The sequence below is a fragment of the Uranotaenia lowii genome, chromosome 2 (assembly GCF_029784155.1).
Source record: "Uranotaenia lowii strain MFRU-FL chromosome 2, ASM2978415v1, whole genome shotgun sequence".
NCBI lineage: Eukaryota > Metazoa > Arthropoda > Insecta > Diptera > Culicidae > Uranotaenia > Uranotaenia lowii.
The window spans coordinates 241,637,509-241,709,597 of NC_073692.1; the positions used below are offsets into that span (position 1 = coordinate 241,637,509).

At 34.2% G+C, this 72,089-nt stretch overlaps 1 long non-coding RNA gene across 1 annotated transcript; it reads right to left on the bottom strand.

Annotated features, from left to right (window-relative positions):
- Nucleotides 1–42,486: 42,486 nt before the first annotated feature.
- LOC129746710 (uncharacterized) lies at nt 42,487–53,152 on the bottom strand. Its single transcript, XR_008737355.1, has 3 exons — nt 53,118–53,152; nt 52,869–53,049; nt 42,487–42,618 (listed from the first exon to the last, which is right to left on the bottom strand). It is a non-coding gene; the product is annotated as an uncharacterized LOC129746710 (long non-coding RNA).
- Nucleotides 53,153–72,089: the final 18,937 nt, after the last annotated feature.

A 72,089-nucleotide genomic window follows, 5' to 3' on the forward strand; every position in this document is an offset into this window, starting at 1 on the left:
TTTTCTCGAAAGCACATTTTTAAAGTCCGTGGACATCGTCATTTGAAAACTACTTATCCGATTCTTTTCAAATTTGGAACATATTTTCTTCATATAAAATACCAGACCCCAACGTTTTTCTTTTTTGATTTTTTTACTTTGGGGAGATTTTAGAGGTGAAAAATGGCGGATTTTTAAGTGAAAAATCGTAGTTTTTACTTCAAACAGCCACAAAAATTTCTGAAAAATATTTTTAAATTAAATAAAAACGTTGGGGTCCAGAAAAATACCTCTTAAAAATATTTTGCTCCGATTTTTTTACTTCAGATGATTCTGTGCTGAGATACAGTGTCCACCGCAAATCCTGTTTTCTAAAAGGCATCCTCGAAAATGCTCCGTCACCGGCTCATTTTTCAATATTTTTCTACGAAAAAATTACTAAATGTTCTTTTAACAATGCTTTGTACAATGCAAAAAATTTGAATACATTTGTTTGAACGATAGCTCTAGAAAAAAATCGTGAAAATGGTGTTTTTTTTATACCCGTTAGACCCTACCCCCCCCTTAAACTGCTCTAAAAACAAAAAAAATCATTAAAAATAAAACAAATAATTAAGAAAAAAAAGAAAAGTAATTGGAATTTGTTATTGATATTTCAGAAAAGCCAAGAAGCAACAAAAATAAACTGGACCAAGTGTTGAAGGATTTAGACCAAAAAAGTCAAGATCAGCTAGACTTGAAAACGAACTTGAAAAAGCCCTTGAAACAATCCTATCTCTTCGAACCAGACTTTTTAAACCAAGAGAAACTCCTGTTGACGCTTCTGAAATAAACAGCGTCGAATTTGGAGGCGATTTGGGTCCAAGTAGACTCACCGTTTGGGCCAGGCGACTCGTAACACATATCAAGAACCCTTGGCAATACCAATTGCCAACAGAGATCGTTCAAGACGAATCCTACCGACTGCGCCATTTCTGTCGTGAACTTCTTCCATTTCACTGAACTTCCTTTTACTAGAATTTCTTTAAAATTCCACTTTAACAATTTCTGCCGACTTAGACACAATCGTTAGCGTAGATAATCGTTTTTAGAATGATCTTCCAACATTCAGCTTTCTCCTCCGTTATTCTCTTTCTCTTTTTTTCATACTCGTACACGTACTTCGTAACTCAACAAAAGCTCTTGCTATCAGTTCTCTTTCTTTCTCTCTTCATTTTTAACACTGAACGAAATATTAACCCACTTATTTCGTGTTCTTTTGTAGATATATTTAATATACATATTTTCTTTTATTTATACTACTATTAGGTATTACTTCTACCCAATTCGTGTTCGTTTGCCGATGTATAATTCTTTTACTTTTATTTCTATTATTACTACAACTTCTATAGAAAAAAAGAATGGACTTCCAAACATTATCAATGTAAAATACACCACAAATCAAATAGCTTTTTCTTTTTTTTTTATCAAACTTAGTACACAATCGAACTTTGACTACACGGGATGAATCATTGCATTTTTTTTTTGTTCGTACTTTCAATACGGTGTGAAGTCATTTACAAAATTAATGCAAATAAGACTCAACTTAAATATTTTTGAAGTGATTTTATGATTTTTTTTTTGAACAAGTAGATTTTGACATAACGAGATGATCTTTTGTGATGCGGTCCTTTTTAAAACGTGGAAGGATTTCAAAGAGATCAATTTAAAATATGGTGCAATTCGAACGAAATTTTAGTGATTATCATCAAATTTCATTCAAAAGCAAATTTTATGTTTGTGAAAATTATACCAAATTCAGTAAAGAAAGGGTTCAATTCTATGTTTCTTTAAAGTAAGTTCATTGGAGAACAAAATAAAAATAGGAAAAAAGCTAGTTGGCAAATGGTTCTAGACCATTACATTAAACCAACAAGTACTCTGGCTTGGTTAATCAAGAATTTTAAAATCAAAGGAAAAGTTATTCACAGTTCTTCGATTTAAGGCATGATTGGCCAAGATTGAGAAATGAGATTGCCAGCGGGCGACCAAATTTTTCTTTAATATTATAAGAAAGCAATCCAAATCCAAATTTTGAAAATCCTATAAAACAAAGAATAATGTCTGCACCTCAATTAGAGATTTATTTTAATACCTAATTAATTTTTGTTACCTTCTTGTTTTGGATCCAAATTTTGTACTTTTGCATTTTCTGACAGCGTGTAATTTCAAAAGGTAGTTCGATACACTTGTTCCGCAGATGAACGAGAAGCGTATTCGTGGTACTTAAGAAGTTGTGATATTTGAAAAGTTAAAGGAGACTTGATCTTTTAATCAGGGTGCCCAAAGGTTTTCAAAAATCATACAAAACCTTAAGATGAAAGTTTCATCGACTTTTTTGGCCATATTAGTTTTCATTTAAAAGTTTACAAGTGTCAGACAAAAAGAATTCAAAACTTTTGTCTACTGCTCTATTTTCATTGCATACTTAAAGGCGCAAATTTCTATTTTTTAGATAAAAGCTTTTTTTGGATCCTTTTTAGTAGGAAATGATTTTAGAAATATAAGTCATTGGATAAATATTTATAACTTTGTGCTTAGAAATGAACAACATCCTATCGGAAGAAAAATATATCTTTTTTAGACTGTTAGTGGACCCATAACATACTTTTTGAAAAGCTTTTTATAAAAAAAAATGGAGGCTTTACTTTTGCTTTGAAAATAGGCCATTAAAAAGTTCATATTATACTCTAACGATTGACATATTATAATATATATTTTTATTATAATTTTTTCATGTGGGAAACATTTTTAAGAGATAAAAAAAGATCTTCAAGTCACAGTTTATTAGATCTTTCAAACGAAGTGCAACTCAAAAAAAGTTTTAGCTGAGGGTTCATCCTTAGGGGTCATTCATCATTCTCCTTTAACTATTTCATTGATGATGGACGTTCTCTGGGTTCAAAATTATACGCTGTCTTCACGAAAGTTGCTCATGGATTTTAAATGAAATTATTAGAACCTCAGAATAGCGTAAGTTTTGTAGATTTGTGGAATCTTTTCAAAATAATTATGTAATTCAAGACCCACAAATGATAATCAACACTATACGCTTGAGTTTTAGCTTCCGTAAGGCTTTAAACGTTCTAATCGTCAGAAGCATTTGATTCACCTTGAATAAGCCTCGAAAGCACCCAATCAAGGTTGTTTACTACAATGACCAATAATTTTCCAGTCCCTAAGCGTTGCCTAACCTTAGAAGCATTTTTTGCTCACCACACCCATCTGTGCAGTTGAAAAGGGATTCTTGGAACATCTAATTGCTCCCGACTCGCAAATCTTCATTTCAAATCGCCCAAGCGAGCTCCCGTCTAATGGATCTGTTCGTATCGATCGCGAACTGTTTTCTCAGTTGAAATTTGGCGTAAAACAAGTGGGAAGGATGAAGAAGTAGAACGCCAACAAGCAATAAAAAAAAACAAGTCTTAGCTCAGACCGGCGATGGACGGTAGAAAGAATGAACAAAATAACAAAAAATAAACGAACTTTTACAACTCTTTCGCTTGGAAAGTTGTTCTCCGCACGAGTCAAACCACTTTTACGAGACGCGATCATCTTGGTCGATCTTTCCACGTACCATTTCTCATGCATGCAGTAGCGATTTCCTGACAACTCTTCCCCTACAAAGATCAGGGGAGAATTCAAGCTTTAAAGCAAGCAAAGGTGAAGCGTTAAAGCTCCGATCCAAGGGTCCCAATCTTTCGAGCTTCGGAACTTTATACAAAAAAAATGAGTGCCTTTACATCACGAGGATAGCTTTAAATTCGTTTGTAGTTGTGGAATCCGAATTCCGACAAATACGTATAGGAGAGCTCCAAAAATCCATGATGGCCGCCACCACCGATCAATCGATCGGAGCTTTTGCTCGAATCGAACCCGACACAATCCTATCAAAAGGTTCAAACGGTTTCCTTTAGAAGTTTGCGAGGTTGCCAAATTTGTCTTGGGTGGCTGTTATTTTCTTAAAGCTTCCGATAGGAGCTGTGTTGTTTGCCTTTCGCCGGACAACAGGTCCGGTAGCAAACCTTTATGGTTCGATTTGTCGATTGTAACGACCATGTGGGTTTGCTGTTGATGAAGGTAGGTAGAATTTCCAATTGGATTGGAACCTGCGTGGACAACTGCTCGAGGGATTCGAAAACGGTTCATGAAGCGCAGATGATCGCATCAGGTCGATCGCGTAGGAGGACAACCTTCTTCCAATCACATTCGATGCTGACAGGAACGGATGCTGCGTGTTCAAACCTTTAAACAACTAAATTATGCGCCCAGCCGGAGTCAATGTCAGAGTTGGGTTTTTATTTTGATTATGGCGAGACAACAAACCCGAAAGGCAGGTGGTTTTTTTCTGCTTGTAGTGAAGCTTCTTTATTATTTGAGCTCGTTAGTGAACGATTTGAGGAGCAGCACGACGACGGAATTGCTCAATCAAAGCAGAATGTCCTTCTTATGTCATAACTAATGTTTCCTAATTTGAATCTTTGATTGCAGCGCAAACTTTAAGACAATAATATTAATAAAAATATTATTATTTTTATTTTGGAATTTAGTAGAATTACTTAGTTTCAACAAATCAACCTGCAACATACAATGCATTTTATAAACATCAAACTGGTGCAATTAAGAAAAATATCCTGAACAGTTGTAAAAATTGACCGAATTTAAACTGAGAAAACTATCAAGGAATAAAAAACCTTTTAGAATATGATGAATTATCAAGGTTCCCACGTCATAAAGAGCCTTTTTAGAACCAATTCAAAACTAATCGACTAAAAATGTGCACATTATAAAAAAAAAACTGTAGGGGAGAATGAGGATACTTGATCCCTGGGGATACTTGATTCCTTAGCTATATCTCCAAACTGGAATGTCGTACAAAGATCAAATGTTCTAGAAAAAATGTGCCAAATGGAACAAAACAGCAATGGTTGAAGCTCAAAAAATTTTAACAAAATAAGTATTTGGGTTATTGAACTCTGTTTGAAAAATTTCACAAAATGTGACTTGAAGATCTTTTTTCATCATTTTAAAATGTTCCTAACATGGAAGTATTATAACTAAAATATTTATTCCAATACATCAATCTTTCGAGTGTAAAATGAACTTCAAAATACAATCTTTTCAAAGCGATGGAAAACTCTCAACTTTTTACAGAAAAAGTTTTCTAAAAAGTTGATTTTTGGGTACAATTGATCCCTAAAATATGGGTACAAATGATCCCGGTAAATTCCTCTTCTCAATGGATCGTGGTCATTGCTGATTACGAGATTACTAATATTTATCCAATAGCTAATATTCATTTATCAATTATCTGAAGAAAAGGACTAAAATAATTGATTTTCTCTTGTTTATAAAAAATTGCGCCCGTAAGTATGTAATGTCATAAGGGTTGAGAATAAGCTATAAAATTTTTTTATGACAATTATAGATAGTGAAATGAGAACAAACATGACCAAAATAGTCAATTAACATTCTATCTTGGGGTTTTGTTTGATTTTTTCCATGGATTAGGGCTTCTTGAATAAAGGATCAAGTCTCCCCTAACTTCAAAAATATCGCAATTTTTTTACTCCCACGAAAATGCTTCTAGTTCATCTACGGGTTCAAGTATCGTTCTAATTTTTGGAGCATAGAAACTTGAAGTTACACGCTGTCAGAAAATGTAAAAGAGTGCGAGTTGCTAATTTTTTTTAAAAAGATATGGTGAAAATAAGAAAAAGGGATCAAGTATCCCCACTCTCCCCTATCCAATAGACGATTAAATAATTGCAACGTTTCTCAATTTCTATGGAAATTCGTATGGAAGTTAGAAAGTTTTGCATATTGAATGATGTAATTGAAATTAGGTGACTTCAATTATTGGTTTTGCCTAATTTAAGCTTCATTTTTGTGCTAGTATGAAAAGAATCTTAGTATGTATTTCATGAAAAAAGTTCTAACCATTTCAAAACATAAAATCTGAATTTATTTAAATGTTCTTAAAAATGGCAGGCTTTGTTGGCTAAAGCTTCCAATAATTTCATGATTTTTTTTTGCCAAGGTTATACAATCATTTTTTGCGATTTCTTTTTCATCCTACGGTTAAAAAACTTCCAAATTAACAGTCAAAAACTCTAAATTAAATGAAAAAAAAAATTAGTTTTCTTTTCGGGATCTTTTTTTGTGAACCTTGGGGGTTGAAAAACATTCTACTTCAGAAAAGAACTCAATAGTTAATATCAATTTTTAAATTGCGACCCAGAGATGGGTCTTGACTCAAACATTCAGTCAGCGAAACTTTTTTTTTTGTAGAGAAATGAATCCAACTTAGATGAAATTTCAGGGACTAGATAAGAGAAAATCGATGTTGAAAAACATGCGAAAAAAAATTTCGCCAGGTTGGTCTCCTGTAGTAGAATGTTAATACATGGGCCCCGGAGAGGCGCAAGATGTGGCTTCAAGTCTCACCGGGAGACAAGGCGAATTTTTTTCGCATGTTTTTCAACATCGATTTTCTCTTATCTAGTCCCTGAAATTTCATCTAAGTTGGATTCATTTCTCTACAAAAAAAGTGAATATCAATTTTGGTTCTAGGAATAAAAAAAATGGAGTGCTGTTAACTGGGGGAACTTTGATCACCGGGTAATTTTGTTTATCATGAAATATTTCCACTTGATCACCAATAACTCAGTTCATTGTTTAAAAATCTCTGAAAACTGTTTTCTACGTTTGAAAGCCTGTAAATTGAATTTCAAAAAGGCAAAATTTGGTTTGTATTTGGAATTTTTTACTGTTGGTAAAAATTTAATTTTCAAATCTTACAATTACATAATGATGATAAGACGACATAATCGAAAAAAAATGTAAATTGAGTTTCAAATTAAAAAAAAAAATTGTTTGCATTTGAAAATTTTTACTGTAGGTAAAAATGTAATTTCCAAATCTTTACATATCTATTTTTTCGAAGGTTCGCAAACAAACACTTCTCCTGATGAAAACAAACCTATTTCAACATTTTCCCTTTGTGATAAATTTTTGATATTTAAAAAATAAAGGCATTTTCAAAGAGTAAGTTCGTAAGAAAAAATTAAAATGGGAATAGTTGGAGGGCCAAGGGGATTGTATGAAGGTAAAATAGTAAAAAAAATAGTAGCCATAAATATTAAGCGATGTTTTCAATTTTTGCCCCTAAATGTATGCAGCATCACTGTCAATTTTTCGATTGTAAATGTTTTTCAAAGAAAACGTAAAAAGGAGTTTGATCTTAACTAAATTAATGCATTCGATGTTTTTAAGCCTGTTTTTCTTAATGGCACCAAATTAAAAAAAATGTTGGGGTACAACCCTTTTAGCACCGATAAAAAAAGAGCATACACTGACTGGCGACCAAGGTGAATTTTAAGAGGTTTCCATAAACCTTTATAAAAACGAAAGTACAAGTGATATTTACAAAATTCCAAAAGTATTTTGTGCAAAAATGGTTGAGAGTAAAACTCTAACAGCCTCGTTTCGATATTTATTTAATTTCATGGTTAATTTATACGTAATTAATTATTTTTTTTCCAATAACCATTGAGCATATAAAAAAAATTGCCATAGCTTTAAATACATCAGAAAGTGTAATATTTTAGCTTAAAATTCAAGCTTTTTTTTGCAAAAAAAAAATCGCTTTTTAAACCAAGATGGTAAACAATGCATCACAGTTTTCAATGCACTACGCGAACATGTACAAAGGCCATTATCCTTTTAAGCATGATGGATAATAAACAATCATTTTTTTATGTGTGTTCCATCGAAAACAAACAATTCTATCATATTGTACAGTTATTTTGAAAGGAAGATCTCTTGTGACTTATTTATCAAGTAACAGCGCACCAACAGAGCAACAACGGAATGTCGTTTATGGTTATTTTGACATACTTTCTTCCGAAATATTTTCTAAAGGTGAATAAATATTAAAATGTTTAAATCAAAATCTTAAAATTGCAAAGCTTTCCAGTTTAAGTTTAAACAATAAGTAGCCATCTGAAAGCAAGTGACAAATATGATAATTTAGAACTTTAAAAAAATTTAAATTATTTTATATCAGGATTATTCGTTTTTTTTTTTCAAAATAAACCATTTCAATAAAAAAAAGGCAGAAAGTAGTGTTTTCTAACTGTCAAATTAGATTTAGAAAAAAAAAACAATTTTAAATCTGTCCACGTGGACATACGGGGAGGGGGGTAGGGGTTTGCCTGATGTCCACGCTTGTCCACGGAGGGGGAGGAGGGGGTCAAAAATCTCATTTTGTTGTCCACGTGGTATCTGAACAGCCCCTTAAAACGTAAAATCTGGTGTTGTGTTAAACATTTAATTGTAGCCACTAATATCGTTTAAATATTCTGCAATCAATGATCATGTTTTATACACTGCAAAAAATCCACACTTTTGATGTATGTTTCCACACACATACGTCAGAAAAATTGTTCTACGCTTAGATTTTATGTAATTTATATGATTATCATATGCCACACATAAAATTTATGTTCAAAATATAAAGTTTATATGATAATGACACATAAATTCTATGATTTTAGTCTTTGAAAATTTTCATGTTATCAAAATGGCCGACCTGAAGAATAAGTTTGCGTATCCGTTGTGCCAAATAATTAGGTGAGTAATGATTTAAAAAATTATAGCAGTGAATCTTCATTGATCTATTCTTTTCTCCCCGCAGGGAACTGGCTACTGACTGAGATGCTGAAATTGATTCGTCTCAGAAATTGGTCGTCCGGTATTGGTTGTCGTTTGATACCATTCGCATCCGGGTTCCGGCTGGTGACTTCCCTGCGGGCACCGGTTATACTCAGGGCAGGGTGGACGACCTTTTAATGATTTTGGAGACCTAGACCGGCAATCAGAAGGTAAGTTTATATTCATTTGATCGAATTCAGATTTCTAATACATATTTTGTTTTAGTAAAACCCCGACAACGACTCCCGGAGATTGAGCAGGATCCGAGTTCCAGTTTCCGTTCCAGTAAAATGTAGGTGGAACGAAATTTATAAATATGGAATTATCATGCCGGCATCAAAAATAAATATTTAGAAAGGAATGTCTTGATAGCAAAAATCAATTTATATTTCCATCCGAAAAAAGAATTCCAACATTAAAAATCGCCTTTGAGTATGCAAGTATGAAAACGCCTTGAAGTAGGCATATGCTTTAATACAATGTAGGCTCATAATATTTATGTGTGGGATTTTATAACTTTTATGTGACGCATATAAAAGTTATTATCTTGAATTCTATGTGTTTGGCACGCATTTTCCAAATGAGAATCAAATTGCAAAAATCTATAAGGCTAACCCGAGCAGACTTTGATGCCCAAACTGATAGCAAACCGAAAGCAATTTAAGGTGTCAACAGCAAAATGATAGCATCTTTTGGTATTCAATTTCCTGCGATAGCAAAATAAGGCATCGTGCAGCTTTCAGAATATTTTTAAAGATAGCAGACCGAAACGAAAATGAGGTAGTAACAGCAAGCTGGTAGCATAATTTGATGTAGAATTCAACAGGATAGCAAAACTAGGCATCACTTTGGTGTTACGATTTTTTTTTCTAAAGCAATCTGAAACCAAATTAAGATACCAACAGCAAAGTGAATTTTATCTTATGTTCCCTATGACAGCAAAAGTAGGTGTAGTTAAAGTATCAATTATTCATAATATAGTATACAACACAAACAAAATAATAACATAATTTCGTTCCAAGGTTTACTGCTGAAAGCAAAACTAGGCGTAAATAAAGTATCATTAATGTTTATGTGATGCTTATTGAACGGTATTTGGCTTTTTAGCTTCCAATGAGCAGATTGTATTTAAAAAACAATACAGTGTAGTCAATGATCAAAGTGCTGACGTTTTTCGTTGCACGAAAAAGGAAAAACATTTACAATAATATTTGCAACCCTCTTTGTTTGAGTATTTTTTTGTTCATTGTACTTAGAATGTAGAATAAATCTAGGGTAAAATTTTATAGATTTTTTTTCAAAACAAAAGTTACTTGACTTTTTTATGATATTTAGTATTTTTTTTTATTTACAAATCTTGGAAAAGTTTAGATTTCTTTAAATAAAATAGGCTTCAACAGGAAATAATTTCTTTCAAACAGAAATCAAACTTAAACTAGATAATGAAAACAAAACGACGGCGTATTTTCGGTTTTCGGGATTCCGGTTGATGTTTTTATGAGAAACTTTAATTTTCTGAAAAACGTGTAGTTTGGATGTTAAGAGTTAGAAGATTTTCATGTTTGTTGTTAGGAAGAAGTGTAACTCAACACAAAACAACGTCAATAGGTCAGAATATATTGAAAGAGGTGAATTTCTACGATGTGTCAAGTGAAAAGGGCTAAAACTCCACGAAATGATATTTAAAAATGACAATAAATTAAATTTTTATCGGCTCTTATTTATTCAAACTTGTTCTTAATTTCAAATACAAATAGAGTGGAAACAATTTGGTTACAACCTTTATTATGCCGGTTTTTAAGTTTATGTAGTTACGCTGAATTGATAATTCAATACGAAAAAAATGATCATGAATCAAACTCTTGATTCTTGATCTTATATAATTGTTTGTTATGGTTTTTTAGTATCGAGCTCGTTTCATTGATTTTATTCAAAAAAAAAATCGCGATTGTTAAAAACATATTTTCTTTTCATAATAAAAATAAAACACATACAAACATACATATTAATAATATTTTCTTATCACTCCACTCTACCCAGCCGTAACATAACCATTTAACTCTAATTAAAGTTAGTAATCGTGAAAATAGAAATAGACATACAGTCGAAGTCACCAGTCCACACTTCGATGCTGCGAAATGAAAACAAAATTTTTGTGTGTTTTTGTTTTGAAACGAAAACAGCTGAGCAGCCGTAGAAAAGAAGCTCCCGCGACACCGAAAGTACGCTGCCGTTTGACAATCCTCCGTTTGCGTTATCGCCCACAATCGAAAACGTTTTTAAGAAGCCTGTTTTGCATTATTTGATAGATACAGGTGAGTATACTTTTTACATTCCAATCTAAAGACTCCACTTAAGGATATTTTATTTTCAGGAAACAGTGTTCACAATAAAGTGCGATTTCATGGTTTTGGTCACCTAAAGGGCCAGCAAAACTGATCGAGCAATAGAAATGCAAAGAAATATGAACCAGCAACAACAAGGTGGCGCTCTTGAAGATGGATTCCTGCGGAATGTCAACAGCAGTATTCTGGACGCAAAGGTCGGTGTCAATGTCTTGAAGCGGAAACTTGGCGATCAGCAACTGAATAGTGTTCCGAGAGTACCGAATTTCGCGCGAGGCCCTTAGTACATTATTTATTATCATATCGGATAAGGCACATACGGTCGGTTTCTAGTCAACTGCGTTCGGTGCAAAATACCAAGCATTTCTGACGCTCCAGGAAAATCATCAAAGATATGCAGATTCAATTTGCTAGTATCGGTAAGTGCAGTTTTTATTATCATGGGCTTAGTGCGCTTGTTTTCCAGAATATTTATAACTACGCCGGACATTCCATTATTATCTTTCGGGGTTGCTTTGTCCCGATAAAACGTCACTGTTAGCGATGAAACTGATGAATTGCCAAGAGTAAAAATATCCAAAAGACCATGCTGCAAGCATCACATGATCAGTTGAGGTTATTTTCGTAAATTTTCAAAAATTTTGAACGAATCAAGCGTTCAACTGTTTTAGAAAATAATTATAATCACAATTATACAAACGTATTTATCATTATACATAATATATATTCACTCAAATTCTATAATACCTTTGAATTCTTGCATTTGCTAAATGCCTGATTTTCGAGACGAAATCTAATTTAAATCTTTTTGCACCCTTATATAGATCAGCAATAAAAATTTCAAAAAAGCCATCAAATTTATAAATTGCAGTGCTGCTTGTGCTGTTGCTTCTTAAGAACAAAATTTGCAAATTCACTTATAAAGCAAATTTAAAAGCGCCTTTGGATAGACAACGTATAATTTTCTCATGCATAAGCTCTGCGTTGTCAGTATAAAGGCGTGTTTTTAATGGAGATGAAGGCACAAACTCAGGAGTTTAGCTGATTGGATACCTGTGAAGATTTGTTTAGACTTCATATCTAGGATTGATTTTACTGAAGTTCGTTCAGGTTAAAACTTTATTTTAGTGGCTGATCGCCCAAGTTAGAGTTTCTATATAAAGCTGAATATCGTGGTATTTACACAGTTTTAATTGTAATATGAAATTTTTTAGAGGTAATTACATTCATCTAAACATTTTTCTATTTCGAAAACTAAAGAAAAATAAATAATTTTTGTGATTGCAACTAAATTTGAGTTTTTAATGAATTTAACCCGACGATTTCTTTTTTTAGCATTTTTTTTTTGACAAAAACGTGGCACAAAAAATAAATGCATACACTACCACCTTGTATTCTATAAAAACCAATGCTAAATTCCAGCTCGTTGCATAAGGAAAGGTGATTTTTCGACACTAAATATATTGCACTAAAGACGCTAGACAGAGTGGTCCAAAATAAGACCCCTGGTCCAAAATAAGTCCGTTACCCAACTAGATTGTTCATACTGTTTATGTCGCCTTTCCTTATGCAATGGATTGAGCACTTATTCTGGGAATTTAACATGTGTTCTTATAATGTACTGGGTAGAAGCTTTTTTATGTTTTTTTAGACACATTCGGTTATTTGGGACCATTCAAATATTACGTAACGCTTTAAGGGGGGGAGGGGGTATAGCAGATTGTTACGCTTTGTGGATTTTGCTTCGAAATTTTGAGACGAATGTGTTACGTTGGGGGGAGGGGGGGTTGAAAATGCCTAAAAATTGCGTTACGTAATATTTGAACGGCCCCTTTTGAACGCCTCATGGTCTTCTCTGAATTTACCACAAAGCAACTCCATAAAGCTGTGTTTCTTGATTCGATGTTTCTACATATGTATTTTAATCGAAAGTTTTTGAGGAGTTGAGGTCACCATACATCTCCGCTACAACCTACCAGATACAAATCTCAGTTTCAAATATCAGATGCAGATTCTAATTTCACATACTCGTGTAAAATTCTGATTTTAATATCAGTTTTGGATTTTAGTTTTTATCAAGAATTAATTTTCAGATATTATAATTCAAATTCAACATCCCTATTCGTTCATGAATAAACATTCACAATTCAGATCAGCGTTAAAGTATTTTGAAAACTTGTATTCGAGTGTCTAATGATTTGCATCTTGTCACATCGATCGATTCTCAGAAGAAGCTTTTCTGATTAGTTTCTAACTCACATGCACATTTTGAACGTGGACTATACTCATATATTTAAAATTACCAATGTTTTCTTCTTCTTTTTATTAGCAGATTCGTTTCCCAGTAACAAATTATGTTCTATGATTGCACAATCTTATTTTCTAGTATAACTCCAGGCGTTTAATCTAACGAAAGGAAAGTTTAGTTTCGAATGATTGCATTCCTCTTCTAATCAACGCATTCTCTATACAAACTTAATTATGGGTACATTGGAAAATTCCACTAAATTTTGCTATCACGCTTTGAGAGTTAAATTTGCTTTAATTTGGTTGACTTGAAGTTTAGTACACAGCGCAAAAATGAAACCGAAATTTTCAAACGCGGACAGCAAAGAAATGTCATATTTTGCTTGTAATGAAACCTTAAATATACCTCGTTTTGCTGTCATTTTCATGAAAGTTTTGAAAGCATGATGATGCTTAATTTTGCTATCATTGAAAATTATGTTATGCCTTATATTGGCATCATTTTGCTTTCCATGCTGTCGAAAAACGAGGTGTAGTTATGGTCTCAGTTTTAGCAAAATTTGGTATCACTTTGCTAACCATGTATGAAAATTTTTGCTATCATTTTTGCTGTGTACCACCTTATGTCAAGCAAAATGAGAGCAAATTAAACTCTCAGGGCGTGATAGCAAAATTTGCTATAATTTTGCCATAAAAGTCTGCTCGGGAACACATATTCCAAATATGTGGATTTTTTGCAGTGTACTTCTTTCCTCAATAAGTGCTACGAAGAAGCAACCCCTTCCAAAATATTTAATAATGAATTAAAAAAGTGATCAATTTTATCCCAGTTTACGGTAGCTAGAGGGCGAACACGATACCGAAAATGTCATGCCAATTTTCTTATAATGTTTAGAATCAAACCAAAATTTTAGGGTAGTTTTATACGTTGATAAATCTCATCACTATTGGTCACCCTGAGATGATGATAACGCCGTAAAGTAGACCAGCAAACTTTCAATTTATCCACCGCTATAATGATGCCAGTTGTTCATTCTTTCCCGAGCAGACTTTTATGGCAAAATTATAGCAAATTTTGCTATCACGCCCTGAGAGTTTAATTTGCTCTCATTTTGCTTGACATAAGGTGGTACACAGCAAAAATGATAGCAAAAATTTTCATACATGGTTAGCAAAGTGATACCAAATTTTGCTAAAACTGAGACCATAACTACACCTCGTTTTTCGACAGCATGGAAAGCAAAATGATGCCAATATAAGGCATAACATAATTTTCAATGATAGCAAAATTAAGCATCATCGTGATATCAAAATTTCCAAAAATACGACAGCAAAACGAGGTCTAGTTAAGGTTTCGATGAAAGGATAATATGGGAGTTCTAAGCAATCCGTGTATTAAAATTTTGCTCTTATATTTGCTATGTACCACAAGTCAACTAAAAAAACAGCAAATTAGACTATCAAAGCGTGATAGCATTTGGCCGAATTTTTGCTATAAAGTTGTTCCAGTGACCTGAAACGCCTACATGTATGCAACGTTTTTGCAAACTATACATGGAAATATGTCAGGTACACCGGGGTAAGTGGCATTAGAACAAAACTGTTCACTATTTTTTTTTAAACTTCAAATGCAGAATGTTAAATTTACTTGTAATCTATCCAATAACTGTGAATGAGATACATTTCCGACAACAACAGATGTTTAAAGCAATTTTATATTCATTTTCTATTTTAACTTCAATGCCGAGTTGATGTGCACCTTTTTCAATTGCAAATTTCTTGTAAACTAGCTGGCGACAAACTCTATATTGAAACAATCCTTACATTCCAATTAACCAGTTAAGAAAAAGAAACGGCGGATAAAACTGAAGAAAAAAGAGATTATTTATAAAATTAAAAAAAAGGCTCCAAACCCTACCTGGGGTAAGTGGGGACGGCTTTATACAGACTTATAACCTTCCGGAATTTTTGAAGGTTTGCATAATAACGTAGTTGCTCGCTTATCGAACAATTCCGGACCAAAGGGTTGGACTAATTTCCAAATACGCCGGTTACCTGTAAAATTTATGAAATATTCAATTCAGAGTTATGAACTCGAATTTAAATTTAAAATTTCAATTTATTTATTTTTTTTAGGTTTTATTTTTGACACTTTACCAGCATTATGGCATTCGTGTCTAAATTAAATTTATGCTTTTGTAATATAAGGCTGGAAGAAGAAGACGGACCCCAACGGACCCATAATTAACTAAATTAAAACGAATTTCATCATGAGTCCAAATAATTTTTATACTAAAGAGTAGGGGAGAGTGGGGTATCGTGGGCCACTTTTTTTTCTCCATCACTTCTCTGTAATAAAATTTATTCTAATAAAAAAAATAAATGGTATTGTTTTTTACATTCCTAACCTACCATTAGGCAATTTTATTTATTTTTTAATTAATTTATTCCCCCGAGTTCTGATTGTTTTAAAAAAACTTTTTTTTTTAAATTTGCGATATTGTAGGGAATCGTGGGCCAGCAAATTCAAATTGATGAAATAACATGTAAAGTTTACGAGTTGACCTACAACTGTTATTTCATAATTCATTAAGTTCTTTAAAGCAATTTCAAGTGAGATAATAAAGAAGAGAGTTGTGTATGATCGAATAGTTTCAAAAACCTGGCTAACGAACGTTTTGGTAAAATTCTTAATATTCGTCTCTATTGCATTGAATGACCTATTGAAAATTCCATGGAAAAATATATTTCACTCAGCCTTCAATATTAAAAAACATTCAACTTTTTAACTGGTTTCACTGACACAATTTTTATCCATCAAAGGGTTTCACTTTAAACAATTATTTTTATTATGTTATTGTTATGTTATTAATTTGTTTTAATATAAACACCTAGTAAAAACTGAAACGTATATTTCATTTCAAGGATTTATTAAGCACTTAGATTTGATTCATACAATGCATGTTGAGTAGCCGTTTGTATGTCAAAAACGAAATATCAAGTACAAGTAGTATTATAGAGATTTATTCACCATCCCTTAACCAAGGTTCTCTCACAAAAAAGAAAGAAAGCAGAGTTATCCACATTGTATCAGCTTTTAAATTGGGAACATGAACCTATTAGAGTATTGCTAGCATAACCGAAGGCGTTTTGCAGACAATACGCCTTCGGTTATGCAAAGAACTCTGTTAATGAACCCTTTGAAATAGAATGTAGGTAATCTTTACAAGCAGCTTAACGAAGAAGTTGAACTTATTTTTTGCCACCTGCTCATAATTATGAACTGTGAGAAAACTCGTGTCTAAAAAAGAGAGTGGATCTAATATAAAAATGATTTTTACTCCCGTATAAAATTAATCGAATTCAAGCTAGTTAACTCTACAAACTCTGTTTTTTAAATTTTCTATAATGCATAAATGTTAGCTTTTAATGATGAGCTTTGGTAAGCGGATTTGCCTAAATCTTACTTCTTAAATTCTGTAACGTTAAGGTTGACTTGAAACAGATTCCAGCAATAACAATTTTAAATTACGTCACCTTATGTGTTTTAGCCTATTTCATCAAAGTCACAATTTCATTATTATGGTTGGTGCAACAAATTTTGTTTTCCGGGAAACTCGACTGTTCCAAATGGTCTCGAACAGAATGAGAGATTCGAAACTCGTTGCAGCAATCGAAATAACCTTACGTGAATTAGGCGTTATTATCAAAGAACTATAGTTTTGACTGCTATAAAGTATAAATAACCACTTACCTCCTTTCCACAATTCGAGATAATATGTTTGCTGGTCTTTCTAGACCAGTTTTCAACGATTTTAGGTTGCAACCGGTTGGCGTTAATTTCCTCATCATGCTTCTCAAAATATCGGTCATCCTGGAAAGATGTTTGGCCTTCCTCATTGTCAATCTTTCGGTTGAAAAAGTAATTCTCTCGTTTGTTGCAGATCCTGGCACTTGAATTCGTCAATTATGTGATGCCGTTGGAAGCCTTGTTTTTAGCCAAATCGCCTCTGAACACGATAACAGGTTGCAATTTTCTGAGACTTTGTTGGAGACATCATCACTGATAAGCTGATATAATTCCCCCTGCGTTGGAGAAAAATTTTCATCGTCCAGAGCTCCTGACGCCAACTAGCTCATCATTCCCTAAGCTTCGTTTCCCGATCATGTAATGATACCAATAGCTTAATTTCGATTTTTCGCAAATCATTCAATTTTCATTTGAAAACAATTTTTATGAAGAGTTAAGGAACTCAATTAGTTTAAATTTCAGTTTCAATGTATCGGATCAATTCCATTCTTATTGAAGAAGAGTTTATGATCTTCTGGCAATTTCGGCAATCATATGATCTAAAAAGTATATTCTCTAATAAAGTGCCAAGACTAAATCGTTCACCAGAAGATCTTTTTTAAAGAACTGTGAATATTTCCTCAATAAGATAAAGAACATTTCCTCTTTGAAAGTCTTTATATCTTTAACTTTTATTCATTTGCTTAAATTAATTCTTAAAAACTGTTAAACTTTTATTCTATTATATTGTGATTTTTTTTTTAATTTTAATATCCTTTTAATTGGAATAGTTTTTTTTTTCAAAATATGAAGAATTGTTTTTCATATGTAGGCACGTTTCAAATTTTGTTCCTCAAATTCAAAGCTCAATGAATCTAGTACATGTCAACCATCGGGACATTTTTTCACTGGGAGGGAAACATAACAAAAATTGAACACCATAGCAACTTATACTTTTGCACGCAGAAAAACTGAAGCAGGCTAAAAATGCATGGTAGGTAATAAAATTTCTATATATTTTTCTACGTGTCATTAGAACACGTGGAATAATTTTTGAATGCTAGCGCCCCATCACAACCAGTGTATTATTCACTTACTAAGCAGTTAAGACACGAACCTTTGGTTGATGGAAATGTGGTTCAGAGTTATATCAGCTTATCAGTGACATCATGTCGAAGAAATGAAGAGTAAATCCAATTTGATTATTTATACATAACACACTTGATGTTAAATTTGCGCCTTACCTTTTTATGAAAACGCTGAAACTGTCTTTGATTCTCATCTAATACTAAACGGAACTACTTTTTAATGGTTTTTCCCGAGAAATTTTTATCGCTGCTGCATCTGGTAAACACAAGTTTGTTTACTTTGGTTTTTGTTGTTGATTTCAACAATTGGATCAGTGATATTCGTTATATGCCTTGACAATTTAGTTCGGTTTGGAAAAGTTTGCGGTTTATGAAGTTAAGAAATCATCGAATTATTTTTTTTCTTCAAATAAAGTGCAGCCTGTTTGAATGAATAATTAGTATAGCACGCAGTAAATTACATTGGACTGCAAAGTGCAAAATAGCTGATTCCGTGAAAGCACGCTTTTAAGATATAGTTTTGGGGTATTTTCCATAAATTTTTCGATTTTTTAAAATTTTTGTTAGAACGTAGAAGTAAATAAAAAAAAATTATAAAAATCAGTTTAATTTATCAAAAATAGTTTGAATAATGAAGACTCGTTTGGCATTACTAACTTAAAGTTGATTATTTTTGCACGTATACCAATTTAACTCTGATGGCTTTTTAAGAAATTGATTTCATTAAGGCCCATCACTTAATAGGCTTGTTTGTACCTTTTCATTTCGTAATACAATTTGCCATCACGATTTTGAGACGATTCGATTTAAGCTCGGTTAAATTTCGGCAAGGATATTTAACAATAATTTTTTTATATTGCTCTCATTTACTGGTAAAATATATAAGTTACACCTTATATAAGTTATTATGTCCTTTAATCTTGTTTCATTTTAACAACATTTATATTTTAATATCAATATACAATTTTAATCAAACAAAAGTCTGAATCGTTTCCTAACATAATTTTAAAAGAATCGTTTGGCTTTATCAACTTAAAATTTATCAATTTTGGATTCATAGCCGTTTGGCTCTGAGGGCCTCGTTAAAAAAATTAAAAAATTTTAATTGAATTTTTTGAGATAACAAATATGAGGTCTGTTCAATGGAGTTAGGTCGAATCGAGCGAGCTGGATCGGTTTTGACTAGTATGCAACTTGTTACATAACTCGATTTTATCAGCACTCGATGTAAACTTACGACTCGTGCTGAAAAAAATCAAGTTTGTCAAAACAACATTTTCAAACCTTTTCAGTTGTGTTGCTTGAATTGGTAAATCTTTTTTTTTACTTTTCAATTGATATATGAGTTAAAATTGTTAAAAACAAACATTTGAAGCACAAGATTTAAAAAAACGTATTCGGCGCTTACCAAAATTTGTAAATTAAGATCTGAGTTACCGGTGTTTGTATTGGTTAATAAACATGACGAAGATTGTATTAAAAAATATATGGACAGCTCAACGATGCCGACTTTTACTATCAATTTTTGTTTTTAACCTGGAGTTAATGAATACATTATTAGAAGGTTAGGTTTTAATTTTGATTTCAAATTTTTATTTTGTCAAAATAAAAGTTACCCTAATGATGCCTAATTTTTCTATAGGTTTAGTTTACAGCAAGTGATATTAGAGATTTGGTTTCGGGTTTGCATTTTATAAGAAAAAAAAATGGACTCCACCATGATGCTTAGTTTTGCTATCAAGTTAAAATCTACCAAATTTTGCTCACTATTTGCTGTTGATACCGAAATGTGGTCTCAACTTGCTGTAAAATCGAAATGTATGAGTCCTCAATTATGCCTAATTTTGCTCTCGTACAAAATTTTATAGCAAAAGATGCTCTAAGTTTGCTGTTAACACCTTATCATGCTCTCAATTTGCTATCAATTTGGGCATCAAAGTCTGCTCGGGTTTGTAATTTGGTTCATCATTAAGCGGGAAAAGTTGTAATTAAGGCAAAAGACGAAATAAAAATTCTTTTTGGTTTTAATTTTCCTCAAGAAAAGTTGGTTTTATTTTCCTACCCGAAAGTCAGAAAATGGTCTGACGTACGTATATTTACTTCACAAATCAAAAGAAAAGTTAATCGAAGGAGCCTTGAGTGTAAAATTGAACGCATTTTAACTTAATGCTTGCCATCAAAGTCTTTATAGTGTCATCCGGTACCAGTTTCGCAGTTTTTTTCCTTCTACAGTTTGTGTTCATACCTCGAGTGGAGTGGTCGTCTTTTTTGCTGCTACGTTTCATTTGCCCTTGAGTAGCCAAGCTACTGTAAAATTTTGCTATTGTCTAACACAATAGCATATATCTAGTCGGAGATTTGTGTGATTTTGGGATCCAAAATGGAGGAAGCGAGATCCAATTCGCTTCGAATTTATTTTGGACCAGGGAAAGCTGAGCCGTCGGTCTACGAAATTTTTCAGTTTTTGAAACTTAAAATGAATATTGTCGGTGAAAATCTCTTAGCTATGTATAAAGAGGCCAAAGAACATAGTGTTTACTTGAAATTCAAGAGTAAAGAACTGCTGAAAAGTACATTGTTGCGGTTACCATCTTCGATGAATTTTGACTATAACGAGAAAAGTTCAACTGTAGTGACGTTCTCGGAAGCATCAAGCGTGTTTAAATACGTGCGAATTTTTAGTTTACCTCCGGAGATAGATGATAAGGAGATTTCGGATGTGTTTATGAAATTTGGAGTTATTCAACGAATGGTAAGAGAAAAGTATGCGAGTGAAACGGGATTTCCAATCTGGACGGGAGTGCGTGGAATACACATGGAAATTAAGAGTGAGATTCCGGCGACAGTGCACGTGCGAAATTTCCAAGCCCGCGTATTTTATGAGGGTCTTGTAAACAAATGTTTTGTGTGTGGAAGCAAAGAACACATAAAGGCAAACTGTTCTAAGCGTATCACAGTCCAGAAAAGGTTGACTCAAAAATTTCCGCAATATAGTGATATTGTTGCTGGTACTAGTAGCTTATTATCGACGGCTACCGACGTAGAGAATGTGGAAGTGAGCACACAGAACCAGACAATTGAAATCGAATCACAAAGTAGCTCGTGCAATCGGAATAACGACGAGGTAATCGAGGCGGCAGGAAACGAGCTAAGCAGTGAAGGGAAAAATATTGATCAACGGTCTGAAGAAACGGAAACACAAGTTAATCCAGAGCGTGAGAGCAGAGACGTGGGGACTGAAGAAATGGATTCTGCATCTTCAAGAAAATACTGGGAGCGAACAAAACGTGGTCGAAAGGAAATTAAAACTAATAACAGGAATGAATCCGAAACATCTACGGAATCAGATTCGGGATTGATAGTTATTCCTCCATCTCCTAGCTTCTTAGAAGCACAGAGTGCTCTAACTCGTTCTAGATCAAAATCGAAACAGCAGAGGCAACACTGATAATCTTTCTTCCTAAGCTCATTTGTTTTGAGCTTTGCTAAGAAAAAGTTTTGTTTCACCTTTGGATAAATAGTTTTGAAACATATTGAATCATTAAATGATCTAAAAGAAATAGTTATTTTGAAAAATAAATTAAAATAGATGTATACTGTTAAAAAACAACGATTGAAATAGGAGATTACAAAAAATTGTTACTTGTCACATGCAATAAATTAGTTTCAAATAATGTTAAAGATAATGAACACAACCAAGGGGAGTGTATAGTAGGTGTACTGATCAACCAAAATATCAAATCAGCCATGTTGGGTTTTCAAGTTGGCTACCATGGACACGTTGCGTTTGTTTACCAACAAAGCACTCGAAGACGAAGACATCCGCAAGATAATCAGCCTGTTGGAGAGTTTATTTAAAGGGCTAAACGATATCTGTCCGGAGGTAGGTACTTATCAGCTCATAGCTACTGTTAAAAATTTGAATAATGATGCTCATTTTTATCTCCATCCAGATGCAAACCACACTACTGCAGGGCGGTTTCGACGGTTTCTCGATGCTGTAAGTACACAACCTGTACGCGCTACTCATTAAGCTACCAGACGAACATTATTTTCTGCGCCGATTTCAATAGCGTTCCAGAATGTAACTTGAACCGACAGCTGACTTCGTCGACGACAAGATGGCTGGTTTAGAATCGAGGAACTCCGTTCTTTATTACTAAAAGTGAACGAAATGTGAACATCCCGTTGCCCGCCGAAAAAGTAGTGAAACTTGGAGTGAAATTTATAGCAGAGTGCAACTGCTGGTTAAAGACTTTCTTAGCAGATTTCTTCGGTAGTTTAACGGAAATAAACGATCAACACACACAAACTGGTCTTTTTGTGAAAACAATGAAAAATAATGGCGCTCAACATTTTATTAACTTCTTAAATTTAATCAAACCTAATTTTCGGGAACAGTTTGATATGTTACATGTACGTATGTTTTCCAGAAGAATCTCATTCCTTCACAGAGGTAAACAGATAGGCAAACAATTTTTGAATATCCGAAATGATATGCAGCTCAACTCGATTGGTTCCAGCGGTGAGTTTTGCGTTCTGCCATCGCAGAAACAGGCTGCAATGTTTTCGGATTGGCTCGAATATCCTCACCGACCCTGCTGTTGCTGCTTCAAACAAATCCGGCTTGTGCGCTCGTTAAGGATGAGCTCGGGTTGAACAATCCTGCGGATGATCGGTTGTCTGATGACTGCTGGTGTCATGGAAGGGATCTGGTATTCGAGGGTTTGGTTTGATAGTTGGTTGACCGCGGGTAGAAAAACCTTTTTGGCGCTGGCTATTTGGAAGCTGGCTCGTATGGAAAACACCGGCTGATGGAAGCTGACTTGGGGACGCTGAAAATGTATTCTGATGAAATTGAACCATCTTCCCTCACTAAACAATTTTTTTCTTATGTTTATAAACAAAGATAACGAGCACCACCAACACCCGCGCTCTCCTCGCCTACTTACTGCAAAAGTCAGCAAACCTTCTACTTTAAGAACCTTGAACACAACTGTAGATGTAAGATCTTATTAAATAAATAAATTAAAAAAAAAAAAAAAAAAAAGTCAGAAAATGGTCTGACGTACGTATATTTACTTCACAAATCAAAAGAAAAGTTAATCGAAGGAGCCTTGAGTGTAAAATTGAACGCATTTTAACTTAATGCTTGCCATCAAAGTCTTTATAGTGTCATCCGGTACCAGTTTCGCAGTTTTTTTCCTTCTCGTCTTTGACTGTCTTCTTGCTCTTCCGAAATTCCCGCTTCATTATTGCCCAGTATTGCTCCACCGGGCGCAGCTCCGGACAGTTTGGCGTGTTCATGTCCTTGACAGAAAAAATGTACAGAATTAGCCTCTACATCTCCAGGACACTTTTAGAATAGTGGCATGATGCCAAATTTGACCAAAATAGCGGAGCTTCATCGTGCTGCTGCAAAAGCGACAAGAGGTACTTCTCGTGGCACTCGGATTTGTAGATCTTGCCATTTCCTGTTCCCTTTGTCACAAAAAGCTCAGTCCGCAAGAGCAGATGGCCTGCTAAACGATATATTTGGAGGCGAACTTCGAAATTTTATTCTCCTTAAATTTGTCGTCCACATCGAACTTGCTCTTGCCGGTGAAAAACTCCAACCCCGGAATTTGCTTAAAATCGGCTTTTATATACGTTTCGTGGTCCATCACACAGCAGCCATATTTTGTCAGCATCTTCTCGTAAAGCTTTTAGCCGTCAATTGTTGCCATTCATCGCGGTTTGGACGGCTTGATTAAAAAAAAAAATGCTTAAATAGTAGGGTATTTAAACCAGTGATGGCAAATTTCGCCCGTCACGCTTGACCCGACTAGTTTTGTTTCATCAAACGACTGGCACTGTTCTCAATTGACGAAGCCTCACTACTCGCATGACGGATAAAGCACGACAACAATCAACATTTCTACATCATCGACTGGCGAAGCTCCTACACATGGTCAAAATTTCTCCTGAGAGTGACTGGCAAATCTCTTCACACTTCGATCGGCTGCTGACGGCAGGTACAACTAATTGAACGACTTGCTGGCAGAGAGCAACAATAGCAATAAAAAACTGAAAACGAGCTTGCTGGCAGGAGCAACAATAATAATAAATGCTTTTCTTGTTCCTCTTCGGTCGTCTTCGGCTTGCTGGCAGGAGCAACAATAATAATAAATGCGTTTCTTTTTCGTCATCGGTCGGTTGAATGCGATTGCTTGACTAGGTTAATATTTTAGCTTCAAATGACTGGGGAATGAATGACCGGCAAACGAAGTGACTGGTCGTTAAGGAACAGTCAAATGAGTTTGACGGACCAAGAGGCTCAACAGTCACAGTCATTTGACTAATGACGTTGAATTATGCCAACCCTGATTTAAACAATTCAAGATTTGTTATCTTGGAAGATGGGATGTTTTGCATAAGTCGTATTTGTATTTTTATTTCCTAAAATTCACAGAAACTTAGTTTCAAAATTTTAAACAATTTTGTTCAACGGCTAAGGAACATTGTAAGTCGCTTCCTGCGGAATATCATCCGCGTTTGGTGGCCTGGCAATTGAATCTCAAACATGGAACTCCATCGCCAGTGTCATCGGAGAGCGCTAGAAATCGAGATCCGAGAAAGTAAGTGCAGATGCGAAGAGATTAAAACGAGATTTGAAGAGGGGCTCTTGACTGGAATCCAGAAGGACATCGAAGGAGAGGCAGATTCAGAAGCTCGTGGCGGCGAAGAACATTAACTGGGGCTAAGAGAAGATGCTAGCCCCGAATCTTCAACAGTGGAGATCTTTTAAACGGCTCTATGCGCCGGAGAACCGACGCGGGATCATTAACCAGCTAAATAAGGAACATCAAATTCACTACTTTTTAGGTTGAAGTTTTTTCAGATATCCACAATTTTTTCCTAAATTTGAAAATATTTTTAGACTGCCGCATAGCTTCATTTCTATATAATTCTTGTTAAATTCTTACACAAATAACTGAGATAATTCAACTTACCCGAAAAGTAAATCTTCTTTATATTTGTACGCCTATAGACGGGATTAATGTTTCATCTCTCCTACCTAATTTAGGATCTGTTATTTTGAAAAATCGATCCAGAATGGTAGGAACCCTCAGACGAAAGATTTCTGAAAATGATATTTTTTCTTTAAATCTCGCATGAGCTTTCATTACGTCGCACAGTGGGCCAGGAACCACACTTTTGCGGTCAAAATTGACTCCAGGCCAGAGGCTTCGTTGTAGCTCATCGGTGTCTTCGACAAAGTTACTCGACTATATTTGCGCTATCTATTGATGGATTTGAATTAGTTCTATTTTTCTCCGCAAGGTTGCGTCAAAATCTAACTTTTTACAGAAGCAAGACACAGGCATGGTATCTTTTACAAAGTTGTTCATTATACTTTTCACATCAACTTTGTAGAACATTGTTAAGCTCTATGTTGTGTACTCACCTTAAAAAAAAAAATTAAGGAAACCTTGCAAAAAATGGGTTTTTTCACATATTTTTGTTTTTAGCTATACAATACCTCAAATTTCCACAGTATTCGATTGGATTGGACTCAAATGAGATATTCTAGTTAGTAGTGGAAAACTTATTCGTTTCGCAGATTTTTTCTGTCAAAATCGCAAAAAATAGGTTAAAATTTTACATTTTTCGAATTGCAATAACTTGCTTGCGAGGCCTCTGGCGCACCTCATTTTTCGAGAAGTGACAGTTGTGATTATGATCTAAATGCATGTAGAAAATGTCGGTGGGTTCTCATGGGTTCCTTGCCAAATGATTTAATAAAGTTGGTTAATTTTCAATAAAAATTCACATATTGTATGACCTTTTTCAAAGAAAACATCCGCATTTCTCGTAGAAAAGTCGAATTTTCGTCGTTTTATTATTGCTTTAGTCAATTGCGATGCTAAATTAAGCGATTAAGCACATTTGGTCGAATTTATTAAAAAAATTAAAAATAATTTAAAACTGTTTTTTTTATTAATTTAAAAAAAAAATCTTTTTACAAATCTGACTAACCCGTTCGAGACCGATTGCACACCGTGTGTTCAATGGAATTTTTGTGAACAATCATTCATTATGAGTTCCGCAAACCGCAATCCGCAAATTTCTGGCAAAATGTAGTGATAAATGGTTTTGATGAAAATCAAACGACATACAAAATATTTAAGAGTTAAGTACTATAGATTCAAATGTCGTGGAAAGGCCTCCGTCTCGAATGGGTTAAATGTGCAAAAATGTGCAAATTATTTATTCAATCATCATGCAATAGATTTATCCAATAACTGAACGATGAAAATTCGACTTTTCTACGAGAAATGCGGATGTTTTCTTTGAAAAAGGTCATACAATATGTGAATTTTTATTGAAAATTAACCAACTTTATTAAATCATTTGGCAAGGAACCCACGAGAACCCACCGACATTTTCTACATGCATTTAGATCATAATCACAACTGTCACTTCTCGAAAAATGAGGTGCGCCAAACTGCTCGCAAGCAAGTTATTGCAATTTGAAAAATGTAAAATTTTAACCTATTTTTTGCGATTTTGACAGAAAAAATCTGCGAAACGAATAAGTTTTCCACTCACTAGAATATCTCATTTGAGTCCATTCCAATCGAATACTGTGGAAATTTGAGGTATTGTATAGCTAAAAACAAAAATATGTGAAAAAAACCCATTTTTTGCAAGGTTTCCTTAATTTTTTTTTAAGGTGAGTACACAACATAGAGCTTAACAATGTTCTACAAAGTTGATGTGAAAAGTATAATGAACAACTTTGTAGAAGATACCATGCCTGTGTCTTACTTCTGTAAAAAGTTAGATTTTGACGCAACCTTGCGGAGAAAAATAGAACTAATTCAAATCCATCAATAGATAGCGCAAATATAGTCGAGTAACTTTGTCGAGGACACCGATGAGCTACAACGAAGCCTCTGGCCTGTAGTCAATTTTGACCGCAAAAGTGTTAAGAATTCACATAAAATTTCAGCAAAAGTCATCAAAACATCTTTATAATTTGTATTTCACATATAGAATATGTTGTCCAGCCAGGCTAAAAATATTCTAAATAGCAAGAAGTTGCGAATAGTTTATGTTAGTTTTTATATTTTTTCGTAAAAAAAACTTTTTGTTTACATTTTGTTTCATACGACGTAATAAAAGCTCATGCGAGACAAAGATCCTTTTACTGTTTTCTCACTTCTTGAATTCTAGCTCATTTTTAATCATTTTTAATATCGTTTTACCACGTTTTACTGTTTGTTAGTTTAAACAAAGTGTATTTTTCAGTTTAACAAAATTGTGTTGATGTTTGAAATTGTTTATTCGATAAATTTATTAGGCTTTCAAGGAAGTTTTGATTAGATAATTTTGATGCCGAGCATGCTTCGAAAATAAAATAAAAATCTCAGTTACTAGTGGAACAATTTAAACAAGAATCATATAGAAATGTAGAGTATGAATTATGTAGTCAGTCAGTCTTAAAATATTTCTAAACTTAGGAAAAACAATGTTGATGTGAGTAGAAACGACAACTGAAAAAGTACTGAAAGTCATGTTCCTTAGCCCCTGTGGTTATGCAAATTTTGAAAAAAAGTGTCAAAGTATTTTCCACAACGATTAAGTTTTTCGTTTAACAAAAGTTGTTTGAAATCTTGACACTATGCTTTTGTGAATTTTTCCTAAGAAATATGATGAAAAAAGGAAACGGGGATTAAAATATCCAACTCTCACTTACTGTTTCGCCCGAACTTCTCTTCAAACTGTCATGTGAATTTTATCCACAACAAAATATTTGAAAAATCTACAGATTTTGCAATTCAACGCTACAAAAATGGTCAAAATAAGTCATTATTGTCATTATTGGACAAAATGCATTTCAAATTGAGTGTTCCTTATGCTATGTAGAGAATTCTTTCCAACAAAACAATAAAGTCACAACAAAAAAATTTTTTGAGGCTTCGACTGAAGCCGCGGAGGATTTAAACCATGGGTGGCCAACATTTTCAACAGTCGGGCCAAATTTTGGAAATGCGATAGACTGGCGGGCCACACCACCATTTTTTTTTCATTTTCCGAGCAAATAATTTCAGATGTCGCTACTAAATCGGCAGCGCTGCCCAAAAAATGGAAGATCAGTTATTCATTTGCGAACCAAGTTTTAAAAAAAAATATTTTATAATAACTAATTCAAAAGTTAACCAGACCTCCCTCATTGATAGTTTCAAAACTGAACTGACTTCAACAATTCAAAATGCAGTTTCAAATGAAATGCATACTATAAAATCGGATTTTCAAACAAAGACCGCGGCTATAGAAACATCCCAAAAATTCTCGCCTTCAAAATTTGACACTATTCAAACAGATTTTAAAAATTTAAAGTAGGGAATGAAATTCCAATATATGAGGTGATTGAACTAAAAAAACGCAATCTTTTTTTTTGAAGATGATGAAAAGTTTGAGGGAAACAAGAGAATCAATGTTTCAAGCGTAAATTTCATGTTTTTTTCGAAAAATTCATTGATTCTCATGTATCCTTAATCTTTTCGTCATATTCGAGAAGTTGATTTTTTAAGAAATTTTAAGAGCGATGTTTTATTTTTTTTTCAATTTGCACCAGTTCAAAAGTCATGATTTAAGGGGGGGGGGGGGGGGGGGGGGGTAGGGTCTAACGGGTATAAAAAAAACACCATTTTCTCGTTTTTTTTCTAGAGCTATCGTTCAAACAAATGTATTCAAATTTTTTGCATTATACAAAGCATTGTTAAAAGAACATTTAGTTATTTTTTCGTAGAAAAATATTGAAAAATGAGCCGGTGACGGAGCACTTTCGAGGATGCTTTTTATAAAACAGGATTTGCGGTGGACACTGTATCTCAGCACAGAATCATCTGAAGTCAAAAAATCAGAGCAAAATATTTTTAATAGATGTTTTTCTGGACCCCAACGTTTGTATTTTACTTAAAAAAAAATTAATGAAATTTTTGTGGCTGTTTGAAGTAAAAACTACGATTTTTCACGAAAAAATCCGCCATTTTTCACCTGTAAAATCTCCCCAAAGTAAAAAAAAACAAAAAAGAAAAACGTTGGGGTCTGTTATTTTATATGTAGAAAATATGTTCCAAATTTGAAAAGAATCGGATCAGTAGTTTTCAAATGACGATGTCCACGGACTTTAAAAATGTGCTTTCGAGAAAAACGCGTTTTAAGTTTCTGCTTTTGCTTTCTTGCAGTGTTAGATAGGAGGAGATAAAGGCCTATAATTTCTACAGTTTTGCTTCAATTGACTTGAAAATTTGACACAACATTCTTGAAATGTTTTACAATAAGAAAATAAAAAAATAAAAAAATTGATTTTTTGAAAGTGTTAGACCCTACCCCCCCTTAAATAAAAGATTTCAAAAAATTATCAAAGAATAACGGCACATTTTTAACTTGTAGATATGCCTATAACAGAATAATTGTTTTTGCAGGAGAATAAAAACGAAAATTTTTAATTGTTTCGAACTTTTGCGAAATTATCTTAGATATGGGAACAGTTTATTATCCGACGGGTTTGTTACAAGGACAAGGTTCCTAAATTTTCCATAGGATTACAAAATTTGTGTATTTATGCGACTTTAAAATACAGGCTTTTTTGCAGATTTAATTTTTTTCTGAGGCGTTTGATATAATATTTTTTCGCCAAAAAAAATGAAATCCACATTATTTTGTAATTTTTTAATGGATATTATAACATGGCACATCAAAACGCAGTGAATTTCAATAGCTTTTTAAATAAAATATTTAAAAAAAAGTTTGTTTCGAAATATCATTAATAAGCTGCAAAAACTATCAAATAGTACCTTCTGCAAAAATGAGAAAATTTAAAAATTTGGTAAACATCTTGAAATACCCTACGCAAATTGTCATGTAATGGATGTATCTATTTTGTCGTGATATTTACAGTACATAAGTTATATTTTGATGGCCGAGTTTCGGGTTTTTAAAAACTAAAACTAAACTACACTTCACGACTGACTATTAACGACTGCCTTTATTCAACATTATCTTTCACTGCACAACTCCCGTTCACACGTTGGTTCTGCAATCCGATGCCCCACCGTCCGGTCACGTAGTCCTGGGAACGATTAATTGTCGAATCAGCTAAGATGGTGCTGATGATGTTGTCGCTGTTTCTAGGGAAGCCAGTGTTTCTGCTAATTTGTGTTGCGCTTCCGTCAACCTGTCGATAACTACCCCCTCCCTACGAAAGGAACGTCCCGTTCCGTACGTTCTAAGAATCAGCAACACGATGATGATTACCGTTGCAGTGCCAATGAACGAGAAGCTTCCGATCAATTTCCAAAATTTCAAATCCAGCAGCCGAATTCCGGGCAAAAAATGTCGTGAAAGAAAAGAAATTATTGAAGACATTTTCAAAATTTTCTTATCATGGAATTCCGGTGAATTTAAAAAAGACATTTTTTGACGTTTATAAAAGAAAACATAATTTTCAATCTCTTCGGATTTTTTTCGTTGCGAAATTTTCTTTGATTGACATTCCGGTCAATTCAAAGAAGACAATTTTTGACGTTTGAAATAGAAAACGAGATTTTTAATTTCTTCGGCATTTTTGCTTCGGAAATTTCAAAAGACATTTCTTTTCAGTGAGGATTTTTGTAAAATTATACGTTAATACCTATTAAAACTTTAAAATAATGGAGCAAATGATTGGATCATATTACTATGTAAAAAAAGTGGTATAAACGCCTAGAAAAAATCGAACTGCTTCGGCATCGTCGTTATTTGAAAGATATTAGTAACACTGATAAGCTGATATAATTCCCCCTGCGTAGGAGAAAAATATTCATCGCCCAAAGCTCCTGGCGCCAACTAGCTCATCATTCCCTAAGCTTCGTTTCCCGATCATGTAATGATACCAATTGCTAAATTTCGAATTTTTCGTAAATCATTCAATTTTCATTTGACAATTCGAAAATATTTTTTAAGAAGATTTATGTAACTCAGTTTATAGTTTAAATTTTAGTTTCAGATTATCGAATCAATTCCATTCTTATTGAAGAAGAGTGTATGATTTTTTGAAAATTTTATCCAAAGGGGAAATTTGAAGAAATTTCATATGATCTAAACAGTATATTTTCTAATAAAGTGCCAAGACTAAATCGTTAACCAGAAGATCCTCTTTTAAAGAACTGCAACTTTTTTCCTCAATAAGATAAAGAACATTTTCGCTTTCAAAGTCTTTAAATCGATAACTTTTATTCATTTGCAAAAATTAATTCTTAATAACTGTTAAACTTTAATTCAATTATATTGTGAAATTATTTTCAAATTTCAATATCCAATTAATTGGAATTGTTTTTTTTTAAATGAAGAATTGCTTTTCATATGTATTTACGTTTCAAATTTTGTTCCTAAAATTCAAAACTCAACGAATCTAGTACATTTCAACAATCGGGACCTTTTTTCACTGGGAGGAAAACATAACACAAATTGAACACCATAGCAACTTATACTTTTGCACGCAGAAAAATTGAAGCAGGCTAAAAATGCTTGGTAGATAATAAAATTTCTATATATTTTTCTACGTGTCATTAGAACACGTGGAGTAATTTTTGAATGCTAGCGTCCCATCACAAACAGTGTATAAATCACATACTAAGCAGTTAAGACACGAACCTTTGGTTGATGGAAATGTAGTTCAGAGTTATATCAGTTTATCAGTGTTAGTAATCCATTTGATATCTCGGATGGAAATTTCGAAAAACTCTTTCGAATACCAAAATGTTTGGCAATTAAGTTTATTACCTTACTGGATCAACAATTGAACGCTATCCCATTAAAGGATGAAAGATCCACAACAATTCCGATACATTTAAAAGTTCTAACAACATTGCGATATCTTGGCTCAGGTTATCGATTTAACCTAATTAATCTGAATCAATAAGTATGACTCTTTCGAATGTACAACTGTAACATATTTCATCATATCAACACATCCGATTGTTTACAAACACGTAACTTTCTAGATTCATATTTCAAAACTTCCAATTATGCCTTCAACACTCAACGATATGTTTTTTTCATATTTAATTGCATGCACGATGAGCAAGATTTGAAGTATTTTATCTAACAATATTGAATATTGCTGTTATAAATAGTTTTCAGTATTACAAATATAATATTATTCTAATTACCATGCTAAATATCGGGAAACATGGAAGAAAGACGGTGCCAACAAAAAGTCGTTTTGAAAAGTCTCACCGACAATAAACGTCAAAGACGTCTAGCGGTGAATAGGTGAACTATACTTTTTTCTTCTCTTACATTTGGTTTTTTTTCTTTCTCTTTACTTTTTCGGAATCAGCCAAGAAGAAAAGACATTTTTATGAAGAGAACGACAATTTTAGAATTTCTTTTCTTGAAGAGATTTTCGGAGATTTTCTTCAAGTACCGGAATTCGGCTGCAGGTGGTATTGTTGCAGGTAAACGTGATCAAGCCTTTTCCGGTTAGAAATAGTTTCAGCATTAATTTTCTCCAATTCATATAATTTGTGTTGTTTCCAATTGATTTTTAAATTGTGGAAAGCTCTTTCGATGATATCGATTGGATTTTCAAGTTCGTTGTTCGTAAAGTTTTCTCTGTCGAATATAACGGTACAATTGGTGAATGAAATGAGAACATTTCCATTTATGGTTCTGTTATCTGGACCACAAGTTGATTCTAGCGTTTGATTTTTTGCATTTCTGATCAATATCGTATTATCATTAATAAGTTCCTTGGATGTCTCATTCTGTACCACATAACGGCAAGTGGTTTGTTTTCCATCAATGAGGGATGCTAAGCATTCATCATTAAGTTCTTTTAGATAGGCTGCTTTCTGAACAAAATTGTCTGGTTTTTCAGTAATGTACAATTTACTGCCGGTTTTCAAGATGTGCGTTGGGTATTGGTACAAAATGCGGTTATTTGTTACGAGTGGAAAAATTCGCATAATATCCGATGTTGTCGAGTTTTCCAGTAACGGAATGTGCATAAGGTACAGAAGCATTTTAGAGCTGGTTGCAAACTTTGGTGTGACAAACTGTAAAGCTTCATCGGGCAGATTTAAGTTTACTCCTTGATCTTGGATTAACTCTCTGATCGCCAAAATTTCTCGAATCGACAATATTCTGTTATGTGTTATCGATAATTTCGATAACATGATGGCATCTTGGATGTCTTCGAGCATTTTGTTCAGAATGTCTGTGTTCATAATTGCGGTGATGATTTCAATGTCATTAATCATAATTTTGTTGAAATTCGCTTGTAACATAACTTCCTTGATGGCGTTAGTCAGGTGCTGAATACGCTTGTCGATGTTCTCGTTAACTTTAAATTGTTGATTGTTTTGATCAATGAGGTCGTTCATGGTACTGTTGATGACTTGAAGGTCTGCGGCGTCCGGAGTCCCAGCAATCCATTTCCAGATCGTTCCAATAGTGTCCCATCTTTTCGAGCGGTGATGTGTACGTGGTTTCAATTGATATAGATTGTTGTACAATTGTTTTGCCTTATATTTAAGGATGTTTTTTAGTGGGTTGTTAGTTTCAACGTTATTTCTATAGGAAAAACTTATAAGTGTTTCTGTCGCTTCTTCTATTGATGATAAATTTATTGGATGTACTATTTTTATTGTTCCAATTTGGATTTTACATTCTCTTTCCTTTACTAGTAAGATTGGGTCGTTTCCAAAATGTTTGATAGATAATTTTTGTGCTTGACAGAAGCATAATGCTATCATGAGTAGTGCTACTCTGTTATTCTAAAAATAAAGAAAAATAAGTGTTAGTAATGGATTAGTACTATAATGAAGTTTCATTTTATTTTATTTAATTTAATTTTTTTTCTTCTCGGGTTTATGACTCTGCTTTTTATTGTCGTAGAGCTTTATTTCTGTTCAAACAAATCTTGTTAGAGGTGTTTTTTTTCAATTCAGTATGCATCCTCTCCGCCCTTCGAAAAAAAAATCTTGCAATTTGGAATTTTTGTTTTGACTGAATTTTTATTCCAAAAAGTAAAATTGCAGGATTTTGTTGTGTTGTTAGATCATTAATTACTCTTTGTAAGTGATTTTGAAATTGGCAATTAATTTTTACTTGCTCGTTGTTTTCTGTTATGAAAATTTTGTTATCAATCTGAAGATTAAGGATTTTTTTTTTGTGATATCTGAGTTAGATCATTATTGTCAAGGTTTCCAGTAATTCCTGTTCTGACCAAATTTAAAAAGTCTCTATTAGATGTAAATTTTGGTTTTAATTCTTTCCAAATGTGTTTAGCTATGTTAAACTTGGTTGACAAAAGTTCGATTATATTTGAGTAATTTCCAAGATATTCGATTCCATTCAGTTTCTGTTGGAGTTTCGTAAAAATGGGTTCGTATAATTCCCTTTTTTTTTATATATGAAAAGTCTGTGTTGACCCGTTTTTACGAAATAGTAGTCATCTTCCAGGACAAGCTGTTCAGGGTTGTTCTCTAGGCTGGAAATGTGTATGGGCTGAGAAACGATTAGTCTAAATAAAATAGAAATAGAAAGGCTTAGAGAGATGAGCGGTGGTTCCAACCTGAAAATAAAAATCTATTAATTTATAGTCTTTTAATATTTTCTTTATGGATCTCCCGTCCAGACCTATCGAGGATTGCTCTTCCTTTATCTTCAATAGCTTTGGTCGGTTGATACTTTTCTTTAGTCTTTCGCTTGATTCCCTGAATCTTTTTAAAGACTATGTCATCACTATCTATGTGAGGTTTCCCTTCTCTACCCTTGTTATGGTAGTCTAAATTTTTCTTTTGTGTTTTTTCATTTGCTAAAATTACCTCGTCATAGAATTTGTGTCGTTCCTCTAGTATTGCATTAATGTTAAGAGGCCGTTCGTGCCCATCTTTGATTCCATAAAAGATTTCGCGGGGTTTCAGTCCAGTTGCTGAATGAATCGTATTGTTGTATAGCGTAGAAGCTATCCGGAAAATTTCTTTGTTAGTTAGATCCGCATATTGGGGTTTTATGCATCGAAAGATTTCAGCCAGTGTTGAATGAAATCTTTCGACCATGGTTTTCGCTATGGTTTGCAGGCACGAAATGCATCTCGACGTTCATATTATTTGCTAGTCCTCTTATTTCAACTGAGCGTAAAGCGGGTTCATTGTCACAAACGATTAATCCGGGTGTTCCATATGTCGAGAAAAGTTTAAGTAACCCTTTTCTTACATCGGTAATAGTTCTGGATTTGATTGGAATTATTATGCCAAATCTTGAAAATTTATCTATTGCTGATAAAAATATCAAAGGTTGACTCAAAAAGATATCAATATGAATTATTTCGAACGGCTTTTTAGTATTTGGTGTAGTGCCGAAATGAATTTTGTAAGGATGGCGGTCATATTTATTTTTATTGCAAACTTCACACAGTTTTATAAATTGTCTAATTTTAAATTTCATTCTTGGGAAAAAGAATCTTGTACAAATTTGTTTATTATTCTCCCAAATTCCTCTGTGGGATGACTCGTGTGTTTGCTCAATGATTATGTTTTGTTCTTCGGCATTTTTTAAGTCGATTAAAATTGTTTGAGTAATTTTGACTTTAAAAGTCTTACATCTACTAAAATAGTTTTTGTACACAAATTGAATAATGCCCATAACGTTTTCTGGACAAAGAATGCAGTTTACTTTTCTAGTGTCCATATATTCCTTAAAGATCCTTATGATAAGAGGAACCCCAAATATTACTTTAGTAATTGTTCTTCTATGAACCTTTGGAAAAACTTCTTCATAAGTTTCAGATTCTTCATTTCCAATTTTCAAAACTATTTGGTTATGAAAATAGTTCAAGGGTTTTTCTGTAAATGGTACTAAATCAGTTATATCGGAATCTGCAGAATGAGCGGAATCAGATTCATCAGAAATTTCTTCATTTGCATTAATATCGGGTGGAATTCTGGATAAAGCGTCTGCAACCACATTTTGTTTGCCAGGACGATACTTTATCTCATATTGGTATTCTTTTAATTGAAGAGTCCAACGAATAATTTTTGAATTTGGATTTTTCAGACTCAACGCATATGTCAATGGTTGATGATCCGTAAAAAGAGTAAACTTTCTTCCAAATAAATAAGGTCGAAAGTATCTTGTTGCCCAGACAATGGCAAGAAGTTCTTTTTCAATTGCTGAGTAATTTTCCTCTGTTTTTGTAAGAGTACGAGAAGCGTATGCTATCGGTCGATCCTTTCCAATCACACCTTGCGAAAGCACTGCTCCTAAGGCAAAATTACTAGCATCGGTTGTTAAAATGAAAGGTTGGTTAAAGTCGGGATAAGCCAAGATATCGCTTTGGGTCAATAATTGTTTACAAAATTCAAAAGTTTTGATAAACTTTTCATTGTGATCGATTTCCTGTCCTTTTCTCAGTTGACCAGTTAAGGGTTTCGTAATTTTGGCGAAATCTTTTACAAACTTTCTGTAGTAACCAAGAATACCTAAAAATCCTTTTAGTTCTATTTGATTCCTAGGAACCGGCCAATTCTGAATAGCTTTAATTTTATCCGGATTGGGTTTGACGCCGTTTTCAGTTACTATGTGGCCTAAAAATCCAACTTCTTTCTTTAAAAATTCACTCTTATCGAGTTGAATTTTCAAATTGACATTTTGCAATGCCTTAAAAACTTTTTCGATGCTCTCTAAATGTTCTTGTAGAGATGTTGAATAGATGATTATATCATCCATGTAAACTAAGCAACAATTTCCTACAAGATCACGGAGAACATGATCAAGCAACCTCATCAAGGTACGAGGTGCGTTACGTAGCCCAAATGGCATACGCAGATATTCGTATAAACCGTGCTCAACCGAAAATGCAGTTTTCGGAATATCATCCGGGTGAACCTCCACTTGGTGGAACCCAGATTTTAAATCTAATGTAGTGAAGTACTGGCATCTTCCAAGTTTATCTAGGATGTCAGTAATGTTAGGCAAAGGGTACCTGTCGTCAACCGTTTTCTCATTGAGTTTACGGTAGTCTACTACCAGGCGCCACTTTTGCTTTCCTGAAGCATCCACCTTTTTTGGAACTATCCAAATCGGTGAACACCATGGAGATGAACTAGGACGAATAATACCTTGTTCAAGCATTTCATTAATTTGTTTTTGGACCTCCTCTCTGTGTATGAAAGGGTATCTATAGCTTTTCGTATATACTGGAATGTCATCTGTAGTTCTGATCCGATGTTTGACTACGTTCGTAAAAGTCAAATCGGTGCCTTCTTCGTAAAAGACATCGTATTTCGATAGAACTTTTAATAATTTGGATTTCTCCTCATGATTGAGGTGTTCGAGTCTTAAATTTGATTCAATTTTATGAGAACCCCTAAACTCTTTCCTTTGTTTTATAAGCTCAAAATTGTCTATTTCCATATGCATGGAGATAGCATCCACATAGTTGGCAAATAGTCTACACTGTTTAGTGTCCCGTTTAATGTTAATCAGTGGAACACACGTTTTGAAATTGGACGCGTAGTATAAACCAGACGGAATAAAGACATCCTCGGCTACTTCCACGTCGTTATTCAAAACAAAGTCCCCCTGGCACACGGGTACGGTTAGTTTATGAACTGCTGACTGGTGTTCATGGAAATTCACGGTAATCGCGTCTGGATATTTTTTATTTAAAGAAAACGTATATCCATTCACGATGATGTTATTGGTCGCCGTATCAATAACGACACCAAGGTCTACCATGGTTTCATAACCGATGAGGCCATGGAAATATTCGTGGAATTTAAAAATTTTAAATTTCTGGGGTTTTTCAAAAATTTGAGGAAACATATTTATAAACACATGTTTGTTTATATTGAACGTTCCGTAGATGTTTTTCACTTTTGAAGCGGGTCCATTTTGCATAATTTCAGTAGGTACAACATCTGGAGATAAATAATTTTTATTGGCTCCGGTATCTATTAACAATCTTAACACGCCATATTTTGTGCAGACTTTAAGATACGGAAGGAAATTGTTTTGCGTCATTCTGGCTGTTGTGGGCCGAAAGAATGATGAAAATTTAAGTCCTCGTGATTGTTTAGGTGTTTTTCTCTTTTAACGATCCCCGATCCCCGTGTTTGTGATTGAAATTTATTAGGATTGTTATTATTTTGTTGATAATTATTACTTTGTTGATAATTATTACTTTGTTGAGAATTATTACTTCTATTATAATTTGGTCGGTTATAAGCCGGCCGGTTATAATTTGGTCGATAATAGTTTGATTGATTATAATTGTGTTGATTAGGATGTAATTGAGTCTGTGGGTTCTTGTTTCTGTCTGCTTTTCTGATAGCAGCATTGGTTTGTTCTAAGGCGCATTCGTACGCCGATTTTAAATTTTCCGGTCGGTAGATCCGGGTTAGATTAGAGATTTCTCCCTGTAATCCATCAATGAAAGCTTGTTTGATCATTTCTTCATAATTAGCAGAAATGATTCTGGCACAGGGGCGCATCTCTTCGTTAAGGTTTATTTTCGCCTGTATATCGGCTAAGAGTGTTTTACACTCTTGGTAAAATAATGTAACGTCTCTGTTACCCTGTCGAAGAGACGGTATTTTTGCCCCTAGTGTGTGCAAATCACGCTTATCCCCGAATATTTCTTTCAGTAGTGCTTTCATATTCTCCCAAGTTGAACCACAATGGTGTGCGAGCAAGGCTTCACTTGCCCTACCAATTATTTTGTCCCTTATTATGTTCTCCCACAGTGGCATCACTATTGAAACATCACTAGCCCTTACGTCCCTTAAACAGAGACTTAATTTTATCTCTACCGAATTCAGCCAGGCGGGGAGGTATTTTGCGTCCCCGTCATAGGTCGGAATTAATTTGAGCGGATCGGGTATTTTAGTTAAATAAGAGTGTGCCTGAAATTGTTCGTTTGAATTTGTCGCAACACTTGTTGAGTTAATTGAGAGTCTTTCCAGCTGCGCGCGCTGGTTTTCAATCAATGCAGCTAACTCTTCGATTCTCTGTTGTAATTCATCCGATCTAGTTGTTGGAGCCATTTTTTTTTGATAATTATAATCACTGTAAATCTTTGATACTTCAACTTTGTTTCTTGTAAAAGTGTGCTTTTTGCTTTTTAAATTTTCCTTATTAAGGTTGAATAATCATTAAACAGTAAACCACCGTTTTATAATTATTATTCGTTTTGTACACTTTATCTTGAAGCTTAGCTTCTAATATAAATCCACTTTTATTTTAAAAAGTTCTCGATTTAACAGTAAGCCACCGTTTTTCACTTGAACTCTAGACTAATAATAATTAAAATGACTTACCCTATACATCTGATTGGTAGTTCTTCTGCGGGGGAGTTAATTATATCGTTCGCGATGCAAATTCACGGTAAACCTCCGGGAATGGCTGCTGCCGATCACAAAACTAAGTATTTAACTCACACACGCACTATCCTACCGCGACTGCGCCAGTTATATTTTGATGGCCGAGTTTCGGGTTTTTAAAAAACTAAAACTAAACTACACTTCACGACTGACTATTAACGACTAACTTTATTCAACATTATCTTTCACTGCACAACTCCCGTTCACACGTTGGTTCTGCAATCCGATGCCCCACCGTCCGGTCACGTAGTCCTGGGAACGATTAATTGTCGAATCAGCTAAGATGGTGCTGATGATGTTGTCGCTGTTTCTAGGGAAGCCAGTGTTTCTGCTAATTTGTGTTGCGCTTCCGTCAACCTGTCGATAACTCATATGATTTCAATGGAAGCTGACAAATGAAGTATATTCTCCTATCTAAAATGCCTAAAATTCTAAACTTTGACAAAAAAGTTGTTTAAGTCGTATATAAACCAATTATAAACCAATCAAACTAGTGTCATGCAGCCATTTAGAAGCTCTTATTGCTTCAAGAATAATGGTAGGTAAGTGGTAATAAAATAAGAAAAAAATCTGTTAATCGAAATTACAGTTCATGTATGAAATATAAGAAAATTTAAAAATATACAGGTTTTTTCCTAATTTTGATTCGAATTCTTGAATAATTGGTACAGATTTTGATAAATTTCATCTCCAAATGGTACAGAAACCAAGAAAAAACTTCAACTCTTAAATAGAGCTTACACCACATGTAACATTTTGGATAAAGCTTCGCGGGCCACAAAAAGACAGCCGCGGGCCACATGTGGCCCGTGGGCCATGGTTTGGCCACCCCTGATTTAAACTATCCACCTCCACCACTAGAAACACTTCCCGATAGATGGGATACATTTAACTCAACATCTCCAAAATTATTGTGTTGTTGCCAATTGGCACAGAAAGCGTAAAACATCAATAACAGTAATAATTTTTTAGACTCCACTGAATTTTTCAACGTTTTCTTTCAAAAACAAATATTCTTAAAAGATGGACGATTTTGCTGCATACATTTAGGGGCAAAAATTATAAACGTTTCTCAATATTTTTGGCCTCAAAAACAAATGGAATTTGACCTTCATGCAATTCCCTAGGTCCTCCCACTGTTCCTATGTTCTTTTTTTATCCAAACTTAGCAATTTGACAGGGTTCTTAGCCATTTGTTCTCTCCAGGCTTTCTCATAGAAAATGTCCGTTTTTTAATTACCGTCAACTGGGGCAACATGCAACAATTTTCAACTTCAATGGCTTCTAAAATCTTAATGCTTACAGATAATCATACCTCTTGTACATCAAAAGTTTTAAGGTTGATGGGACACCAAACTGACACAGTCAGAAAAATTATTGGTTTTACCAGTTTTTTTTAAATTTACAAAAACATGCGATTTTCACCCTACTAAGAAAAAGGGGTAAGTTGCAACAAACTCTGTAATTTATGAAAAATCAAATGAAAACGATTTAAAATTCATAGTTTTTGATACATTTGTGATGTCATAACGCATAAAGCACCAATTGCAGTAAATTTTGGTTTTGTTTGAATTAAATTTTCAATTTTTTCAGACAAAAATGTTTTTAAGAAAAAAGTGTTAAACTTCTGCATACATTTAGGGTAAAAAATACTACAAAATATTCTATTAGCTCAAATCATGAAAATAAATCTAGAAATGGTTGAAATTTTAATGTTAACTAACGCATAATGCAAAACAATCATATCCCAGCATATGGAAACGCGATTTATGAGATTTAGTTCCGATTTGCATTTTGTTGCATTTTACCCCAGACGGGTAACTGAATTATAAAAATATTTATTTAAAAAAATTGAGTGATTGTTCGAAAAATATTTCCACATGATCAATGTTGGTATAGGATGAGGAAACCAGTATAAAGTTTGTAAGTGATATTATCAAGCCAATCCGTCATACTGGGTAAAGTTTTTTACGGCTTCGAAAAATGTAAAAAATTGTACATCCATTGTTCGATTTTTCAAATTTTATATAAAAATCAAAAACTTAAAAAAACTATCTTAGGATTCAAGAAACTATGTCATCATCATTTTGTAATCATTAAAAGATAACTTTATCTCATTACATTAAATTAAAAATTGAATCTGTGTGGTGTTATATAAATGTTGCATTCAACCCCGCTGTTGCATGATGCCCCGTTTGACGGTATCCAATAACTATCATATAATGACCATAAAAATATCCTATACTGTTACTCGGAGAAGCTCAGTGGGTGGGAATTTAAGGGATATAAACAAACAGGAACTCAGGGTCGTTTATGCGTCACAGTACTTTCTTCGGAGGAACTCACCATAGGGAAACCCACAAGCGCCGAGACAACCAAAGGCGTAGGCGGGTGAGTACCTCGCATGTCCCCAACCGGTGCAACTGAATATTTTTCAAAAGGGCAGAGTTGGTAATTTCCATAGGAGGCCGATCTGGAGGGAAGAGACAGGGTGGGCCTTTTCAGCCGCAAACGGAACACGAACAAAGTTGGTGTAAAAGAATTTAAATTACTCCACTATTGAGAAGCTTTTAAGGATTCATTTTACAACATTATTTGGGGTTTATTAATAGCTATTTTCCCTAGCGACGTCACATGACATTGTTTTTATACTTGCGGTAAACTTTGTGCACTGATAGGTTAGGATTTTCAGCTCTCGATGACCTCGATGTACGGCAGATGTAGATGATTCCAATCGGGAACGGCCGGGTAGGTTATTTCCGGCAAGATTATCATTGGCTCCTTACCGGCGTCCCGGAAGGGCCCACGACATGCACCGAGATGTCAACGGCCTCGTCGTCCTTGTACCCATGAACAAACGGGTAATTTGTTGAATTTGTGGATCGATCGGTATTTGGCGTTCCGATCTCCTCTTTCTGTCCGTTCTGGATTTGAGCCGCGTCGTGTGCTGTGCAACAAGCAAATAAACAAACAAAAAAAAGGCCCTCTTGGACCTTCCAAAGAGGTTATGATATGTGGTGACGTCATTTAATGTGCACGTGTTTTACAATAGGGGAGAGTGGGGATACTGGATCCCCTTTTCTTATTTTCACCATATCTTTTTGGAAAAATTTAGCAACTCGCCGTCTTTGACATTTTCTTACAGCTTGTAACTTCAAGTTTCTATGCTCCGAAAAATAGAACGATACTTGAACCCGTTGATGAACTAGAAGCATTTCCGTGGGAGTAAAAAAAATGCGATTTTTCTGAAGTTAGGGGAGACTTGATCCCCTATTGAAGGATACTTGATTTTTTATTCAGGAAGCCCTAATCCTTGTATAAAAATCAAACAAAACCTCAAGATAGAATGTTAATTGACTATTTTGGTCATGTTTGATCTCATTTCACAACTTATAGCAGACATAAGAAGAAAATTCTATAACTTTGTCTCAACGCTAATAAAATTGCATACTTAAAGGCGCTATTTTTTATAATTAAGAGAAAATTAATTATTTTTGCTATTTTCTTTAGAAAATTGTTTGATAAATATTAGTTTTTGGATAAATAATAGTAATTTCGTAATCAGCAATCATAACGATCAATTCAGAAGAAGAATATGCCGTTTGGAAGGGGGATCAATTGTACCCAATTCTAAGGGATCAAGTGTACCCATAATCAACATTTTAGAAAACTTTTTCTGAAAAAAGTTGAGAGTTTTCCATTGCTTTGAAAATATGGCATTATGAAGTTCATTTTACGCTCGAACGATTGATACATTGGAACAAATATTTTTTTCATAATTTTCCCATGTAAGGAACATTTTAAAGTGATGAAAAAAGATCTTTAAGTTACATTTTGTGAAATTTTTCAAACAAAGTTCAATTACTCAAACAATTATTTTGTTAAAAATTTTTGAACTACAAGCATTGTTATTTTGCTCATTTTGGCACATTTTTCTAGAACATTTGATCTTTGTAAGACATTCCAGTTTCGAGATATAGCTAAGGAATCAAGTATCCCCAGGGATCAAGTATCCTCATTCTCCCCTATACATTAGACTGCCCCAAATTTGTATGGAAAATTCAAAACCTCTAAAATGTTATGCGCTGCAGGCTGAAATTGATCCTAGTCCTAGTACAAGATCTCATGCCAAATTTGGGCCAGATCGGATCACGGGAAGGGGTCGCTCAACGAGCTTGAAGTTTGTATGGAATTTTGAGACATTTTGTTCGGGAGAAACATGGAAAACCAGTTTTTCATCAATAACTTTGGTTCCTGTCGGCCGGTTTCTTTCAAAAACGGTTTTTATTGAAGCCTAAATTATGAAAAATATTTCATCGGAAGACTGCATTTCAATTAGAGTTAAGATAAGAAAGTTATTAGGGTTCAAAAATAGGCTAACTTTTTTAAGGACGGTATTCATCACTGTTAATGAGTCGAGGCGGTCGAACATATTGGCGCCTCATTAACAGTGCTGAATACCACCGTTAAAAAAGTTAGCCCATTTTTGAAGCCTAATAACTTTCTTATCTGAACTCTTATCGAAATGCAGTCTTCGGATGAAATATTTTTCATAATTTAGGCTTTAAGAAAACCCGTTTTTGAAAGAAATCGGCCGACAGGAACCAAAGTTATTGGTGAAAAACTGGTTTTTCATGTTTCTCTCGAACAAAATGTCTCAAAATCCCATACAAACTTCAGACTCGTTGAGCGACCCCTTCCCGTGATCCGATCTCGCCCAAATTTGGCATGAGATCTTGTACTAGGCCAAGGATCAATTTTAGCCTGCAGCGCATAACTTTTTCATTTGGGGCACTCTAATATACATGTTTTTTATAGTTTTCAGTAAATTTACCTTTTTTTATGTCGTATTTGTACAGAATTGTTCTTTTCACTAAATGTTGAGTGAATTTTAACCGCTTTTAGCTATTTATATAAATACAAAAATTTTAACGTGTTTTCTTACAAATGTAACATTTTACAACTAACCGTACTACTTTTTATACATTTTTAACGAAACCGCACACTTTTAACGGTTTTAACTATTTTTTTGTTGATGCTTACAGGTAATTTTAGCTTATTTAACCTGTAAATAGTAAAAAGTAATTTTAAACACTCTTACACCACATTTCACAAAAAAAACAACGTACTCTAACAACGACGCGCACTTCCGACTTCTAAAACGGTCACGAACAGAAAGAACTTCCTCTGCGATGCCGATTTGTAAAAAAGACGTCGGCAAGATTTGAGAGAATTACAAGGTGCGTCGCTCTCCGGGTGGTGACACTTCCCCGTCACGCCAATGGATGACCGACGCCCATGGATAACCCAGAAAGAGAGTGACTGTGTGCGATGACAGATAGGTAGGATGTCTGTCGTTCTGTTTTCGAACGACTGTTGTTGCGTTCTCCATAAAGGACAGGGATTATTGGATTTTGTGACGGAGTCCACAATAAAAAAAGTAACCACGGTTACAATACAAAGGAAAAAAGTTAAACTTTCATATTTGCTTTCATTTGCTTCTAAATGCTATCATTTAATCAGGAGAGGAGTTTGTTGTGAGTCTTCGAAAAAAAAAACAGATATTTTAAAACTTTAAAACTACATTTTAAGTAATATAAAAAAAAAATTTCACACTTAGTTAATGATGATTATCTACAAAAAAAATCATGTTAATCACAGTCAACACGGTGATCAAAGTTCTCCTACTTTACGGTAGCTTCTTGATTTTTCAACTTGAATGGTTTTCAGTAACATAATTCTATCAATTTCAAGAAGCCAACAACTACTCATTTGTACAAGGAATTCTTGAAATGAAAATTATTGGTCCCCAAAAATATACACCTTTCCCTTGGATTACCAATTAGTTTCTTTTATTCTCGAGCACACAAAAAAAACTTGTTCCGAAAGTAACAACAACCGAAATTTAAAGAGTTCATCAGAATCAGCCCATCAGCCAAAGGATGACATTGCTTGTTGAGCTGGGGCAAGTGCAATTTGTTACTTTGTGATGTTCAGGTGAGCTCTCAAGTGGTTTTGGATGGTGGTTGGAAAATTCAAGAACCTCAATGAGTGTACCCGAACGTAGAAGAAGTCAACCCATCATGTCGACAAATAATTGACCCACGACGACGATGTTGATGGGGATGACAAAATACGACCAAATGACGAAGACACGACAATGGCCATCTTAATGGACCTGGAACATGCTGCTTCTGCTTGAATAATAATCTTTGCAGTGAGCTTTTTCTGTCCACTCGATTCCCGCCAGGCCCATCCTATGTCACTTATTGTGCACTCGAACGTCACGACGCGGCAGACGAAACATGGCGGACATGGCGACGACGGCGAATTCTGATGATGTGGAGGACCAACAACGGCCACATATTCTGCTGCGCTGGACTCGAAGCTGGACATCGAAAATTGAACCTCACATTACCTCCCGCCTTCGTCGAAAACATTGTATTGTTTAGGACATCGACTTTCCAGGAAAGCTAGGAAAAATTGAAATTTGTTCTGGCTTGACGAAACCTGGTGGGAGGCAAGTTGATATTTTTTTAAATCTTTTTGCAGTACGATGCTAGAAATCAAGATGGAGAGGTAGTTATTTTTGTTTGTGTTTAAACCTTTTTATCACTATAATTACCTATTTGTAATCAATCAATGAACGATAGGAGGTTAACCCTTCGAATATAAATAAGCATCTGACAATAAATCCTCCCACTTTAACCGGTACCGGTAGCCAGATTGAGCAGATTCAGTTCGGAAGATCGTAAAATGTCATTTAAGTCTCGTAGAAATGGCAATTTGAAATTCAAATTTTGAAGATCCTCGAACATGGCGCACATCATTGAATAGAAAGACGGAAACATCACCATTGTCATCAGCATCAGTTGTGGTACCAGCTTTAAACGACTCGAGCCAAATCATATGATTCAACTCGAGAAAGCAAAAATACACCCAGAACTTATGTAAAATTAGCAAGTTAGAACGAGAAATGTAAATTAAATGCTTATATTATGCGGAGAATCACTGCATCTCAGGGAAGATGTTGTGGATTTTCCATAGCCAATAAAACCTCCCGCAAAAGCTCCCTTTTCGATTGGCAAGAAGTATCTGCTTCTTTTCGATTGATTGTTTGTTTATAACATTTTTTTATGATGATAAAATCGAAAAGGCCTTATGAAATTGTGAAAAGTGTCGAAATTTCAGACATCATCAAAATTGTCATCAATCCTCCTTCTACCAATTTCCTCACAAGTCCCTTTAAAAGTTATTTCCGTCCAAGACAAATTTATATCACATTTAGTGTCCATTAATCAGTCAATCAAACTTTAAACACGAAACGGATCCTGCCAAATGCTCAAGTTTGGCTGATTTAACCACCCAAATACATGCTTATCAAAGTCGTTACATCTTAATTAAAGTCAACCTGCAGCGTGGCCAATAACAGAAAAATAAATAAAACAAATCCCGCCAAACACAAACAAAACAACGACGTTCCCTGACCGCATTTGGCCAAGTCAGTGACTTTTAACCAAGTTAGGAAAGCTGATGATAAACAATATGCAGGAGACAGAAAAAAAACGACATCAACCTGAGCCAACCAAAAGATAACGAATTAAAATTCCATCCGATTTCGGCAAGCAATGAAGTATTTGCGCCCATCAGTAGAGGTGGAAGCCATTCGTGAAAACTGGCAATAAACGACGACTAAACGGCAAACGGGAGGTCCGAGATTCGGGTATCTGGTCCGGAGGATTGGGTTGAGTTGGTTGAAGCTTGGTTAAAGGTAACTGGAATAAAAATAAACCCGCAAGGAGCAGCAGAAGCAACAGGACTTGGGGGCCCGAAATAACAGATTCAGAAATATGGTCCCGTGATAGCGTGGCGAGCTACCGAAACAAGCAAAAAAAAAAAAATGAACCGTTATTTTTCGTCATTCAACGAAATTGGGCCAATCCGGATGGTGGAGTTTCTGGATCAGGCAACCGAAAACTGGAAAATTAAACAGAACACAACCAAAACTTTCAACAGGCTTCGAATTGGAAGGGATTTAAGCTTTTTTAAATCCTTTAAGAAATCTTCGCACTTGAGTCATGGGGGATAACCTTAAGTTTAAAGATTTGAACCTCAAAAGGAAAAAAAACATTCGCTACGATAATATTTCGTTAGGAAGGTTTGATTGGACTTGTATGTAGAATTAGATGCTGTTTTTGAATTTTTTCAATAATCATTCATCTCGAATTCAGTGGATTGGTTTAATTTTAAGTGAGCTAGCATCGTTTTAGTTTCGCTTACTAGAAACCTGAAGATCCTTTAAAGTGAATTCAGTTTCAATCTGGCTCAACGTATTAGGCTTATGCAGTTTTTTTTTGAAATCGTTATGTTTAAATCATGACATGTGCCGTATCGCCTATTATTAAGCTCTATTGCTGTTTTCATTTTCAAACTGATTTAATACTTGATTATAATCAGAAATACAAAAGAAATAAAAAAAAATTAAATCAGAATTAAAAATATTGATTTGCAATGACATATAAAACACAAATTTTCTGAATCGAACACAAAAACCTTAAATTAAATTTACCTGAATCCTTGATTGAATTAAGGATAATTTATTTAAAAAATAACTTTTAGGTTCTGGACGAACCAGTCAAAGGCTGAAAGTCTCTCTAATAAAGACAAAAAAAGACTTTTAGGTTATCACTTATGTTGGCTTGTTCATCATTATCAATGATTGAATTTACTCAAAACTGATTAGTTTTAAAATTTCCACACACCATAGAACTAAAACTAGAGGCGATAGATAAAATCAGTTGTTTATATTTCTACATTTTCATGAATCAGAGTTATCATCCGAGAACAGCAGCGTTATAATTTTGAAAATGTTTATACAAAATTCAGATACTCTTTGAAATCAGCAGAGATTTTTCAGCAGTGATCTTTGAATCAAATTATGTGACGAACATTCGTTGTAAATTACAAATCAAGAGATTTTTAACCTTAAAACCTTTATCGGGGTTATGCGGGAAAGATTTCAGTCTGTTGTCCTAATAATTCTTTCAGATTCAGCTTTTTCAGCTTTAGTAAAATTTTGTACATCTTTGATGGTGATCATGAGTGCCGTGTTTGACTAAATTTACTGGAGTATCCCATGGTGTTGGCTTCTATATCATGTTTCTCAAGGCGCATATCGATTATAAGCGCAGTGCCTTCCATTATGTTACAGTTTGAGACACTTTTCTGAACTTGGGTATTTCTCGATAAAATTTACTGGTTAATTTTTTGGTTCATCCGATAATCAGCATAAGTAAATATAAGTAAAATGATTAAACCACACATCGGGTAAATGTACTAAGGGATTTCTCAGTTGAAAAAAAAAATGAGCCAGAAACAAATATTTCTTAGAAAAATTGCGCAGTTCAACTTAACAGTACTTAAGCGCCATCAACTAAAAAGTTGGTGTGCTGAAGTCGCTTAAAACCCGGACTTTCTTCCCAGGGGAGGGCTCCTAAAGAGGACTTAACGAAATGGGATTGGCGAAATGAGGGAAGTTTGTGTAGGTACACGAACTTAGTTGCCGTGATAATTGCCGTAGTTTTCCGTATCCTAAAAAGACCAAACACAATGCTTAAAAAGAATTTCACATGGGCAACTACAATGCAACTTACCGGTAAAATCGTCCTTACACCTGCACACAAGCTATCGCCAGAGAACTTCCCGGACTGAGGTTGGCTACCGGAACGATGAGCCAGGCCGTTAACTATCGAGATCGTCGTAGATTCGAATCACCAGTTGCGCAGCGCGTAATACTCGGTACGATTGATCGGATGAAAATGTTTGAAGACAGTATAAAAACCGCCTTACAAAATTATTAAATTCGCAGCTTACTCAAAAAGACGTCTTCCAAACTGAGATACCAGATGGCTATGAGAGTCCGTTTTCTTGTTTTTGGTCCATTTTGCAACTTCCCAAAGGAAAGTCTCCATTGGTACCTAGCTCATGATGACTGTCAGAATAACGATATGAAAAGCATGGATCACGACAAATCTAGACGCATTATAACGGGTTTATCTCGGAGCTTTGTATATGAAATAAAAATGCTTTGTACTTTAAAAGTAGGGTTTTTTTTGCACTTTAAACGAAAAATAAAAAAAAATATATTCCGATGTTTTGATGAAATTTCGAACTTTTCGTCGAGTACCACTCATTATAGATTGGACGCCCTATTCGCTGACCTCAGCGGCCATTTTGTTCCACAATCTCTTCATCTCTGTTCCATCCCGTGTCGTCCTACCATGCTTCTTCATCTTCTGACATGATACATTAGACTTAGTCGATTTGGGGTCATTTTTAAATTTCTCAAACCCTGGGGTCTAAAAAGCTTCGTTTTGGTCCAAAACTCATCCATGATTTTGAGCAGAATTTTTAAGTAACGTTAACATGAATGGCTTGTGATATAGCTCAGTTGGCAAGTCTGTTGTCTCCTGAGCCGATGTACGCGAGTTCGAGCCCAACACAGTTGTACCGGATAAGCCCATCGAACACAGTTGTACCGGATAAGTTTTCCAATAACGATCCGCCAACTGCAACGTTGATAAAGTCGCGAATGCCATATAGATGGTAAAACGACGGCCCTTATTCTGCGCCTCGAGTGACGTGACGATAGTAGAGTCACCCAAGTCACTCTATTCCAGCAGTCGGTTTAGGTGAGGAACGTCACTTCGGATGAACTTTGTGAGTTCTTACCCTATTCTCGTAGTCACCGTGGGTGAGAATCGTCGCATTCGGGTGACGAATTTAGGTGACAATGGCCTGTGTCGGCAAGCGCCCGCACATAACGACCGCTTGGAGCCGCCACTAGTTCCCTCTCAGTGGAGAGAGGGAATCAGTTGAAAGAGAGAAATTTTTATCCGTTTTGTTATGATCTTGATTTTCCAATTTGATTTTACACACTAAACTTGGAACACTTTATAAATTGATTTTTTTTTTGTTGCAAGGTCAAGAAATGAAACTCAAAATTCAGTTTGAGGAAGGTAAAACATTAAAATCTAATCACAAAATATAAATTTTCACGCATTTTCTTATCTGTATTAAAAAGAAAGTTTAATTTTTTTAGGGAATTCAATAAAAGGAACTTTTTAACTGAGGAATAGCTGAGGAATCAAATTATGCATAACCTCGCCCGAATACGAAAATATTGTAACATAACAGTTCCTGTAGTAGTTATAAAACGATTAGAAACAGTTTAAAAAAACGTTTAGAAAATGACATCTGAAAACATAAAAACATTGCACGTATCTTGAATTCCAAACCGACGGTCTGTTGAATATGGCGTTAACACGGAGAACAAAGTATAGTTTTTTCAACAATAATCCACTTGCTTTCAATGATATTTCTGATTGATTCTCGGCTAAATATAATTATTAACACGCAGCGAAAAGATTTTTTAATTCAAAGGAAAGTGCCGTAAAAACAAAGGATATTTTCCTTTGATTTTGGGATAAATAAAAATTCCTTTGATTCAAAGAATTTTTGTTTTGAAAAATCTTTGAATCAAAATATTAATGCTTTGAATCAAAAAACAGTTTCATTTGATGCAAAGTTTTTTTCGTTTGCTACAATGTAATTTAGATTTAGATTTAAAAGGATTGGTTCATTGAACCATTTTACTTTTATTCCAATTGGAAGAAATATTTTCTGTTGTCCCGAAGTTCCTAATAGGAATTTTGAATAATAAAAAGAGAGAATTTACATCTTAAATTCATTTTTATTCACAAAATTAACACTTACACTGGTTCACTATAATTGAATCATCCGGTCCTAATTTTGGCCTGAGGGCATTTGGGCCGCTCAATAGACTTCCGGAAGCAGCTCCGGTTGATGGCTTTAGTGGTCATCCAACTGGTGATTTTCGCTGAAGATCAGGCCGAAAATAATCAGACCGCTGGATTTGGGGCGGAATCAGCCGTGGTCCTGTAACAATGCAATGCAATTTCGTTGAAAGAAAATTTACTTTGTTTTAAACGAAATGTGCAATTAAACAAATTTCTTTTGAATCAAAGAGTTTGTTTAAAATCAAAGTCCAAAATAATTCAGTTCTAAAAATTTATTCTTTCTTTCAAAAATTATTCTTTTGAATCAGAACGATAATTCATTGATTCAAAGAAAACAGGAGTTTGATTCAAAAAACTGAATGTTTTGAATCAAAATCAGTTTTGTTTTGTATCAAAATCCAAGTTTTCTCTGCGTGAAATATTTAACTATACGTATCATTGGCTGGTTTGGATGTTTTGATCTAGTCAACCATAGATGCTATAGATTGAACTACTCGTGTACTGTTGATTATTTGCATTGAACTATAGATATGATAGAATCCACTTGTACTGTGTGATTGAAAACATGCATTTAACTACGAGAATGATAGATATAACAACTGCTGTATAGTTGATTAATAGTATTCAACTGTAGATATGATGGATTCAAGTAGAAGTTTACAGTTGATGTTTTACGTTTTACTATAAATATTATCATTTCAACAACATGGGTGATAGATTTTGTAATGTTGAAAATTATATTTCTTTTCAAATTCATTTTGTTGCATTTATTAAAATAAAATATATTCGATGTCTTCAATTTCACAAAACATAAACATTTGTAAACAACATAACTTTCACAATCCAATGTATCCCGTATAAATCCGCAGCCATTAACACTGCAAATTTTCCTATTGCTGCTGGAAGTTTCATATTCGATGTCCCCATCATGGATGATCCCGATTCAGTTCAATCATATGGATACTATCTTTAACCACACGAAAATCGGTTCTCGCCAGTTGCTGTTTCCTTAAGCAAAACCATTTTTTCCGAGCGATTTCCTTCTTTCCTCCGGGAATATCAATCACAGCCGTAGACTTTCCGGATCGAAACTAGAGGAGTAAAAACACAATGTCTGTTCAATGAAGTCTAGTCGAAACGGGTCGAAACAAGTAGAAATGGATTGACAGTTGATCATCTGTCTCTTTCCAATTGACTTCGACCGATTTCTACCAAGTCGAAACTAATCCTGCTGCCGAGCTGGATTGGTTTCGACTAGTTTCGACTTGCTCCATTGAACAACGACCTGACTAGTTTCGACCAAAACATTGGCTCGTTGAACATCTATCAGTTGACAGAAACCAGTTGAAACCGATATTTACTAACGATTGAACGAAGCTACAATCTACTTAACCATTTAAAATATTTCAAATGCATATTATTACCTGGAAATCCTTTCTCCTACTGCTGCTGAATCCCTTTCTGGCGCTTCGCTCGATAGTCATATCGATAGTGGTCCTAGGAATTTAAAACTTGATCCTGCTACTGCTGATGAAAACAGGGGCTGTCGGCCAATGATGATTCCTCGTCGAAGGTGCTGGAGATTCGTCGTAGATTGCTGGTAACCTATAAAGGGAAAACAGAATAACTATATAACATTCAATCAAAACAGTATAATTTTTTCCAGATTTTACAGGGCTTTAGATTTTACCGCGTTTGGCCATTTTTCTTTTTTTCCGCCGATGAACGATGCACTCTTGCGCACGGGAACTCAAACTTAGGTTCAAATGAAGAGAATTAAAAAAGTCAACTGTATGAATATTTGATTCAAACGAATTCGATTTACATTTAAATACACTTTTATATTTGAAATGATTTGCTGAAATAATTAGATCAACTAGCCGGTTTTTTCTCCGTGAAGTTATGTTACTGTTTAAAACTATTAAAACCTCTACATCACGCAGAGAAAACTTGGATTTTGAAACAAAACAAAACTGACTTTGATTCAAAAAATTCATTTTTTCGATTCAATCTCCTGTTTTCTTTGAATCGATGAATTATGGTTTTGTTTCAAATAAATAATTTTTGAAAGAAAGAATTAATTTTTTGAATCGAATAATTTTGGACTTTGATTTTAAACAAATTCTTTGATTCAAAAGACATTTGTTCAATTGCATTTTTATTTGGAAACAAAGTAAATTTTCTTTCAACCAAAGAAAAATGTATTCAATGCAAAGGAATAATTTCTTAAAATAAAAACTTCAAACTTAGAAGGTTTTTTGCATTGAGTAAGAAGAATTTAAAACGGTTTGACTGGTCGAGTGAAAATGTGGATCAGAGTTAGCTTAGTTAGGAGGATTCAGGATAAAGTATGGTAAGTTAAATTTATGTTAATTAAAGAATGAATATTGAAGATTTTCAATAAGTGCTTGAAATTTTACAGGACTACGGCCGATAGATGGTTTTCCAAGTCCCTGGATGCCTCAACCGAGGTGACACCGCTCCAATCCAGCGATCAGGTCCACGAAAATTTAAACCGGATGATTCGATTGAAGTGAACCAGTGTGTGACCCAGTGTTTCATTTATTCGTGAATAAAAATAAATTTTAAATTTGAAATCCTTTCTTTTTATTATTTAAAATTCCAAATAGGAATTTCAAAACAACAGAAAATAATGCTTCCAATTGGAATAAATAGAAAATGGTTCAATGAATAAATGCTTTTAAATCTAAATTAAATTACCTTGTGGCAAAAGAAAGCAACTTTGAATCAAAAGAAACTGTTTTTTGTTTCAAAGAATTTTTCTTTTGAATCAAAGATTTTCCAAAAGAAAAATTCTTTGAAACAAACGAAAATGCATTTGAAACAAAAAAAAATTTATTTATCCCAAAATCAAAGGAAATTTTCCTTTGTTTTCGTTGCACTTTCCTTTGAAATAAAAAATTTTTTCGCTGCGTGATGGAGACACTCTTCCCGGAACAGTTAGGGTATGGTTTATAAAACGATTATGAATAACTTTTTTTAGGTTGTTCAACTGTTTCTGGAATAAATATGTGCATACATTTTACGATGATTTATCAAACCGTTCATCGGACGTATTGGAAACTGTTATAGCAATCGAAATGAAGATTATACGAACCGTTTGTACTAGGATTACTGCATATGGTATTTAAGGTTAGTTACGGAACTCAAACCATTCATTACTGTTAGGGGACCTTTATGGAAGTAGTTCCTAACACTACCGATCTAAATTTTCCGCACATTTCCTTTCCTTAGGTATTAACAGAACGTTGAAAATTTTTGAAAAAAGGGATTAATTTTTAATGCGCAGTTCGAAGTCCGTTTTGAACCATCGCAAGGAAGAGAAGGGGTACTCAATTTTATGTTTATAGCATAGAACCATGTTTTGATCCACGGTCCAACTTAATTTTGAGTACCAAATCCGGAGCATGTTTAATGCCATATTTGTGCATGGTGGTTAAAATGTTTGTTTATTACGCAAAAATTCCGAAGCGTGTATGAAACGAAGAATAAAGCAAAACAAAAAACGGGTTGAAAGCAAAAGAGATGCCAATTTATTTCATTGAAACCCCTTTTAGAATTTGAAAAATATTTTGTGAATTTAATATGAAAACCAGCCGGTTGATCAATATTAGTTGCTGCAACTAATCCTAACTCTCACTTTTTCGTGAGTCGTTGAGACATGTCCTAGGTATCTCAACAAAATCACACCGTTTTTAACTCGTTTTTAACATAATATTAACGCGCCAGAACCAAAGTTTACTTGTGAAGTCAGGTTTCCGAATTTACTTCTAAAAATTTCAGTGATTTGCTGCCAGTACACCAGTGACGTTTCTAGAAATTTGATTTCAAAGGACGATATTATAAGAAACCGTTCGAGCTTCGTTCCTTTAGGACATTAAATTTGATAAGTTATATTGTTTTGTTTTAGAAAACAGCCGTACGGGTGTTTGGATTTTCAAAGTTATGTATTATCCATAAACTAACTAGAATTTTGTAAAAGAATATTGGCGAAAAACATATTACATAATTGGTGCAATTTTGAAGCTTTTATCTGAGAAACTAGATATGATTTGCATGCATCGTAAGCGTAAATATAAAAAAAATGACTGATCATCAATTCATTCCTTTTCTATTTAAGAGCAGCAAATATAGTTGTTCAAAATTGTTTAAAATACATCCAAATCCCTCTGATCGAGAATACTCATAAGTACAACGGATTTGTCAAGTCATAGCTTGAAATAAGCGATTACGCTTTACTATAAACAGTAATAACAAAAAAAAAGCAATTCTTAGATGCACTTTATTCTTATATTAATGTGTTAAATTGAAAAAAAATTACGAAACACAAAAACATATCACAACTGGCAGCCCTGCTGGTACCAAGGAAAGAAAATCAAAACAAAAAATTTACTCTCTCACCGACAGTTTTACGCGATTTTAACAACTTTCACCACCTCGTTTGATACCAGCACCGGGTGCAAAAAATCCGGAAAATGTGCAGGAACCCTTGGAACTTTTCAAAAAGTGTGCCAGTATCGTCAAAAAAATTTAAAAAAGGTAACTCTCAATTTTTCCATACAAAATTTCATCGAAAGGAACCATTTTGATAAGCGCCATCCCTTAGTGGGAGTTGGAACTAGCTCTCAAAAAAACTCACCCCATTGTCGGTACCTTTTCAGGTGGCGACGAGATAGAAATTAAAATGAAAAAATACGAAAATTACTATTCAGCGGAGTTGTTTGTTGTTGAAATTCAATCATTTTTTCCTAGCATGTTATTATGCTTTAAATCATCAATAAATTTGTTAACACGACGAGAATTTCTTTTTATAAACGGGTTGGTGTTCAAGAGGGCTGGTTTTATTTAAGGGATTAAGGGATATTCTACTGCTTAAACTGGCTGGGAATGATTTTTTTTTAACTTTTCCTGATGTCGTCCACTCGATGGTAATAAATTCGGATGATGATTCATCAAGCACGGCGGATTCCATTTTTTTATTAACCCGATGACGTAAAGTGCATTTGTCGATGTGCATTCCGCATCCGATCATTCGGACCAAAAGTTGTGTTGAGGGATCCCAATTTTTCATAGGTTTTTTTTTCAGAGGAATGGTGAATTTTAATAAAATTTACTGAGAAAATTGAGCGAAAATGTTCAATTTTGATTTATTTTCCAAAACACATCGCGAAAACTATTTAAGACTATCAGCTAATTTTTTTTAAATGTATCTCAAAGATCACGCGGGGTTATTAGGTAGATTCGGAAATGCAAAAGAATCAGTGATACAAGATACAAATGAAGCACAGGCTTCGATCGGGTTTTGTAAAAAGTGATCGGCCTGATGTTAACATCTAAAAAATAACAATTTCAAACATTAGTGAAGAATCTGTACGAAAAAATTAACTATCTTACCGGTAGGGATAGTTCCCAGGAATCAAAAGGTCTGAATAGTTTCATTAAAGTGCCACTTGTATCCTTCCATCACCAGTTGATGTGCTCGAGAAATCATGGCCGCATTGAACTGGTAAACCATATCCGAGCTAACACCGCGAGGCGAAACTCCCCAACGGCTCCTGGGCTTCATGGCAGATCGCACATTGGCCTGTCGTGGGGAACTTCCTGTTTCTGTAACAGGCGCCGTGTATACAGATAATTTTGCCACCAATGATCGCCGACGGTGAAAGGTAGTCGAAGATTTCGATGCCGCGCACCTTGAGAGCCGGAAGGTTTCCACATTGTATAGTCAATTTTGTTTAAATAAAATTTTATTAGACGCGATTTCTTAAACTTTCGAATATTTTCCGCCACGATGAAACGAAGGAAAAAACAAAAACACAAGTATGACAGTTTGGGGTTCATCCAGTCACTCAGCTGGAATGAACAGCTGTCACTTGCTCTCACCTTGCTGTCACCTCACTTAAACCGACTGTCGGAATAAGGTGACAAGAGTCGAGTGACGGTGGGGTGACTCGCCAAACATCACGTCACGCGCGGCGCAGAATAAGGGCCGACTATAATCGAAAAAAAAAATTAACTTGAGTAAATTTCAACTTTTATGTTTGTATGGGAAAATTGAATATTTTGTACTGAAAAATCAACATCATTTTGGTTTCTTCTGTGGAACCGAGCCAGCTGATACTTTTTGTGCCAATTTATAAATTTTCCAAAAGAAATTTTTGGCTGAACAACTTTGTCGCAGACTGTAACTTCGTATCATATTAGACAAAAAAGTTATTAGCTGTTTATCTGGGGCATGTCTTTCGGCATTGATAAACAATAAATTCATTTGACATGCCTGCTGGGTGCCTAGCGAGGTATTGCATCACTACTTCTCATGCAATATTCGCAAGGCCCAGCAGTGATATCTAATGAATTTATTGTTTGTCAATGCGAAAAGACATACCGCTATTAAACAGCTAATAACTTTATTGTCTAATAAGATACGATGTTACGGTCTTCGACAAAGAAAAATCATTAGCAGGTTTGGTTCCACAGAAGAAACAAAAAAGATGTTGGTTTTTCAGTACAAAATATTCTATTTTCCCATACAAACCTAAAAATTTACTCATGTAAACGTAACTTAAAATTCTGCCAAAAATCATGGATGAGTTTTGGACCAAACCGAAGCTTTTAAGATCCCAGGGTTTGAGAAATTCAAAATGACCCCAAATCGACTCTGTCTAATAATACATGTTCTTATTATAATTTGGAAATACTTCGGATATTACCACTTTGCCTACTACGGCCCGTTACATGCTTCTAGCATTGGGCTACCATATCCCGCGACACCAACAAGAATACATTGAGATCATTCAAAAAGTCAGGAGAAACGTTAAACAGTAGAAACCCTCTTATCCGAGTCCTGGTTTTCTGAGCTCCAGCGTTATCCCAGCCATCAGGTTGATATTTTATCCCTTCTAGCATTGGAAGGGAGAGAGAGCGGGGAATTTGTATCAATTAATTAATTAAAGAACTTATGGGGCTTATAAAAACAAATTTAAAATTTCAAAGCTTGAAAAAAATGAGCCGTCATGAGCTTGATCCAACGTTTCAAATACTATGTATTCTTTTTCAAGGAACAAAAGTTGAATAGGATAGCAAAAAACATATTTCTAATGATTAACAATTGAATATTAATTACTTGCTCAGACATGAAGGGCGAACACGAAATTATTGCGACACCGAAAATGGCATGCCAATTTTCTTATAATGTTTAGAATCAAACCAAAATTTTAGGGTACTTTTATACAAATATTTACTTCAAAAATCAAAAGAAAAGTTAATCGATGGAGCCTTGAGTGTAAAATTGAATGCATTTTCGCTTGATGCCCTCCATCAAAGTCTTTACAGTGTCATCCGGTACCAGTTTCTCAGTTTTTTTTTTCATTTTCTTAACATGTCCTACTCGTCATCGACTGTCTTCTTGCTTTTTCGAAGTTCCAGCTTCATTATTACCCAGTATTGCTCCACCGGACGCAGCTCCGGACAGTTTGGCGGGTTTATGTCCTTTGGAACAAAATGGATGGAATTGGCCTCATAGTACTCCAGGACACTTTTAAAATAGATTGCATACTGCCAAATCTGGCCAAAATAGTGGAACTTTGTTATGCTGCTGCAAGAACGGCAAAAGGCGCTTCTCGAGGGACTTAGATTTGAAGATCTCGCCATTTACTGTGCTCTTTGTCACAAAAGGCTCACTCCTCAGCCTGCAAGAGCAGATGGCCTGCGAGATATTTGGAGGCGAACTCCAAACCCGGAATTCGATTAAAATCGGCTTTTATATACGTTTCGTCGTCCATCACACAGCGCCCATATTTTGTCAGCATCTTCTCGTAGAGCATCCGTGTCCGGGTTTTAGCAGTCGATTGTTGCTGCTCATTGCGGTTTGGGAAATTCTGTACCTTGTATGTATGTATGCACTCCAGCTCACTTCTTTGAATTCTAGACGTAGCTCTGCGACATGCCGATCTTTTTAGCCAAATCACTGCTTGAGACTATAGGATTTGCTTTAGTCATACGCTCCGCCTTTTTGTTCTCCGGTTGCGGTTTTCTTCCAGTTCCTGTGCCGTGCTCCAACGTCAACCGCTCCTGGAACCGGTTCAACACTCTGGAGATGGTTGGATGGTGAATGTTCAACATTTTTTCCAACTGCCGGTGCGACAGGTCAGAAAAATCGCAGGTGTTTGGAAAAAATTTGGTTCTCTCGACTCGCATTGGTTCACCTCCATTTTCATTGAATCGAAAAACACGACTTCGAGTTTGACAGTATGTAAACAATACACATCAATCAGAAAGTGTGTAAAATTTGGTTGATATTTACCCAATGATAAAAAAGTTATGCCTTGTTGAATGTGTCGCATTAATTTCGTGTTCGCCATTTGCTTAGCTTAGCTTAGCTTAGTTGACTACTCATATCCACCTTAAATCATTGAACTTGAAGTGCTTAGATATGATCATTATTTTTAAAATTAAGATTACATATTTGATAAGACTTTGTTCAACTTACGCAATTCAAACTCCATGATCACTGGCGTGGCTAAGCAGAACAAGTTCTACCTCGCCAATGGTTGCTACTCCGTGATTGATCGAGGCCATCAGCTTTGTGCAAGAGCCAAAAGAATGGTGCTTGGGAATAGCAGTTCATTCATAATGCACAAAACTTATGCTCTCCCTTTGAAAATGATCAATAACGGCGCCGGCCACGTCCTAGTAGTCAATGAGGAATGAAAGAAGGATTGTTAGTAGGATACTTCATAGAATCAATCAACAACCTTTTGTATCTTTATATTCCAAAGATTAATTTTGAAAAATTAATAAACAATGATAAATTAATATCACCAACTATAGAAACCTTCTATACGTCTGCGAATCTATACTCAAATATTCATGAAAAAGGGTTTTGTTAGTAGGGAAAAGGTTATAGATCAGGATCATTTTGGTTAATGGTGCGATCGAGTTTTCCTACACCTCCTATACTCCTAGATTTTTCTTAAGGAAACTCCTATTTCTAACTTTGAGGCAGTAAAAAAAGTTAATAGTAAAGTAAAAAAATGTATAAATTTTCTTTAAACTAACTTGTTTTTTAGTTTCGTGTTCGCCATTTGAGAGTAAAAATAAACATTTCTTAAAGGGGCATGTTTTTATCATTACAGCCCAATTTAGAAAATGATTAAGGCTTTGAATAAGATTGATATGAGCAATTTTTTTTGGTAATTTATTCGAAAAAAAACACGCTTTTCTAGAGTTTGAGAAGCGAGCGGCAGCTTTCCCTTTATTCCGGTTTTCTGGTCTCTTTTTTCAACTAGATAGCGGTAGATTTTCAAGAAAATAAATTTCTCTAAAACCCTTAATTATTTCGAACACAGTAATCTTTGGTGCCTTTGAAATTTCAACCTATTTATAGAATAATAACTTTTCTAAATATCATTTGAGCAGAATAGATTTTCACAACGGCGAGTTAACTCCAGCTTTTTCAATATTTTTTCACGTGTTTAAAAAACGATTCAACATAATTTTCACAATTCTAGCTAGTATACATACTCTTAATAACATTTAATAACCCGTGTCCACTTTATTTCCACTACTTTTCGTCGTCCATTACGTATTTTCCATTTTTTTGCTAATAGTTTGTACATTTTATTTCTGTTATAAATTAAATATGGAAGAAAAGTTGACCGTTTCAGTCACTTCCTGAGTCGAAAGGCCTTGAATAACCTTCCTAGCTTATTAAAGTCGATCGACTACGATTTTAAAAACTTCCAGCTCATCCAGCTCATCCAGCTCAATCCCAGTTTCTAGATCTATAATAAGGCTGGAACAAATTTCAATTTCTTCTTTTGTCACCCCCCCCCCCCCCCCCCTTCGAAGTTTCCAAAATCCCGAAGGGGGGAATAAATAAAGTTTGAAGTATTTTAAGTAAATTTTAAATAAAAATTCAAATATCCGAAAGATTACAAGACAAAGAACCAAATTTTAGAAGATGCAAGTTTATTCACATTTTGTATTCTTGATTTTATTGAATTTTTCGATAAAAAAGAAACTTGATTTATAGGTTTTATGCAACAATATAGTATGAAATTTGGTTGCATACAAGCTTTCGTGAAATTTATTCCAATTTATTCTTTTTTCGCATTATTTTTTACTGTCTCCCCCCTCGCGATGTTCCAACTCCGAGTGACAAAAGAAGGATTTGAAATTTGTTCCGGCCTAATGATCTTATCTTAGATTTTGTGGAAACTTTCAGTTAAATATGTATTGATGAACTAATTCAAAAAAAATATCGTGGGTATAGTTTTTATATTTTTCAGATACACATTCATAATGGTATTCTTTCTGTTTAGGTGTGCCTAACGCATAATAGCAGAACCTAAAATGAATATTGAACTCATTTTCCACTAACAATTTAACTGTGAAATACGAAAAATATGACGAAAACTACCTATTGACGTAAATTAGATCTTCTAACTTAGAATGATTCATGACAACCAGTTTTCGTTTCTTCGAACTATATTGACAAAATGCTATTGTTTTTTTTCTGGATGCAATGAATTGTCCATCGTTAGATCCAACAAAGAAGATGAACAAAAGAAGTTGAGAATGGAACAGAATCAAAATAATCAGTAATTTATTTTCCATTTCTACGGTTCTCAGATTTGTAATGAACGATGCCCAATTAATAAAAAACGCCCGGGATCATGCGCCTCGGCCATGTTCGTAGAAAGCCCGGAGAGGGCTCGTTTGAATTAAATCAATCAGCGAATTGATTTCAGCAGAATAATTAATTTGAATTCTATCACAAAACCCGGAGAACGGGAAAAAATGAGACACAGCGAGCGAAAGAGAAAACAATTTCAAACATAGCTCAAGTGTTCTGCCGATGGCATGTTGGCTCCTATTTGATGTCACATAAAAGCGCCATAAAAGTTCAACCGGTAGCAGGTTGGCTGAATAGCCTTTTGCAGCATTATAAATACGCTTTTAGTCGTGTTTATTTAATCACCTCGTTACCTGATGGTCAAAAGTCCAAAGCAAGAAACAAAGACAAGTGCCAGCCACGTTGAGGTGAAGTGAGCGAATAAAAGAAAAAAAAAACACGAAAATGCCAGACGAACAGAACAAAAATAACCAATTTAAATTCAAGCTAGCGATTAGAGGCAAATACAAATTAGAATCACGATTTAACGATTCCGAATTTCGTTTCATCCATTTCCATGATGGGCCTTTCTTCGTGCTTGGAATCAGAGCATTTTGAGCTTTTTCTTTATTTAAATTTAAAACGCTTTGGCTGAGTAGGTGATTGTTTGTTCTGGAATCGATTTATTGCACGTTAATTTGGGCGTCCGGCGAAATAGTCTGTAGACTATTGAACGGATTTGGCAGAATTCGAACACATACCAATTTTGAATTTAATGAAACCTGGATACAGTTTCTAGCTTCAGTTTTTCCGTCGAATTTAGATTTAAGAAGTTAACAACTATCAATGTCCCATCCCATCATAACCATCTCAATCCTTGATCAGAACTTAGTAAAGGTGTTATCCAGCTCCTATCTCAAAACTACTGCTATGAAGTCTTTTCAGAGACCATTTCGAAACGAAGGCGCCTATCTTAACACATTTGAAATGCTGCTCCACATACATAACATAAGCAGATTTCTTGTCTTAATTTTTTACGGAATCAATCTGTTAGACTTCATCAGTTCCTTACACCACATTCTGATAAACTTATGAAAACATATGAATGCGCTTGGTTTCTATTCCTAAATAGCTTCCTGACGTGACGACGAATGGTGTGGAGAATTTTGATCCCCTTGGACGTTATCCGCTTACCATCATGGCACGGTGTAAATCATCATCCTCCTAAGTAAGGAGAGCAGATCCAGCCGGCGCGACGTGCAACTCAGGCTGCAGCTCAGCTCTAGTGTTACCAGATCGAGGAAGAGATCGCAACCGCTGCGTTGCTGAGATGGCAGTGAGAAAGTTGATACCTCATGATGCCGTTCAAGTCCGCTGACTTCCTATGGACAGGCATTCGGAGGATCAGAAATGTTGTATCAGAAAGAAAAACTCAAACCACGCTTCATTAATCAGCCGGTATGATTATCGCCTCATTTCTGTAGAGGGACTGTCGAGCGGGATCTAATTTGTCTACGATTTCAAACATCAATCGTTCATGATGTGGAAGTGAAATGAACGACAGACGGGGAAAACAAAATAAATATCTGGCCGATTGGCCATCATCGTGGGGAGAAGCTTAGGAAAGTCGGAAGGAATATGAAATGTTCCAGCTGCACCCAACAACTGGAGATTACATAGAAGCGACAGCATGATGCGGCTAGAATTAAAATTGTTTGATCATTTCGGTTCTTACCTGTGTCCGTCTGTACAATAAGTTAATATATTATGTATTAAGTTGGTTGAGCCAATGCACGAATTATGAGATAAAACCATTCGCAACATAAAAAAATAAACAATACCCTTTGAAAGTTAACATGCCATCAAGGAAAACCAAGAAAGTGGGTCCTTCAACATTAGATAACGGAATAATTGATTCTAAATTCAACTTTTGCGGTATCGAAATATAAACAATGTACAAATAAAACAGGGTTACCACTTCCCCTAATGCCAGAAAGAGTACTTTGAGATATTTTTTACAGAAAGATTAAGAAGAAACGTTATACTACATTAGACTGAGTCGATTTGGGGTCATTTTTGAATTTCTCAAAGCTTCGTCTTGGTCCAAAACTCATCCATAATTTTTTGTAGAATTTTTAAGTGACGGTTACATGAGTGAATTTGAACTTTTAGGTTTGTATGGGAAAATTGAATATTTTGTACTACTACTAGACCATAACCTCGTATTTCATAAGGAAAAAAAGTTATTAGCTGTTTAATAGGGTTATGTCTGTTCGCGTAGATAAACAATAAATTCAATTGACATCGCTGCAGGGTGCATAGCGAAGTATTGCATGAGCATGACTACTTTTCATGCAATACAAGCAGTGATGTCAATTTAATTTTTTGTTTATCAATGCGAAAAGACACACGCCTATTAAACAGCTAATTTTTTTTTTCCTAATAAAATACAAGGTTATACAAGGTCTTCGACAAAGTTGTTCAGCGGGAAATTTCCTTCAGGAATTTTATAAATTGGCACAAAAATCATCAGCTGGCTCGGTTCCAAAGAAGAAACAAAAATTATGTTGATTTTTCAGTACAAAAAATTCAATTTTCCCATACAAACCTAAAAGTTCAAATTTACTCATGTAAACGTTTTTTAAAAATTCTACAAATAATCATGAATGAGTTTCAGACCAAGACGAAGCTTTTCAGACCCCAGGGTTTGAGAAATTCAAAAATGACCCCAAATCGACTCAGTCTAATACTACATATCAAAAACCATCTGGCATGTAAGGTTGCCAGATTTTTTTCAGCACGTATCCGGTCCTGACGAACCAAGGCTATGTAGGCCAGCCAAAAATCTGGGCAATATCCAGGCGATTTGGACAAAAGCCAGGAATTAATCAACAAAAATCAAGAAATAAACTTTAAAAAATTTAACAACATATTTTAAATCGTACTGAGTTTCCAAAAAAAAACAAAATTGACAAAATTAACAAAATTGACAAAATTGACAAAATTGACAAAATTGACAAAATTGACAAAATTGACAAAATTGACAAAATTGATAAAATTGACAAAATTGACAAAATTGACAAAATTGACAAAATTATCAAAATTGACTAAATTGACAAAATTGACAAAATTGACAAAATTGACAAAATTGACTAAATTGACAAAATTGACAAAATTGACAAAATTGACAAAATTGACAAAATTGACAAAATTGACAAAATTGACAAAATTGACAAAATTGACAAAATTGACAAAATTGACAAAATTGACAAAATTGACAAAATTGACAAAATTGACAAAATTGACAAAATTGACAAAATTGACAAAATTGACAAAATTGACAAAATTGACAAAATTGACAAAATTGACAAAATTGACAAAATTGACAAAATTGACAAAATTGATAAAATTGACAAAATTGAAAAAATTGACAAAATTGACAAAATTGACAAAATTGACAAAATTGACAAAATTGACAAAATTGACAAAATTGACAAAATTGACAAAATTGACAAAATTGACAAAATTGACAAAATTGACAAAATAAACAAAATTGACTAAATTTACAAAATTGACAAAAACAAAGTTGACAAAATTGATGAAATTGACAAAACTGAAAAAATTTACAAAATTGACAAAATTGACAAAAATGACAAAATTGACAAAATTGACAAAATTGACAAAATTGACAAAATTGACAAAATTGACAAAATTGACAAAATTGACAAAATTGACAAAATTGACAAAATTGACAAAATTGACAAAATTGACAAAATTGACAAAATTGACAAAATTGACAAAATTGACAAAATTGACAAAATTGACAAAATTGACAAAATTGACAAAATTGACAAAATTGACAAAATTGACAAAATTGACAAAATTGACAAAATTGACAAAATTGACAAAATTGACAAAATTGACAAAATGAACTGTTACTATTTTGTAGTCCGATTTTCCTCGAGACTCAACTGAATTTTATTGAACAATTCATTAGACTTTCGTATAACAGTAGGAAAGGTAATACTTACAATTAAGTTCGACAATTTCAACTAACTACTGAGTACTAGCGGTTCGAAGTGTGTCGGTAATCTTTTGGCTAACCTATCGGTTTTAGAAATTGTATATGTAATTTGATGTACTCGAGTAAATATTATTTATCTAAACTTACTGTTAGTTTGAGAACAACTCAGTGTTGTTAGCATCGCTTACAAACTTTTTCCAAATACTTGGATGAACGGTATCGCTACTATATCGACCGGTTTCTGTGATCTTCGCAAACCTGTTTGTAAATGGTTTATGGAATTTGTAAATATACTTCGTATAACATAAGCTTGCCAGATTGCCCGGATTTATCCGGGTTTGCCCGGATATTTGATGCAAAATTTCGAGAAAGTCCGGTCCGGCCCGGTTGCCCGGATATCGTGAAAAAAGTCCGGATATTGCCCGGATTTTTTTCACAATTTTCACAAAGTAACCAAAAAAAATCAAAGTTTTTGAATAAGTTTCAGCAAAATCGATAAACGGTATGGAAATTTTCAACGGTTGTTTCAAATAATTTCGCTGATTTACTTTTATTAACTTTTAAATTTTTAAGTGTTCCAAAAAGTTTTTGGAAGCCTGCAATTATATTAATAAAACATTAATTTCATTTTTTTTGCATTTTTTCTTTGTTATTATATATAATAAAACCTAAACTTTGCCCTGTTCTTGCTCGGTTTATGGATTTGAAAAATTGAAATCCATGCCCGGATTTTGCCAGGTTTTTTTGAAAAAATGCCCGGAATTGCTAGGCCCGGATGGGAGTGGAAAAAATTCTGGCAACCTCAGTATAACAAGATAAACTACCAATCTTAACTTACAGTGAACTTGATATCGACCAAATAAAGCAGTGATCACGAAACTAATGAAACTTTGGATTACTGATAGATACTGTTTTAAGCTAACTAGCTTTGCACGTTTTCTAAACGGAAGTATAAACTAATCGATCTGTTGTTTGATCATCTGAATCGGTTATAAATTCGATAAATGTCAATCAATAAAGATAACTTTGTATTGATACGCGAGCGCTTAAAGTTAAACTATGTTGATCTAATTTCACATGGACAAAATGGACAAAATGGACAAAATTGACAAAATTGACAAAATTGACAAAATTGACAAAAGTGACAAAATTGACTAAATACCCCAAAAAAATGGACAAAATTAACAAAATTGACAAAATATTTTGAAATTGTATTCTTTATTTTTATACCTTTTCCATTTTTAAGTTACCAGATGCTGTGACTAGAAAAAGAGTTAATTCAGAATTTATAAATTTTTTCATTTTTTTATTATTTTGTTTCAGGCTTTTACAGGTTGTAGGAAAGTCTACAATCCACTATCAAGTGTATTAAATCGGGTTTTTTCGATTGTCATTTATCTCAATCAAATTGATATCAGAATTCAGACATTTTCTTTTTTTATCCTCAATTTATGAATATCGCTATTCGAATTCTACTTCTGGAATTTAAATTTAAACTTTGATCTTCAACATTAGTTTTTAGGTATCTTTCAATTTGAAGTAAATCTTGCAGTGTTCGGCACAGAAGCGCTAATCCGCTAATCGCTAATTGGTCCGCTACCTTTTTGTTAGCGCTTTAATTTTGCCGCTAAATTCGTTGAAGATTTGGAATCAGACCTAATAAAGAATATAGCCAATGTTTGAAAAGTATTTGAGTCGAGAAAATTTAGATACAACCATTTTATTTTGTTGCTGTTAGAAATTACTGTTTTTTTTAATTTTCTGGTGTAAAGTGTCAAAGTGTTGACGTAGACATCTGTTAAATCACTGGCTTGAGAAATTGATAATAATCTGTTGACTGATCTAACTGCATATCATGTTAATAAATAATTTAAAAAATGTACTGTAAATCCACACAACATGAAGTCTAATAAATATAAAAATTTTCAGTTACCGTTACTATGAATATACAGTTAGCGATTAACGCTTTAACCCTCATCCGCATTAGATTTCATTACCCTAATCAGCACTTTGACACCATAAGCTCAAATCGTTATAACTTTTGGCGTGTTAGACCGATTTAAACAAAAATTACATCAAAAGAAACCTTGTAATGTCAGTAAAATATGTTTCGAACATTATATACAGCTAAAGTTACTAGTTTTCTCGTTATTCAGCATGAAAGAAAAAAAATCCGAAAAAACATGCCTCACGAAAACTGCTGTAGTTCATATGTTCCACGTCCAAAAAAATATTAGCCTTATGCATATGAAAGCTGAAGTTAATGCCTACATCATGGAGACAAGAAATATTTTTTTAAATTTTTTTTAATGAAATGGTCACAAAAAGTTTAAAAAAGTGGTCTAAAAAACCTACTTTTCATTCGATTGCTAGTAAATACTGTTTGAGCGATGGTAGAGTTTTGAAAAGCCGACAGACGAAATAATGATGCGTGTCGTGACTAGCAAACGAGAACTACTGTCAATAGAAAATTTCCAACCGCGAAACGTACGACACGCCTCATTATTTCGTCTGTCGGCTTCGCTCTCTGCCCGAATTACCACCCACCGTACCTACTCGGAGAGCAAACAAACACGATTTGCTGGACGCGGTGCTTGTAGTTCTAGAAATTCAGGAATGATTTTACGTTTATAATTTTCATATTTTTGGGAAATCTCACAGCGTGAATTGTAGCACCTCACTAGAATGTAGATTAAATGTGCTTTTCAATGAATATACTCTTGATTGGTCCAAACAAAGTAAAAGCACTGATAATCTGGGTACAACCTGACAGTGGACCACAAAAACAGATGAAATTTCAATTTGTAAAAAAATCGCGCAAAGTAGTGAACTTTGAAAAATTCCAGTTAATTCAATTTTTGTTGCATCAAAAATCTAAAGACAGCAAAATGTTGGAATTTCATTAAAAAAAATTTAAAAAAATATTTCTTGTCTCCATGATGTAGGCATTAACTTCAGCTTTCATATGCATAAGGCTAATATTTTTTTGGACGTGGAACATATGAACTACAGCAGTTTTCGTCAGGCATGTTTTTTCGGATTTTTTTTCTTTCATGCTGCATAACGAGAAAACTTGTAACTTTAGCTGTATATAATGTTCGAAACATATTTTACTGACATTACAAGGTTTCTATTGATATAGGTTTTATATGAAGTTCATAATAATTCAAACGAATTAAATAGATTTTACTTTTGGAGTGTCAAAATGACACCAAAAGTCGGAAAAGGGAGTTTTTTTGTCCAGGCTTCCAGGGTTCGTCCATAAAAAAAGTAAAGATGCAATACTGAAGAACTTTTGAATTCATTTAGGGTCCCCGAAGAAATTTTTGTATTTTGAAGCTTCTGAAAGAAGTTACAAGCCTTCAAACTTGCATTGGTGTCAAAATGACACCCTAATGCGGATGAGGGTTAACCCTCATCCGCATTAGATTTCATTACCCTAATCAGCACTAGGAGTGTCAATTTGACACTCCAAGCTAAAATCGTCATAACTCTTTTTATATATAACCGATTACAATGAAACTTATATCACTAGAAACCTTGTAATGTTAGTAAAATATGTTTCGAACATCATATACAGCTAAAGTTACAAGTTTTCTCGTTATTCAGCATGAAAGAAAAAAAATCCGAAAAAACATGCCTGACGAAAACTGCTGTAGTTCATATGTTACACGTCCAAAAAAATATTTGCCTTATGCATAAGAAAGCTGAAGTTAATGCGTATATCATGAAGATAAGAAATATTTTTTTAAATTTTTTTTAATGAAATGGTCACAAAAAGTTCAAAAAAGTGGTCTAAAAAACCTACTTTTCATTCGATTGCTAGTAAATACTGTTTGAGCGATGGTAGAGTTTTGAAAAAAATATGACTACAAAATCTATTAAAATTACAACATTTTGCTGTCTTAAGATTTTTCATGCAACAAAAATTGAATTTACAGGAATTTTTCAAAGTTCACTACTTTGCGCGATTTTTTCACAAATTGAAATTTCATCCGTTTTTGTGGTCCACTGTCAGGTTGTACCCAGATTATCAGTGCTTTTACTTTGTTTGGACCAATCAAGAGTATATTCATTGGAAAGCACATTTAATCTACATTCTAGTGAAGTGCTACAATTCACGCTGTGAGATTTCACAAAAATATGAAAATTATAAACGTAAAATCATTCCTGAATTTCTAGAACTACAAGCAGCGGTCCAGCAAAACGTGTTTGTTTGCTCTCCGAGTAGGTACGGTGGGTGGTTATTCGGGCAGAGAGCGAAACCGAGAGACGAAATAACGATGCGTGTCATGCATTTCTTGGTCTGTCGGCTTCGCTCTCTGCCCGAATAACCACCCACCGTACCTACTCGGAGAGCAAACAAACACGTTTTGCTGGACCGCTGGTTGTAATTCTAGAAATTCAGGAATGATTTTACGTTTATAATTTTCATATTTTTGTGAAATCTCACAGCGTGAATTGTAGCACCTCACTAGAATGTAGATTAAATGTGCTTTCCAATGAATATACTCTTGATTGGTCCAAACAAAGTAAAAGCACTGATAATCCGGGTACAACCTGACAGTGGACCACAAAAACAGATGAAATTTCAATTTGTGAAAAAATCGCGCAAAGTAGTGAACTTTGAAAAATTCCAGTTAATTCAATTTTTGTTGCATGAAAAATCTTAAGACAGCAAAATGTTGTAATTTTAATAGATTTTGTAGTCATATTTTTTTCAAAACTCTACCATCGCTCAAACAGTATTTACTAGCAATCGAATGAAAAGTAGGTTTTTTAGACCACTTTTTTGAACTTTTTATGACCATTTCATTAAAAAAAATTTTAAAAAATATTTCTTGTCTTCATGATATAGACATTAACTTCAGCTTTCATATGCATAAGGCAAATATTTTTTTGGACGTGTAACATATGAACTACAGCAGTTTTCGTCAGGCATGTTTTTTCGGATTTTTTTTCTTTCATGCTGCATAACGAGAAAACTTGTAACTTTAGCTGTATATAATGTTCGAAACATATTTTACTGACATTACAAGGTTTCTATTGATATAGGTTTTATATGAAGTTCATAATAATTCAAACGAATTAAATAGATTTTACTTTTGGAGTGTCAAAATGACACTCTAAGTCGGAAAAGGGAGTTTTTTTGTCCAGGCTTCCAGGGTTCGTCCATAAATAATGTAAAGATGCAATATTAAAGAACTTTTTAATTCATGTAGGGTCCCCGAAGAAATTTTTCTTTTTTGAAGCTTCTGAAAAAAGTTACAAGCATTCAAACTTGCAATAGTGTCAAAATGACACTCTAATGCGGATGAGGGTTAAGGTTGAAGCGATAACTATTTCAGCACATTTAGCGTATTTACTTAGCGATCGCTGACTTTGAATGAGTTAGCGATTTAATTAGCGGCGCTAATTTTTCAGTTAGCGATGCCGAACACTGAAATCTTGTTTCTCCTTTCGAGAAGTGTGGACAATTAAACGACCCAAATTGGTAAAATAGCTCAGATTTAACAAGAAAAAATATGGTTCTACCTTGTTTTATGGTTAACCGTTAACACATGTTTTATTTTCAAAAATTAGAGGAAATATTGAATTTAAACAAAAAATGGTTTTGTTTGTCCATAAACCTAATGTTTAATAAAAGTTTAAAAGCTGACAAAACTTGGTTCACTGTGTGGGAATCAAGTACTGAGATCGGTTTTTGTATAAAAAGCTTATAACTAACTAGTCGAGATCATCATTTTATCTTTGAATATAGTTTCGGCTTAAATGTAAATTACTAACTATTCTGAACTCATTGTCTCTATCTTACAGTTTCGATAATATTTTACTTATTAATGTTTTAAGAAAATTCGAGCTCGGCGACAGCACAGATGAACAGATGTACAAGCCAAGGTTGCCGAAATCACAGAAAATCTGGAATTTCACAGAATTTTGAGCAAAATTTCATCACAGAATCTGTGTCACAGATCACAAAATTTT